This window comes from Carassius auratus, chromosome 32 (genome assembly GCF_003368295.1).
Source record: "Carassius auratus strain Wakin chromosome 32, ASM336829v1, whole genome shotgun sequence".
Taxonomy (NCBI): Eukaryota; Metazoa; Chordata; class Actinopteri; order Cypriniformes; family Cyprinidae; genus Carassius; species Carassius auratus.
This window is the reverse complement of record NC_039274.1, coordinates 21,298,403-21,358,483: the sequence shown is the minus strand read 5'-3', so window position 1 is coordinate 21,358,483 and position 60,081 is coordinate 21,298,403. Positions and strand designations below refer to the sequence as shown.

The 60,081-nt window shown below is 36.6% G+C and overlaps 3 protein-coding genes and 1 long non-coding RNA gene across 4 annotated transcripts; 1 reads left to right on the top strand and 3 right to left on the bottom strand.

Annotated features, from left to right (window-relative positions):
* Positions 1-5,161: 5,161 nt before the first annotated feature.
* On the bottom strand, positions 5,162-12,522 carry LOC113052401 (Kv channel-interacting protein 4-like). Its single transcript, XM_026216847.1, has 9 exons — positions 12,414-12,522; positions 12,059-12,225; positions 11,717-11,770; positions 10,481-10,550; positions 9,030-9,100; positions 7,640-7,747; positions 6,827-6,931; positions 5,586-5,648; positions 5,162-5,401 (listed from the first exon to the last, which is right to left on the bottom strand). Exons 1-9 carry the CDS (start codon positions 12,520-12,522, stop codon positions 5,354-5,356), a joined length of 795 nt encoding a protein of 264 aa, XP_026072632.1. The 3' UTR covers positions 5,162-5,353.
* Positions 12,523-20,394: 7,872 nt separating this feature from the next.
* LOC113052510 (uncharacterized) lies at positions 20,395-22,214 on the bottom strand. The gene is made up of 3 exons (XR_003277052.1): positions 21,704-22,214; positions 21,375-21,582; positions 20,395-20,473 (listed from the first exon to the last, which is right to left on the bottom strand). It is a non-coding gene; the product is annotated as an uncharacterized LOC113052510 (long non-coding RNA).
* An 859-nt stretch (positions 22,215-23,073) lies between these two features.
* Positions 23,074-29,678, top strand: LOC113051820 (coiled-coil domain-containing protein 106-like). The gene is made up of 6 exons (XM_026215940.1): positions 23,074-23,476; positions 24,531-24,584; positions 26,221-26,259; positions 26,457-26,594; positions 27,770-27,991; positions 29,119-29,678. Exons 1-6 carry the CDS (start codon positions 23,152-23,154, stop codon positions 29,427-29,429), a joined length of 1,089 nt encoding a protein of 362 aa, XP_026071725.1. The 5' UTR covers positions 23,074-23,151; the 3' UTR covers positions 29,430-29,678.
* A 4,447-nt stretch (positions 29,679-34,125) lies between these two features.
* LOC113052400 (thyrotropin-releasing hormone-degrading ectoenzyme) lies at positions 34,126-58,588 on the bottom strand. Its single transcript, XM_026216846.1, has 4 exons — positions 58,479-58,588; positions 53,238-53,375; positions 51,652-51,717; positions 34,126-34,305 (listed from the first exon to the last, which is right to left on the bottom strand). Exons 1-4 carry the CDS (start codon positions 58,479-58,481, stop codon positions 34,126-34,128), a joined length of 387 nt encoding a protein of 128 aa, XP_026072631.1. The 5' UTR covers positions 58,482-58,588.
* Positions 58,589-60,081: the final 1,493 nt, after the last annotated feature.

Genomic DNA, 60,081 nt, shown 5'->3' with positions numbered 1-60,081 from the left:
GTCAGCCACGTTGTGCTGTAACTTAAGTCCACTAGGTGGCAACGTTGCAGAGAACATCGTACTCTTGGTAAACAAAGGTTCTTACTTTTTTTATTAATATTATGAGTTCCCCACAGTTACACAATATTCTAAATTTAAAAGTGATGTTGAATGCTAAATAGCTTCTTAATTCACATAAAGACAAATTCTGTAGGGTAGGAAGTTTGAATAGCCTGAAATCAGATCTAGATGCTTTAAAAACAGCGGTTTAAAGGTATAGTACACCCCAAAATAAAGATTATTTCATCGGTTGATTATGTCTTCTTTTTAACACAAAAGAAGAACATTTGAAGAAAGTTGGTAACCAAACAATTGACTTCGACTTCCATAGTGTGTGTGTGTGTGTGTATATAATATATATATATATATATATATATATATATATATATATATATATATATGTATATATACACACAGTGGGGATCGAAAGTTTGGGCACCCCTTGCAGAATCTGTGAAAATATGAGTAATTTTCTAAAAATAAGAGAGATCATACTAAATGCATGTTATTTTTTATTTAGTACTGTCCTGAGTAAGATATTGTACATAAAAGATATTAACATTTAGTCCACAAGACAAAATAAATGCTGAAATTATTAAAATAACCCCACCCTTGATTCTTAATACTGTGTTCTGTTACCTGATGATCCTCGACTGTCTTTCTGTTTTGTGATGGTTGTGCATGAGTCCCTTGTTTGTTCTGAACAGTTAAACTGAGCAGCGTTCTTCAGAAAAATCTTTAAGGTCCTGTAGATTCTTTAGTTTTCCAGCATCTTTGCATATTTGAACCCTTTCCAGCAGTGACTGTATGATTTTGAGATACATCTTTTCAGACTGAGGACATTTGAGGGACTCAAACACAACTATTTAAAAAAAGATTCAAACATTCACTGATGCTCCAGAAGGAAACAAGATGCATTAAGAGCTGGGGGTGAAAACTCTGAAAAGATGCATCTCAAAATCATACAGTCACTGCTGGAAAGGGTTCAAATATGCAAAGATGCTGGAAAACTGAAGAATCTGCAGGACTTTAAAGATTTTTCTGAAGAACGCTGCTCAGTTTAACTGTTCAGAACAAACAAGGGACTCATGCACAACCATCACAAAACAGAAAGACAGTCGAGGATCATCAGGTAACAGAACACAGTATTAAGAACCAAGAGTGGGGTTATTTTAATAATTTCAGCATTTATTTTGTCTTGTGGACTAAATGTTAATATCTTTTATGTACAATATCTTACTCAGGACAGTACTAAATAAAATATAACATGCATTTAGTATGATCTCTCTTATTTTTTTTAAATTACTCGCATTTTCACAGAACCTGCAAAGGGTGTCCAAACTTTCGATCCCCACTGTATATATATATATATATATATATATATATATATATATATATATATATATATTTATAATAAAATACGATGGAAGTTAATGGCTACTGTGTACTGTTTGGTTACCAACATACCAAAATTACTTTTTTTGTATTCAACAGAAGAAAGAAGCTCATTCAGGTTTGGAATAAGTGGTGAGTGAACAAATAAGGAGAATTGTCATTTTTGGATGAATTATCCCTTTAAGCAATGCTTTGATTAAAAAAAAAAAATGACATTGACAGAGCTTCTTTGCAAACACACAAATACGGGTGGTCAAAACCTCCAAATGAAAACAAATACTGTATGGCTGCAGACAGCCTAATGTGCTTAAACCGTAAGCTCAATAAATAAAACCACGTCAAGATGCTTTGAGAACAGTGATATAGTGCTGGAAACATGTAAACATAATGTGACGTTTTTGTTTTTAAAGGACTTTATAATTAAGATACATATAAGCAGCATTACTTTGTAACAGTGTTTCTTAAGACAAATACAACATGTGTGCTTTGATTTGCTACCTGTAGCTTCCAAATCTATAATACAGTATTTTGATCTAGTTGGCAAATGATTCTGAACCAAAAAAACAAAAACACAACACCACCAGATGTTAAGTTCTATTTCAAATATATTTTAGAAAACATACAACATCTTAATCTTTATTTGACTTTCCACCTGTTTTGGCTGGACCCACTGTTGTAGTTAAGAATATTCTGGAATGATTCTGTAGAAATTCAGAGGCTGCAGAGTCAGAGGTTTGTACTTTTTGAAAGAAGTAAGTAGGACTTATTATTGATTGTGCTTAAAAATGGAAACAGTTAATATAGCATGAATGTGTTATGCAAAGAATTTTTACTGTTATATTGTATACGTAACTTAAAGAATAGTTCACCCAAATGGAAAATGTACTCATTCTCAAATCAACCAAAATGTAGATGAGTTTGTTTCTTCATCAGATAAGTTTTGTAGAAATTTAACATTCCATCACTCGCTCACCAATAGATCCTCTGCAGTGAATGGGTGCCGTCAGAATGAGAGTCCAAACAGCTGCTAAAAACCTCAAAATAATCCACACCACTTCAGTCTACCAATTAACATCTTGTGAAGAAAAAAGCTGCAAATCCATCAAGACATTTTTTAGTTCAAAACTGCTTCTGGTTAAAACGGAGTCCTCTATCCATAATATAGCTTTTTCTCATTTGAATCAGGAAAGAAATATGCACACCTCAAGCACATTTTAGAAAAAAGAAATAGTCCAGAACAGCTCTTAACTAGCATTATCATGGATTACTCGTATTTTGAGCAGAGGCACCAGTTTAAAGTTAAGAAGATCTTCTTACTGGATTTGTTTCTTACAAACTTGCAGCAACAGAATACATTAATTGATGGACTGAACTGATGTGGATTACTGTGATGTTTTTTTTATCAATTTTGAAGGCAACCATTTACTGCAATGTATGAGCCATATTATACCTTCCCAAAAATAATGGTATAAATTTTTACATGCTAAAAAAAAAAAAAAAAAAAAGTATCATATCGCGATATCAATGATATACCTGCGCAAACCAAACCGAGCTCTTCTTCACTTCCTCCCGTGCATGACTGAACAAATACACCTCGCCAGTATAAACATAAGGGCATTCAACACCCACGCGCTGTTTGGTGCGTACAGAGTGCATGCAGAGAGCCACGTCTACAGCCCTTAAACACCGAATTGAGTTTTGTCTCTTCTTGCTCTTGAAATGACAAATACATACAAAATTGTGAAAGTGAAAGTAAACAGTTGAGAAAGCAATCTAATGTGTATCTTTATATGGGATGTATTATCTCTTAAAGTGACCGCACCTAATTTACTAGCTGCCGTCAGTATCTTTAATGTTAATCCAAGAAATTAAATAAGAGAAATTTACATATTTAATCACACCTACTCTGATTGGTTCAATCGTCTTTCATAGACTTACATGATATGAAATGTGTGCGTAGTTGGTGTAGGATGGAGAATGCTGTTAATTCACAAATGAATAATTGGGACATTCTAAAAGCATGCTTAACGTGAAAGTACGTGGCTTTATGCATTAAAACAGTGTTTTAAAAAGACCAGACTCAGTAAACAAATGATTAATAAAGCAATTCTATTCACAGACAAGCAGATGTGAGCACAGAATACTAACACAAAGCGTTTAATTTCCACCCATAACCTGCTTGTCTGTAAATAAAATGTGTTATTAAAAATGTTTACTGAGTTTGGTCTCTTTAAAACACGTTTTAATGCATTACGCCACGTTACGCGTTTTCCTTTTAGTCTAATGGTTTTCTATGGGAGGAAAACGCTTAACACGTAATTAAACACATTGCATTCTTATTCTGGACTCATCTGCCTGTCAGTGAATAGAATGCTTTATTATTAATTTGTTTACTGAGTTAGGTCTTTTAAAAAAACTGTTTTAATGCATTAAGCCACATTAAACGAATGTCCTGAATCATTCTAGCTGATTGAAAAGAATCGGCTCAATGGTCACAAAATGGATATCGGAGAAGATACCAATTTAATATAAATAGATGATACTTTATAAAGTTTATCTCAATATTTGACAGTGGCTGTGAGACTGCACTAAAATAAGAGCACAATTATCATGAAATTGTGTTCGTAACTATAGCAATGGTTTACAGGTAGCCTATGTCCTTTCAGAATCATCACTGGCCGATAGAAATAAAAGTTTATAGATTTCTCCACTTTCAAATAACGAGGAGCAGCATATTTTCCTGAAAAAAAAGGGAGAAAAAGTCTATGTTTTGCAATGTAGTAAAGAAAATTAAAAGTTTCATAAAAATTGAATTGGCAGACACATTAGACTGTTTTTCTCGTTAAAATTACATCTTTTCCCGTAATTACGAGATGTTTTCTCGTTAAAACGACATATTTTCTCGTAATTACGAGATGTTTTCTCGTTAAAACGACATCTTTTCTCGTAATTAGGAGATGTTTTCTCATTAAACTACATATTTTTCTCGTTATAACGACATATTATGTCATAAAATCTATATTTTTCCCGTTATTTTAGATGGTACATTATGTGAGCGATAAGTCCGCTTATGTGGAAAAAAATCCATATTTGTGCTTAATGGTGATAGTGCAATACCTGAAATGTAAAAATTTATCACTCCAATGACAACAATTTCGATTATAATTTTGAGCAATTTTTTTTAAACAGTTTAACTCTTATAGTGTGCCAAAAAAAATTAATTGACTAAAAACTACTAAAATTCTCAGATATTTAGTCGACTGAAACTTGACTAAACAAAAACAGGAAACAGCTAACTAAATAGGATAACAACTATAAAGGACATTTGACACAAGGACTAAGACTAAATTAGAAATGGCTGACAAAATTAGCAATACTGCAGAGGATCCATTGGTGAGCAAGTGATGTAATGCACATTTTTCCAAATCTGTTCTCATTAAGAAAACAAAACAAACAAACAAACAAAACAATTTTTTTATTGGATGTTAGATATTTACTTTTGGGTGAACTGTTTCTTTAGCTACTGAGTTAAGTTAAACTGTATCTCAAATATTCCTCGTAAATTGTTGCAATTCAAAATTGGATTTGTGAAAAATGTACACAGAAATGTATTCTGTTTGTATATAATATAAATGTATGAAATGTTACTTTAATATGTACTATGGTTTCTAGTTTCAAAACTTTTTTCAAAACATCAGAGAAAAAAAAAAGATTATTAACAGAATATTTGTCTATATTAAATAAAAGTATAAGTGAAAAAAATTTAAAAATAATTTTTCTTTGATATTAAAAATGCTATTAATTTTGGTTTACGGGTAAAGCACTGCTAGTAATCAGATGTGTATCATTGAGGACGTCGGGTTTGTGGAGTATAAAGGTGGATAAGTGAGCTGGCCAGCTAACAGAGTCCATTCAGATGTTAAATGACGTTCTCAAAAAGCTGCATTGATTTCATGATGTTCTCGTCCTGTAGGGAACAAACGGACACAGGTGAACACTTTAAAAACAGCTCACCTGTGGAGACTAATGGACTGGCTTCAGGACAATACTGAACATTATGTAAGGAGCTCTACTCAAGAAAAACATATCGTAAATGTTTTCAGGAAAGACATTCATGCAGAACACCACATCAAGAACAAAAATAGACTTACCTTTTGACAGCAGTCTATAAATTCATCTATAGTGACCACTCCATCCCTGTTTTTGTCCATTTTCTGTCAAGACACGAAAAGGGTCAAAAGGTCAGTGTGTTCATTTATGTTTGCTCTATTCGTTTAGCTTTAGCCATTTTCCTTGCTTAGAATTTCATTTAGACAATCTCTATGATTGCATCAGAAGAAACTTGATCATTGCTTTACCAATGAACCAAAGTGCTGTGTCTGGCAATCATTTCTTTTTCTCACCATATTTAATCACCATTTTAAAGGAAGTCCATTTCCATCAGGGGGATAAAACAATAATTTAGTAAATGATAAGTATGACATTAAAAGTCATAAATGAGAGGTCTTTATGAGAATTATGAAATGTTGAGAAATCAGAAAAGTCACAATTTTTATGTCATAATGACTTAATGTCTCATTATTAAGACTTTTATCTCATAATTATGCCTTAACATCCCGTTAATAAAATTTATGATGATTTTTAAATACTTTTTCTCATATTTGTGACTTGGTTTGGTTTGTCCACTATTTGGTTAAAGGTCAAATGGTCATTGTGTTCATTTAAGGTTGCTCTATTCATTTAGCTTTAGCCATTTTTCTTGACTCAGATTACATCTACACAATTTCTATGATAACACGAGCAGAAACAAGGATCATGGTGATAAATAACATGACATATTCACTTTTCCGCCACATAATAGGTAAAAAAAAATGCTTTAGTAAATGATAATTATGATATAAAAGTCATAAATATGAGGTAAAAGTCAAAATGACGAGAAGCTAAGTCATAATGAGCTATAAAATAAAGTCAGAATGATGACAAAAAGTTAAAAGATTTGTCATCATTAGTATCTCATAATTTGGACTTTTATCTCATAATTAGGCCATATCATCTAATTTACAACTCATTTGACTAAAATGTACAATAATTTTAATCCCATAACTTAGTATGACTTCGTCTAGACACAAAAAGGGTCAAACAGTCATTGTGTTAATTTAAGGTTGCTCTATTTATTTAACTTCAGACCTTTATAATTACATCTAGACAGTCTCTATAATAACATTAGTAGAAACTACATTTGTAGGTTCCTGGTATTAAATAACATGATACAGATTGCTTTACCAATTTCATATCTAGTAAATATTGTCTATTTGAAAAAAAGAAATAACAAACAAACATAAAAAACAATCCTTACAGAATCAATTAGATGCAATTAGAGAGTCAATCTCACCTGGAAAAATATCTCCACATGCTGTCGTGGCGTTTCCTCTCTAAGCATGGGATATGTGCATTTCCCCATCATGTCATAGATGGACTTTATGATATCTAACATTTCCTGTGAAACCCACACAACAGACAGTCATGTTGTTTATTAGTGTTTTATCTAATCACTTGTCATTAAAGTTATTTTTCTGGTACGACTTTACAGTAAGGTTTAAATTGTTAGCATTCATTAATGCATTTGGTGTCATTAACTGACAATGAAAAACATGGTTTCAGTATTTCTTAATATAGTGTTCATTTATTACTATTGTCTATTGTTAACTTGAGAAGTTGAAATAATTTGATGTATAAAGTAAACAAAAGTTGCAATTAAGACATAAATTAGACTTATCGCTTATATTATATTAATATTATGCTTTGATTGTATACCTTGACTTATTGTTACTTAGTATCTCATACTATCTCATACTTGTACTTTTTGTCATTTAAGTCATAATCAAGCCATAATAATGATATAAAAATTGAAATTATGACAGAAAATCTAAGTTTTGTCATAATTATGGTAATTTTCACTTATCCCATAGTCATTACTTAGTATCTCATAATTTAAATATTTTTGTCAATTTTCACTTCTCATATTTTGACTGTTAATTTACTACTATATAATTGTAAATGATTAACTTTAGAAGTTTAAAACTGTACCAACTTATGTGGAAATTAACACTAAACTAGAATAATAAAAGTTAATTGTTCATTTTTAGTTCATGACACCAACTAAATGAATTTATGAGATACAGTGTTCATTGTTATAAAGTATTACCTCTTTTGTTATATATCCATCTTTATTAATATCATACAGGTTAAATGCCCAGTTAAGCTTCTCATGAATGGTGCCTCGTAAGAGAATGGAAAGACCCATCACAAAATCCTGTAATGCAATGAAAGACATTGAGAAATCAGTCTGTTGCATAACAAGATAAATGTGTAATTTACACATAAAACTTAATTCATGATTATTCTGCTAAACAAACCACTTAATTTCACAAGATGATATGATACCTCATTGTATTTTAATGGGTGCATTATGGTCTCACTAATTCAGTATACATGCAAAGATCATGTGAATGGAAATACATGCAATTTTTCCACACAAAATGATGAGAGGAATTCTTTCAGGCTGAACTGTTCGCATGAGCACTCAAGGTTTTTAATTACCAGTTATGACAAAATAAGCTGTAGCAGGAGCTAAATGGCGACAGGACAAGCCAAACTTTGTTATTAAAAACAAGACAAGGATATTCTCATTTAGTTTAATTACTGTATCGCTGGGAACCAGCAATGTTTGTTTATTTCCGAAGAATGAAATCCTTGTTGTGTGCAAATTGACGGTTCATTGGTGGTTAAAATATTTCCTAATGTCTCTGCAAGACACAATTGTGAATTGTCAGTCAAGACATTTATTCAACAGTGTTCAACTCAATAAATAAATAAATAAAAATAGAAATGCATTTATATCCCCATAATGTCTCGAGATGTATTTATGTGTTTATGGTTAATGCCATAGACATGAGTTTTTCTTTTTCTTTCTTTCTTTCTTTCTTTTTCTTTCTTTCTATTTATTTATTTACAATTTTATGGAAGCCTATTTCTGCCACAAAAGAAAAAAAAATAGCTTTGGTAAGTCAAAATTATGGCAATAAAGAGTCAAAGTCATGAGTAAATAATTCAAAATCATGACAATGATTTGTTTTTGTTTTGTTATCTCAAACTTTTACTGTATCTCATAATTTGACATCATATCCCAGAAGTTTCACTTTTGTGTCACAATTATGACCTTTTTTCTCATAATTATGACTTAATATGAAATAATGAATTAAAGTTGAAATCATGCAATAAAAAGTCCATTATGAATTTATCTATAACTTTATAATTTTACTGAGTATCTCACATTTATGACTTGTCATACATGTCATACCTTACACTTTTTCAGTTTATTTTAAATGGTCCTACATTGGTCCTACAAAATACTTTTACATTTTATTTCAATTTATTTTATATTTTATTTTAAATTTATTTCAGTCTTTCAGTAGAGATGAGGCTGAAACTGCATGCATTTAACCTATAAAGAATTAGCACATCCACAAGCATCCACGCCATGTATGTGTAAGAAAGATCATCTTCAGAATGCTCCATTAGTAATTATTACTTACCTCAAAACTGACAGAGCCATTTTGATCTGTGTCGAATGCATCAAATAGAAAATGTGCATATGATGATGCGTCTGAAAAATAAAACAAGAAACTGCTCAGCTTCAATCACAGCAATGTCATTACATCATTTCATAGCTTATTATATTCAACAACAAAGGGGATGCATGAGCTTGCACAAGCTATGATCCATTAGGCTATAAATAATGCAAGCAGTGTGTGTATGTGAATGGGCTGGAAATGAGCAGGGCCACATGAGAGATTTGTCACAAACCCTGGCAAATGATGTAGAGAAGCTCAAACTCATAATTCTAAAACTACTCCTTTGACTTTGCAGTGGCACAAATCATGTGACTCAAAAGAATAAAGAATCACTACAGCAGCCATTTCCACTGGAAGACCTCCATTCAGATCAGGTGTGTGTTTGTGTTGGTCTCTTGAAATTATGTGGAAACCTATAAATTTAGTTCTATAAATTCATATGTTATTTCTATTTGATGTAATAAAGTTTCTGGGTTAAAGACACGCACACACACACACACACACACAGTATTATGACAGTAGGTCATAATTCTAATAAATATTAGATATTAAGTCATTAATCATATTATAATGTATTAATTAATAATTTATATTATGAGAAGGTCAAAATGATGACAAAAAAGTTATTTTCATAAATATGATATCTCATAATTTTGACTAATTTATTTAATTTTACTGTGTTTAATATGAGAGTTAAAATGTTGAGATAATTATGAAAAGTCAAAATTTTTATGTACGAAGTGGACATTATAAACTAAAAGTAAAATTCCTTCATAGTTACATTTACATTTAGTCATTTTTACATTTAGTCATTTAGCAGATACTTTTATACAAAGCGACTCACAAATGAGGACAATGGAAGCAATCAAAAACAACAAATATAGTTACATTTTGGTATCTCATAATTTTGACTTTTGTGCCATCATTATAGCTTTTTATTTTTTTCACTGTTCTAATCATATTTCTATGGAAGCCCATTTCCAGTGCAAAATAACACGTTTTAGTAGATCATCAATATGAAAGTCAAAAATATGAGATACTGAGACATTAGAATGAGATAATACTCATATAAAAATATGAGAAATTATAATATTGTTTTATTATATAAATGAATTAAATTATAAAAACATTTTAATCATTGCCATAATTATGACTACATATCTAATTTCGTCTTTTTTGTCATAAATGTTATTTTTTTAAACGTCTTATAATCTTTTAGTGCCATAATTTAAACTTTTGATTATTTATTATTTAATAAGACTGAATCAAACTACAAAAGGTTAAACCAATAAAAACTATTATAAAGGGTAAGATCAGGCAAAAAAATAAAAAAATAAATAAAAAAATCACACTATACAGTATAACTGTAAAGGAAATAGTAGTAGAAAATATATGACTTTAAATATACTCACCTCCCTGTGGGAAAAACTGAGAGTATATTTCCTTAAATGTGTCTTCATTGACCACACCACTGGGGCATTCCTGAAAAACACAGATACAGACATTTCCTTCACTGAGATGTTTTTGAGGAGTGATTTCACCAAGAGAACCATTATGTGCAACATCCAAATAGGAAATGGCATCATTGTTGAGCAATAAACACATTATCCATTGTCCAATCTTATTTTAATGTGCATCGTAAATGAAAATGTGAAACAGCAGGCAAAAACATTATACTAGAAGTGCATTTGCTGCATTGAACATAATCTCATATGACTCATTTCTAATAAATGAGCTCAGAGAGATTGTCAGACAATGGTGTAAGATCACCATACTTTACTGTGCTATCACTGATCACTAGGTAATGGTAAACCTCATATATGATTTCTCTAGCATTGAAGCATGCATGTTTTATCACTAATAAATTGTGAGAATTGTGCATACTTATGCTAGAATTTGCTTACGATTTTATTGGATGACTTGCACTAAAAATTATGCTCTGAATATCAGATTGACCTCCTCAAGATGACCAAGCTGTCATGCTTGTCTGATGAAGCGCACTCTGATGTTTTGATTTGGTAAACACATTTATGAGTGGCTCTTCAGAAATGATCCTTTCAAACTTGAGAGTGAACTATGAGAGGATGATTGCTGTCTCACAACATCAGCAATGCAATATCTTTAATATTCTATTTAAGTTATCCAAGATGTCTGCTGAAGATAAAGAAACAAGCGTATTTTATTCATTATGAAATAGAAGTAGATATAACAGATGTACATTCGTGCTGAAATTCAAATATCACAAAACCAGTGATGGTCTGATAGTTAAAGCAACTACAGATTACATGTCTCGGGTTACATATGGTAACCCTCCTTCCCTGAAGGAGGGAACTGAGACGTCATGTTGGATAACCGACAAATTGGGATATCGCTTCGATAGACCAATCTAAATTGGGTGTAAACTAAACGAGCCAATGCACATTGACATGCAGTTATTGCATCAAGCTGCCACTGATCTTAACGTGAGTATATTCAGGTACAAGAGCTGTGGCGACGGGACGTGACGTCTCTATTCCTTCCTTCAGGGAACAAGGGTTACCATACATAAACGAGACGTTCCCTTTCAGACAGTCACTCTCAACTTCACATTGGATGACCAACGAATTGGGAGTCCAACCAAATGAAGGCTCACTGGGGGAAACACATACTTGTGCAGGCCCCACGGCCAGCTGTGTGCCAGTGCAACTGGCATTGGGAGGTTTCTGGAGAGGAAAACAGGTTTACCTGAGCAGCTCCGAAACATCTCCAAATCAGCTGGACCATCTGGTGATGGAGTCTCCAATCTACTGGGGGTGCAGCTTTGGACAGCTCGTCGGCTGCCCGGTTGAGAAGCCCAGGAATGTGAACAGGATGAAGTGACCTCAGATGCTTCTGACTTCAAAGGAGGAGGTGTTGGGCGAGTTGCGACATATGATGAGAGTGCAGACCACCTCGTCGGTTAATATAAGTAATGGTTGCAGTGTTGTCCTTGTGGACTAGTACATACTTGCCTCATAAGTGCCCTTTGAGATCAAGGCAAGGTGCACCTCCAGCAACTCAAGGCAGTTGATGTGCCAGTGCAGTCTGGGCCCCGTCCAAACCACTGAAACTGCAAGCCCATTGTACGGTGGTTGAGGCATCTGTGTAGACCACAGCATGCTTGGAGACCTGGTCACTCCTGCATGGAGAAACGCAAGGTCTGACCACAGGGAGAAGGTTTTGGGTCAGGCTCCTGGATGAGGAGTGTTGTCTGTTCAACTGAGTCCTACTCCATACCGAGAAAAGAGGTGGTAGTGGCATTTGGACACAATTGCATTGCAACTGACCGCTCCACCTGGGGGACTCCTATTTACCCCCTCGCTGCACCACCATTGAGAGTGTTGAATGAGGATGGGCCACTGGGGTGGTTGCTGGCAGTGAAAGGTGCAAAGGCAGTGCTCTCCCTCGCCAGAGAAGTCTGGCTCACCCTCGACATCGTATCGTCGGGGGGAGCTGCGGAAGATAAAGGTGTTACCCCGTGGTGGGTCCAGCATGCTCTCTTGAAAGCTCCACTGGTTTGGAAACAACGGTGGACAGAGGGGTTCCCCTCGCAGGGGAATTCCACACCATCACCATAAGACCAGTCTGACTGGTGACAGAAAAAGGCATAGTTAAAAAACCACATCTTTAAAAAGACCCGTGAATTCTCTTTTAGAGAAATTAATCCTTTAATGTGCTGAAGCACACGGGGAGATGGCTGCCTGCAACACACAGGGGATAGTGCAGCCTGCTGCGTACAACCCAACTGACATGGGAAAACCAACGGCTGTGAAGCGAAAAGCTGAATATGCAGTGCACCTACTGCCTACTTACTGTGTACTCAAGCTGTGATCAACAGCAGCTGATGTGCATTGGCTCGTTTAGTTTACACCTGAAGTAGATTGATATATCTAAGTCATATCCCAATTCGTTGGTCATCCGATGTGATGTTGAGAGTGACAGACTGAAAGGGAACTTTATAAGACCTGTATTTAGCAAACCTTCATTAGGCAGTTCCAGCTTTACTCATGTGCTCCCCTCAATATGATAAACCAGCTAAAATAAAGTGAAATCACATTTTTAACAATATATATCCCTTGATGACAGACTTAAATGCAATAAAAGGATCTAATGTCTATTTCTTGAGATGCCTTCACTTTCTGATTTGAAGTGAATTGTTTTAATTCACATATTTGTTGCAAAAGAACTGAGAACTGTCATGTTCTTTAACTAGTTTTATGAAAAGCACATACTGGATTCTGACGGCTGATTAACATAGGGCTAAATAAGTAGAAACAGATCAGTAGAGTAACAGCAAAGTAGCTTTAATAGAACTTGTTAAAATTACAAATGACCTGCTTCTTGCGTCAGATCAAGGCTGCATCTCATTTCTAGTCTTACTTGATCTTAGTGTTGCGTTCGACACCATAGATCATGACATACTAATAGATAGATTACAAAACTATACAGGTATTCAAGGGCAGGCTCTAAGATGGTTTAGATCCTACCTGTCCGATCGCTACCATTTTGTTTACTTAAATGGGGAGTCATCTCATTTATCTTCAGTAAAATATGGAGTGCCACAAGGATCCGTCCTAGGTCCCCTTCTATTTTCAATACATATGTTGCCCCTTGGTAATATCATTAGAAAATACGGAATTAGCTTCCACTGTTATGCTGATGATACTCAGCTATATATCTCAATGAGACCAAATAAAACTTATTAAATTATCTAAGCTAACAGAGTATTTTAAAAATGTAAAAGATTGGATGACAAATAATTTTCTCAAATTAAATTCGGATTAAGACAGAGATATTAATTATTGGACTGAAAAACACTGCACAGAATCTTGTAGATTACAATCTGCAAATAGACGGATGTACCGTTACTTCCTCTACAGTCAAAAATCTGGGTGTTATATTAGACAGCAAATTGTCTTTTGAAAATCATATTTCCTATGTTACGTACCTAACCAGCCACAATGCTCCTTAAGGTTACAAAACGCTGGACTTTTGGTAGTTCCTAGCAAAGTCCATTAAAGGAGGTAGAGCTTTTTCACATTTGGCTCCCAAACTCTGGAATAGCCTTCCTGATAATGTTCGGGGTTCAGACACACTCTCTGTTTAAATCTAGATTAAAAACGCATCCCTTTCGCTAAGCTTTCAAATAATGTATCTCTTAAATTGTGAGTGTAGTTGCATCTGATCAAATGTGCATTCTTATTCTTTAGCTTGGGTTAAACTAATTAATTTTACTTTGTTGGATCAGCAGCTATGCTAATGATGTCTCTATTTGTTTCTATGTTTCGCCACGGGATTTACATCCCGTGGTAACTAGGATTTACACAAGCTCCAGTCTGGATCCAGAACACCTGAGAAGAGATGATGCTGACCCCCAGAGGACCCCAGATGATGCTAACCCTGAATCAACAAACAGAACTAACAAATATTGCTACAAGTGTGACTGCATAATATAATAATTATTAATTATTAATAATATTAATAATGTTCATCGTCTGGCTGACTATGTCTTGTGTTAATTTTTTTTAAAATCCTGTCATACGTGCACAAACTGACAGTCACCCACTTATAAGCTACTATTAAATATTGTAGAAACATACTTTTCTGTAAAGTTTCTTTGTAACGATTTGTATTGTAAAAAGCGCTATTCAAATAAACGTGAATTGAATTGAAAATTAATATTCAATTTGAGAGCACGTATCCTGCTGGTTGCCATTTAATATGAGTAATAGAGGTGTCATTTTTGTTGACATAATAACAGTGCATTTATATGATGAAGGTAAAACATTCCACACCATTAGCACAAAATAGAGTAAATTATGATGTTGATGCCTTATTCTTAGCATCATTAACTGTTCTGAAACCTGTAACTGGTGTATGATCTTGTTTAAAAACATGTTTAGATCGCATAATAGCTGTAACAGTGTAATTTGGACTCCAGGAATTGGATTAGATATGAATATTTTCAGACAATGTTTTTAATTTCCTTTTTATTTTTCCACTCATTAGATTTTTGCTTCGGATCCGAGTAGTTGATGCAACTTGTCACTACAAAGCCTTTCGTCTTTTCAGTTTAAGAATGGCCCGAAATTTCCAGGTTTTTCATGAATGCAAAAATAATAGAAGACAAATCTAAACTAATACTTTTAAGAACTTTTTGGAAAACACACTGAATGTTTGGACCTGATGTAATGAAGAGTCCATCTGAAGGGCAAAATAATTGACTTTTATAAAGTGGGCACATGTTCCAGTACATGGCAAAACTGAGCAATAAAGTGACATGAAAATCAAATAATCAGAAACAAGCCTCTGGCATTCAAAGCCAGATACAAAACCTCATTACAGTATTCCCTTTGCGGTGTACTGAGCAACTAGAGGAGGAAGACTGGAAGACTGAGAGGTGCTGTGCTGAGCTGAGATTTTTGATGCAAGTACAGTAAACGAGAGATTTGCTCTTAGAGTTTGTGTTCACATTCTTCAATAAAAGACACTGCATCTGTCTGTTACACTCTCAGAAAACAGTTTGAATCAGCCTGGTTCAAAGGATTCAGTCACGCTTAAATGGATGTACTATACAGAAAAACGGGTGTACTGTATGTCTTCAATATACAGAATTATCACCTTTGTGAAAGCTTGACCTTGTGATGAACTTCCACTGTGCCTTTGTGAATTGCATTAGAGTACAATGATGGAACCAACATGAACTGTGCTGAGCAATCTTAAAATAACCCGGTAAGTGTTTAGATCTACAAAAATCAGAATTTATCAAGTTTTCTAGAACAAATCCAACATCACTAAGATGTATGGCTCTTAACACATTCAGTTCATCCACATCTTCCCATTTACATTTAGAACATAAACAGGCTGTAGGGACTAAACTTCATCTTCCTGTTTTTAAAATATCTAAAGAAATGGACTGATTCACAGTACAACGCAATCACACAATGCTGCATTCTTTCTAAAAGACCAGATAAATACATATATATCTTAAAATTGTATAATGATATATAACATCTTAATAGTTCTTAGTATCAATGCCTGATATGTAAAAAATATTTAAATGTAATGTTATTTCATTTAAGAAACAATTTAATTTAATAGCCAATGAACACCATACATATCCTGCATTTTCTTGTATAGTAGATATGAGAGGACAACAGCGAATTGGTTTTGGAGGAAGTGTTATTATGGACCATGGACTCATATTTTGGCCAGAAGTAATGTTTTAAAGTTAAAAACATCTTGATGTATTTATTTCCTACAAACACACAGCTTTTGACATCACAAGATGTTATTTGGTGGACTGGACTGGTGTGGATTGCTTGCCCATTTTTGTGATGTTTGGACTCTCATTTTGATGGCACCCATTCACTGCAAAGAATTGCTGAGCAAGTGATATAATGCTAAATTTCGAATCAAGAAACATATGAGGCGCCGTGTAGGATTTCAATCAAACTACGCTTATGAATACATACATAAAACACATGCATGTACACCTATAAATTACTCACTTATACATACATACTACTGGATGTTCGAAAATACATATATAAAATACACATGCACATTAATATGAAATCGATACCAATACATATAATGTTAGCAATGAATGCATACACACTTGTGAATAACTTTCGTATACATATAAACTTGATGCGTGCATGCACCTGCACATACTCACATATACATTTAAACTTGATCCGTGCATATACACCTATTAAACACTGGCACATAAATGTAAACTCGATGCGCGCATATACATCCATAAAACACTCACGCATACATAATTTTTTTTTTTACTTATGTATGCAGTTCAGATAAGAAAAACATATCCTTTATTTGTTTACATACAGGTGCTGGTCATAAAATAATCAAAAAGTTTATTTCACTAATTCCATTCAAAAAGTGAAACTTGTATAGTATATATATTCATTACACTCAGACTGATATATTTCAAAGGTTTATTTCTTTTTATTTAATGTTTGTAACTGACAACTAAGGAGATTCCCAAATTCAGTATCTCAGAAAATTAGAATATTGTGAAAAGGTTCAATATTGAGACACCTGGTGGCGCACTCTAATCAGCTAATCAGAGCTCTGTGTCTAAAAACATTAATAGAGAGGCGAAGGGAAGGAAAAGATGTGGTAGAATATAGTGTACAAGCAAGAGGGATAGCCGCACTCTGGAGAGGATTGTAAAACAAAACCCATTCAATAATGTGGGGGAGATTCACAAAGAGTGGACTGCAGCTGGAGTCAGTGCTTCAAGAACCACTACACACAGACGTATGCAAGACATGGGTTTCAGCTGTCGCATTGATTGTGTCAAGCCACTCTTGAACAACAGACAGCGTCAGAAGCATCTCGCTTCAAAAAGGACTGGACTGCTGCTGAGTGGTCCAAAGTTATGTTCTCTGACTAAAGGACCATGGCATCCCTGTTCTTAATAGGCCAGCAAACTCGCCTGACCTTAACCCAACAGAAAATCCGAAGGCCACTATCAGAGCAACCTGGGCTCTCATAACACATGAGCAGTGCCACAGACTGATCGACTCCATGCCACACCGCATTGCTGCAGTAATTCAGGAAAAAGGAGCCCCGACTAAGTATTGAGTGCTGTACATGCTCATACTTTTCATGTTCATACTTTTCAGTTGGTCAAGATTTCTAAAAATCCTCTCTTTGTATTGGTTTTAAGTTATATTTAAATTTTCTGAGATGCTGAATTTGGGATTTTCCCTAGTTGGCAGTTATAATCATCAAAATTAAAATAAATAAACATTTGAAATATATCAGTCTCTGTGTAATGAATTAATATAATATACAAGTTTCACTTTTTGAATGGAATTAGTGAAATAAATCAACTTTTTGATGATATTCTAATTATATGATCAGCACCGGTGTATATATGTAAGTGATTTCATATGTGGATGTGCATGAACTTTTCAGTGCAAATGGAAAGCATTTTAGTGTAAAAGGAAGTCGCTTAAGTGTGAATGGAAGTAAACATACCGCATTTGCAATCATGGACAGGGATCGTGCTACAACTGAAGCAATTAGCATTTTTGCGAAATGTTCTTTCTTCGCCCACTATCATAATAACACAAAAAACTATGCCAACATCATCCGCCGGTGAGCTTAGCCATTTTCAGAATTTAGGATGTCAAGTTATTTAAATGTGGTTAAAGTTCACTTTTTGTTAAGCCGTGTTTGCTTTTACAGGCCAAGAACACAATACCATCTGACTTTTAATACGGATTTCTTGGTAACACTTTACAATAACAGTACATGAATCATCAAATACTAATACCTGAATTAATAATTACTTGACTATGAACTAATGATGAGTTAAGACATGTATTAATCAAGAGCTAATGAAGAACTAACTTAACTATGACATGAGTCATATGAAATACTGCATGAATAACACTACCTTAATTACATGTTAGTTCCTGCATAATAGTTAATGTATTAATTAACACTTTGAGATAAACTACAGTAAACCACACGTTCTAGAAGCAAGATGTATGAAAATGACACAATTTATAAATTTGCCACCAGCTCTGTCACAAACATCAGTGAAAGACAGTGGATTTATTGCAATATTTACGTTTAACCTAACTCATCCAACGCACAATGATGCATTCATAATTAAAAACGACTTTATCATTCGGTTTTGAGTGATTCCACTGCTGTCCTACAATAACATTAAGCAGACGCAATTTTCCAAATTGAAATCAGTTAGCATAGAGATGCTGATTATCACTTTTGTTACGTTATGGTTTGGCTTACTGTCTTTATATCAGACGTTTGTCTGGCTCTTCTTTTGGGCCACTATCGCCACTTCAAATGATCAACTTTGCTCTTACCGTTCAGTTCCTTCTCCGTCCAAATGCAGCCACAGGACCTCTTCTCTTCAACTTATTTACAAACCACAGAAAAGGACCAAATACCTGACTTAGATAAGTTGAATATGTATAGAACATGTGTAATTGATAACTTTTTAAAGATGTGCCCCACAAAGACTAATCATGACATAATGATACATCAACAAGTCATGAATTAATGTTACTTTATAAGTAATAAATGATGAGTTAGTAATAATGTGCCCCCCCAAGTAAAGTCATGACATAATGATACATCAACAAGTCATGAATTAATGTTACTTTATAAGTAATAAATGATGAGTTAGTAATAATGTGCCCCCCCAAGTAAAGTCATGACATAATGATACATCAACAAGTCATGAATTAATGTTACTTTATAAGTAATTAATCATGAGTTAGTAATAATGTGCCCCCCCAAGTAAAGTCATGACATAATGATACATCAACAAGTCATGAATTAAATGTTACTTTATAAGTAATTAATCATGAGTTAGTAATAATGTGCCCCCCCAAGTAAAGTCATGACATAATGATACATCAACAAGTCATGAATTAAATGTTACTTTATAAGTAATTAATCATGAGTTAGTAATAATGTGCCCCCCCAAGTAAAGTCATGACATAATGATACATCAACAAGTCATGAATTAAATGTTACTTTATAAGTAATTAATCATGAGTTAGTAATAATGTGCCCCCCCCCCAAGTAAAGTCATGACATAATGATACATCAACAAGTCATGAATTCATGTTAGTTTATGAGTTGTTAATGATTACGTAATGTGAAGTCATTATCTAAATAATCTCAATTAACATCTACAAAGGTGACTCTTATTTTGCAACAGTATATTCAAGATGATTATTTCAAGATAAATATTACCCAGCACTTAAAGCACAGAAATTAAAAAGGTAAAATACACATTTTATTAAACAAAGCTTTTAAATATCAGTGCACCTTAAATCAAGAGGACAAGTTAACTTGTATTTTACTTAAATATTACATAAAACACAATCAAATGTTCAGTGTGTTGTCCTCTAAACAGGAAATTGATGGTGAATATCTTTTATTAGGCGCCCAAGTGGCCCCCGTTTATTTTTTTCACCAAGCCAATGAGTCCACTCTATGAGAGAGAGGTGCTCTTTTAGCATTTTCTCTGTCCTGTTCCCCCTTAGTCTCCATACACTTGTTTTGTATGTCAACCAAGCTCTTTCAAGGTGTTGTGAATGAGCTCCACTGTGTGGGTCTACAAACCACTGGGAATGGTTCACTGTAAAATGTTTGTAGCCCATATTGGCCAAAGCCCCCTGGTAGGCTCTCCACTCATCTGAAATAATGGTAGTGCCTGGACGCACATGTTTTACAACTATGGGGATTAGATGAGGTCTTGATCTTCTTTTCACAAGCCGCAAGATTGGGTGTCTGCATTTATCCCTCACACCTAGCATGCCAAGGACCCATTTTTTTCGCCTCCATGTTGTTGATGCTCTCCCTCGTCCATACTGTAAAAAGTTAAATATTTAATTAAAAAGAGAAATACTACAATATTATGTAATTATGTTCATTTAACATGTTTAAACATACAAAAAGGTGAGAAATTAAAGGAAAATCTGCAGGAGCTTTATAAATGGCAGACCAAGAAGTATGAAGATGAAGAAAGTACATCTATCCCCATCCATCCATCATAAACATTGGGGGCTTTTCATTTGAACAACTCTCTACATTGTGAGTAAATCACCCACTAATCTTCACTCTGGGCGACTAAATGATATATAATATTAGCCAATAGGCTAATAAACTCTCAGATTTTACTCGCCAGTGAGTAAGTTGAAGGCCAAGTATAGGTTTATCACAAATATATTTTCACTTGCCAAACACTCAGATGGAGCACTTCAGAGTTTCAGGATCGGTTCTATTTTCAAGTCATCTCAATGGATGCACAGCACACCTGTATTTGATGTACCGTAAACTTTAGTGTAAAGGCGCACGAGTCATCATCACAAAGCAGAGAGCACGAAAGTCATATGTACACATGAAGAATTGACACATTACATGTAAATGATATTTTGTGTTTATTTTCCTGTTAAAATAACGGAGTTCCTTTGGATTTTTCCTGCTTTAAAGAACTGACAGGTTTTCCATTATTGAGCGGAACTAAATGTGCAAACGACAATCTCATTGGCTGGCGCTCACCTATTATGGTCACTGATTTGATTTCAGCTAATCAGTTTGAAAGAATGCACACAACCTGATTAATATTCATGAATCCAGCAGCTCATTAATCATCAGTGTGTTTTACACTGTTCTTATTAGCAGAATTCATATATATTATATAGAAGCGTTCAAACGACAACAGTGGTGGGCAACTGCAGTGTGAATTTGCATAACAGGTTCTAAATTTACCTTTCGTTTATGACGGAAGTTACTTTCATCAAGAACAGCAAATTCTCGAGCACTTCCAATCATTTGTCCATGTCTTCGTCTGTATCGTTTTATAGCACAGTGGCAAACTTTCCTCATGATACGAGCCATCTTAGAGAGGGTTCTGGAACTTTTTGCAATGCCATCTTGCATCATATCAATTTGTCTAATCCGCAATCCTTGAGCAAACCTGTGAGGTACACAATGCTGACTCAGAATGGGAAAAGCAGAGTTGTTGAAATTAAAACAATCAAACTTGGAACATTGTAACATTTTACTATTCCATCTCTGCTGTCCGACAACAGACTCACCTGTAAATGAATATTAGCCAAGATGACAAGCTGAGTTTTGATCTCTCGAAGAGAGACCCGACTCGCACTGATCGGCTGGTTTTCTTGCCTCGATGACTTTTATGTGTGCACATCCTGTGATGGTGATAAATGTCAAAACATGGTTATGCAGACAACAGTATTTTACCTGGACTAAGAATTAATAAATAGTGGTAAAAAGAAAAAAAATTCCCCAAAAATGAAAAGCCAATGCGTTTACTACTTCTGCAGAAGTAAAGCCCATTGCCAAAGCAGGAAGAAGCTTTTGTGCAGTCTTTTCTTTAATGCGGTCTTTGTTTCAAGTGCAAAGCTTACTACTTTCACTTTTACTTTTTAACAATTATTAATTTAATATTAAGCCTGAATGGTGTAAATGGAGCATAAAAATTATTTAGTCTTAATTTACTTTAGTATTTTTATTTTATCTGGCCACTTATATTCATCTTCCAAACAACGTTTTGTCTCATCCCAAATCACTACGGTACACTTAATGTTTGGACTATTGTAGCCTGTTCGGTCGTCACCACTGCGGAGTAACATTAACACATACCTGCGTGGACCACCATAGACAAACTTAGAGAAGTTGCTCCGGTTAGAATGTTCTTCCGCGGGACACGTGGAGTTCTGTTTGTTAACCGTTAGAGCGCATAAAAGTTAAATAGTGCTGCTTTAAATCACTTAAAGATGGCGATTGGCGATCTAGATTCAAACACCCACGCAATCGTATTCCTGTATAACAACGATTCAGCAAGGTCTATTTCGACAGTTTCACATTGGCTGTCTCGTCGTCACACCCCTAATTAAACCAATATGCTTTCGTTACCATGCAGCACAACAACCTCATGTCAATAAGTAACTTAATGCGCGAGTCTGTTGATAGGCTTGTTCGAGAGAGAGAGAGATATATATATATATATCCAATCTCAAGCCTTTACACCATTCTAACTACGTAGCTTGATAGAATAACGTTAATGTTAAGTTGTTTATTTAGAGAAAATATTGTTTCCTCTTTGTTAACCTATAACATCCCTAGAAATTATTTCAGCAATATGTGAACAACAAATCGGTTAAACTCACCAATGAAAACCGTCGAGATTTCGAGATGTAGCTCTCTTCATTCTCATATTATGGCCACATCTTGAGCACTTTACTCTCCTTGCTAGTAACTTTTTGCTTTGTAGCCATTTAATGAGTTTGAGTTTCCTGTTAGTTGTGGGCTTCTGAATCGAAAAAAGTAAAAATTTTGAATGCAACATTGCTGTTATTCTTTACCAAAACACACTTGACTTCATTCACGTCCATGAGCGTGCTCCTAACCAGGAAGAACCACACTTAGCGCTAATAATAAATTAATCTCGGGTCAGGTGGCACGAAAAACACCAGAGATTGCCCCGCCCATTTCCGGTGCAATATCAGAACCTGCTTCAATCATGCAGGGGGGCTTAAACATAATAAAAATTTTAACCCAGGTAAAACTTGATGGTATTGCACCGTCTTTGGAAGTATATACAAACTGGGATAACTGTAAAGATATCCAAGACGCACCAGAACTTCACGTAGGGTTTAGAGGGGGAATTACAGTAATTACAATCCAAACCATGTCCCTAATCGACGAGGACGATGGGGTGGCGCTAATCGAGCCATTAACCACCGCTTCGCGCCAACCAGCAGATCATGTGAGCAAGATGGATGAGAAAAGAAAAGCAACGCGCTGTGGGAGGAAAGTTACCAACAAATACAGATCAGATGAATATGGTAAGTAACGTTACTTGTAACAGAGTCTTTTGTTTGGTGTAACGTTATTTTTGTAAGGCTTGCAAACTTGGGCTGCCTGGGTGGAGTTAGATTTTGGTAACTTAACTCATTGTCCCGGTTTCACAGACAAGGTTTTGAGCCTAAACCCAGTCTAAAATGCATGTGTGACCTGTTATAAATGAAAACATCTTGCACTGACATATCTTAAATATTTCAGGGCAATTGTTTCTCTTACCAGTAATGTTTTTATTTCTAAGGCACGTTTATAAAAGGTAGTTAAAAATCCTGATTTAAATGAGGCCTAATGGCTTAATCTAAGCCATGTTTGTGAAACAATGCCTTTCTTTTTTATGTATTTAAACCTAATGCTGTTAATTTCAAATATACTTTGTTGTAACTTACTATATGCACTTTTAAAGAAACTTTATTAATGTTTCCTGCTATTTAGATAACTACCTGATATTATATCTGATGTTATTTACTAATTGAATAACGTATTTTACTGGTTGAATTATGCAAGGTGCGGCAAAATTCTGCACAGTGTGGCAAATAGAATTTACGCTATAAACGGCATAAACCTCGTCTGTCTACAGTTTCTATTTCTAATTCGTAGTGGCCTTCACACATTTCAAAAAGCTTCAAATAGGAGCTTAATAAAATCTTTGCCCATAACAGGGATTGAAAAGTCAGCACAGATAGGCCTACTACTAAATGGTGCATTCTCTATCAACACTGAATGCAAGTTTCATTAAAAAATAACAATTTTGAACAAAAATTGAGAAAATGGCACTGTTGTCCGAGTACATCCAGACCGGATTAAGAATGATGATCAAAAAATAAGATCTTGTAGATTTATGAATGAACCACTTGTTTAAAAATGTCACATGCCGGTGGAAAAAATCCTACCAGTAGATTTTTTTTTTGTTGTCTTCGGTTTTGAGATTTAGTTGGCTAGCCTAATAATGTGAGATAAAGCCAAATGTTGGTTGCACCTGTTTCAGGTGTTTTTTTTTTTTTTTTTTTTAATGCTGAACTATGCTTGCTTCTCCCATAGTTGTATCTGCACGCAAGAATGTTCAGACTGAAAATACATCAAACTCATCAGAAGGCAAGTAATTCAATACAATTGCTGATACTGTACATGTGTGAAGTGGGAAGTTAATTCAAACAGATATATCAAACAGTATTTTGGTATAAAAAGTATACTCCACGTATGCATAAAGTGTTTGCACATTTTCTAAATGTTTCTGTTTTTTTGTAAAACTAAAATAACAAGTAGATTTACCCTAATAACTGTGGTATGTGTAGCTATTATCCATTACAAATATTAGCATGAAAAAATATACGTGAATGTGTAAATACCCATGTCAATTTCATAAAGACAAAGTAAAATTTAAGGGCTTTTAAAAATACATTTATGTTTATGCAAAATACAAAATAATAATGTGGCTTTCATAAAAATGTAATGGGCTTGCTCACTGAAGTTTACCCATCCAACTACCTATAATGTTATACACTACATAAAACCCATCTATTTATTTTTTATTTTTTTATCTCAAAGCGTCCATTCAAGTATTCCTGAGAATGATCGAAATGTTTGTTTTATGCCACAGTTAAAACCGTTTAAAGGGGTCATATGATGTTGCTAAAAAGAACATCATTTTGTGTATTTGGTGTAATGCAATGCGTTTATGCAGTTTAAGGTTAAAAACATTATTTTCCACAATGTACATTATTGTTGCTCCTATATGCCCCGCCTTTCTGAAACAAGTCTTTTTTTTTTTTTTTTTTTTTTTTTTTTTAAAAAGCTCATTGGCCTGAAAAGTGAGGTGTGCTCTGATTGGCCAGCTATTCAGTGTGATGTGATTGGCTGAATACCTCAAGCGTGTGATGGAATTGTTATGCCCCTCACCATACAGTGATACCATGTCCCTGCACGACAACACAAAAACAATAAACCCCTTGCAAGGGCGGGCATGCATGCAGTGGGGACATAATTACTGATTATAATGACTTTTACTGTATTTTTGCATGTTGCGTATCGCGCTGCGTAAAAACAAAACCTTGTCTGCCTTAGTGATCAGAGAAACAACAAACCAGCTCTACTCTTCACTGCTCAAAAGTCACGTTTGAATCATCAGTGGCACAGTCTTTAAATATGTAAACGTACATGCAGACTGTCCTTGCAAAGTTGTAATTGCCACACTTTATAGAACCAGACAACAGCATAGTAGGCTAATCTCACAGGAAACGTTCTTTGTCCTCCACAATATGCACAGCACACATCTGAATATTTGGGTTGGACTGTTTTGGAACAGAGTTGAAATACAACTTAACCAATGATTTCTAGTTGTGTCCATTTTTTGAAGACCAAACGAAGTAGTTTCGCTTTCACAACAAAACGCACATCTCCAAGACATGACAGCAGCTGCAACAGAGAATAAAGTTCTGCCTTTTTTTGCATGAACGTTTTGGTGGCAGTATGCAAATCTTCCCATTGTGACACAAACATGTGGGGGCATGTAAGAACGAGCCGTTTTAGGTAGGAGTAATTGACCTAACTTTTATAAAGAATATAATTTCATATTTGAGACTTTAGTCTTTGAAACTAACCAAGAGCTTGTAACACTCCAAAAAGAAAGGAACATTTTAATCGCATCATATGACCCCTTTAAACTGTCTGTTTGGTCAAATGCTGCATTTTAAGTTGGTGTTTATTTTTTATTTTATTTTTTTCATTTTAGGACTTCAGCCTGCAGTACAGCAAACCAGTGAAACTGGAGGTTTGTTTTTAGCCTTTTCTACATTGACATGCGATTTTAAAAATGTGAACATTACAGGGGAAAAAATTATAATTGATGAATTTAAATTTCTCATTTAGATATATACTTTTTCACTTGGTTCACATAAATGTCTGTTAATGTGTAATGTAAATTATGTATCTTGAATTTGGCCTAATTTTTTATTTCTCTTTTATTAGGTGCACCCACTTTACAGATTTCTCTTGACAAAGCAAAACAGACAATCGAGATACAAAAGCAGAAGATTCTTCATCTTCAGGAAAAAGTTGACTCTCTGACCGATGACAAAAACTTTCTCAGATCAAGATTGGAGGATGGTACGTAATAGGGTCATGAACTTGCTTTAAAAACAATTCTGCCAGTCAGTATGTTGCAGTGTTTAATTAGAAATGCTTTCAGACAGGAAAATCTGTGGACCCTTAGGGTGATATTAGCCCCTTTTGCACTTGGTAGTTATAGGAATTTGGTTTTAGGAGCTAGCCACCAGGGAGGACTAGAATTCATCAGACTATGTTCACTATTTAGAACTAAATGTTCCTCTAGTCTAGGGCAGTGGTTCTCGAACCTCTCCATGGAGTACCCCTAGCACCGCACATTTTGTATCTCTCCCTATATGTGACACATCCACTTCAGGTCTTGCAGACTCCACTTTGAGCTGATGAGTTGAATCAGGTATGATAGACGAGAGAGACATATAAATTGTACAGGGCTGGAGGTAATCCAGGACAGGTTTGAGAACCACTGCCCAAGGGCCATTTTGCTTAGTTGTATTCTTAGTTGCGCTCCAAAGTGACCCAAGCCGTAATTGTTGTGACACTTGACAGCACTATGAAAGCCAGAGCCTGAGCACATGGCACTCCCATTCTCTTCATTAGTTTACTATCAGTTTAACAGTCCTGTCTAATATGTTATTAGATAGAACTCATATACAAATAAAGTAGTCAGTATATGAAAAAGTATGTGTTTACCGTGTGTTTGATGTCCAGTGTTGCTAGCTGAGCAGAAATAGATAATCATGTTTCACTCGGTCACCTCAAACTTGCGTTGGATTTTATCCTGAAGCCAAGGTTGAGAAGTCCATCTATCACTGTTTTTCATGTTTGTAGTTAGTTCAGCCAATCAGCTTACACTTATGTCACTGGTAGTTCCTGTTGTGCTGGGTTAGACCCTACACTTAAGTAGGGTCATTCCACGTTCCTGCAGTGCGAACACGCCAAAAAGTGGGTACTCCTGCCAATAGTCATAGGAACTATAAAAGGTTCTTCTAGTGCGAAAGCCCCTATTCCCCAATGCCAAACTGTAATCAGTGTGATATTAGAGTAACAAATGCCCTATCAAAGACTGGTTGCTAAAGGTTATTGATAAGGTCATCCCTCTTTTTTTGCATTTGAGACATTAAAAATCTCTTTCTAAATTAACTGTGGTTTAAAAAAAAATGTATTCTTTACCTGTGGTTTTGTTCTACACCTTTTTTATTTGTTCTTTGTCATAGCCCTTCTGAGGCATGAAGCAGTTATCTCGCCTAGACAGGCACTGACTGCATCTTCATCCACTACTGCTGCATCACAGGAGAATGAGTCCAGTGATGAATCTTCAGACTCCTCAGAATCTTCAGATTCATCAGAATCTGAACCAAGAGCAAAGAGGAAGAAAAAGGATAAAAAGCGAAAAAACAAGAAGAAATCCAAGAAACTGAAGTTTGATTTTAGGAGAGGTATGTTTATTCTATCAAAAGTATTAAAAGGTAAAGTTCATCCAGAAGTGAAAATTGTCAAGGCTTTAAGTGAATAACCAGAGAATATCTCATCGCATCTGCTTTTTGGAGAAAGTGTTAAACTTTATATTGCACCTTTTAAAGGTTGCATCTAAAGACAAACAAATAATATCTTTTTTATCTTTTAATATCTTTTAACAAAATAGAAACAGCAAAACAAATTTAAGAGAAAGTATTTAATAACAAACAAACGGAATATTCACTTGTATGCTAGCCTGAAAAAATAAGTTTTAAGTGAAGATTTAAAAACACCAAGAGTCCACATGACTGATCTCAGTGGGAAGAGAATTAGTTTTTGAGCCACAGAAGAAACAGCCTGATCACTCACAGAACATAAAGAGTAAAAAAAAACCTGAATCAGAAGAGTGGAGATTTCGTCTAGGGGTGTAGACCGTTAAAAGTTCAGACAGGTATTTTGGTGCTGAACCATGTAAGGCCTTGTAGGCAAGCATGATGGCAATATGGACTGAACGTGATCTCTATGGGTATTTAAAGGTACACCATGTCACTTTTGGTGCTCTAGCAGTTCATAAAACTGCATGCATCTCGTAGAATAACATTGTAACCAGAGATAGTTCTGTGTTTGTCAGTGACGAGTCATGCAGGTACTGGGCTCCTCCACAGAGGTTGGCATCCTGCTCTGTCTATAGTAGTCAGAACACAAGTACTCAACTTTAGTGATAAATGTACCGTAGTGATAAGACAAAAAACATAGTTTGGAAGATGGATTCATGATGTAGTTGCTGATTTAATACAGTAGGTACATGTTTTTTTTTTTTTTACAAAAAAAGTGCCACATTGTGTACCTTAAAGGTAATCTGCTATAAGGTGATCATTGTTTATCCTCATTTTAATAACTCTGTTTAATAAAGCACACACAAATGATCTTAACAGAAAGCGATCCAACCTGTTTTACAAGAGAGTTAAGTTTATCATAACCACATTTTGTTCTTTTTTGTCTTTTCTTAAAGCAATAGCACAAACCAAAATAATTATCATTATTAATATAATTTACTCACCTTCATGTTGTATCAAACTCTTAAAACATTCTTCTTTCTTCTTCCTAGTAAGAACCCCTGAAGACTCCATCAAACGCTACCACAAAGTGTTACAACTGGTAAATGGTGGTTTAAGTAAAGCTGAAGCCTACAACAAAATGAATGTTGACAGAAATACGATTGTGATGCAAGCACCCATTGCTGAGTTGGCAATTGCAAATCCTGAGGAGTACAAAGCTATGAGAGCAACCTTTAAAAAGGGAGAAAGCATCCAAAAATTTGCTGGTAGCTGTCTTGCACGGTGCCTTGCTCAGCCTAATGTAGACATGATAAAAAAATTGAAAGAGAGCAGTGCCATTCTTGACATCTCAAAGAAGTGAGGTATATATTGTTGCTTAAAGGGATGGTTCACCCAAAAATGAAAAATGTCGTTTACTCACACTCAAGTAGTTCCAAACCTGTAGGAGTTTCTTTCCCCTTCTGTACACAAAGGAAACTATTTGGAAGAATGTTTGCAACCAAGCAGATCTTGGGCAACACTTACTGCCGTAGTAGGAAAATAAAACTATGATCGTAATTGGGGGACGAGATCTGCTTGGTTGCAAACATTCTTCCAAATAGTTTCCTTTGTGTACAGAAGGGGAAAGAAACTCCTACAGGTTTGGAACTACTTGAGTGCGAGTAAATGACAATTTTTATTTTTGGGTGTGGCATCCCTTTAATATTGTTAAAAAAATGTTAATGCAAAACATCAAAAAAAAAAAAGTTTATAATGTTACTGTTGGTTAGTGAACATTTCTTCAAACACAATTTTAAATCCTGATTTTATTTTAACATTGGTATGTAACCTCTTCAAATTTTATGTTGAGTTTTTTGTAAAGTAACATACAAGTAATACACAACTTATGCCTCTTGATTTAAGGTGCACTATTTAAAAGGTTTGTTAAATAAAAGGTGTGTTTTACCCTTTTCATTTCTGTGCTTTTATTTTTTATTTTTTTATTTTTTTAAGTGCTGGTCATTATGCATCATTATCATCTTGGATATTTTGGTGCAACATAAGATTATTTCACGTTATTACTAACTCCTCATTAATTACTTATAAAGTAACATTAATTCATGACTTGTTGATGTATCATTATGTCATGACTTTACTTGGGGGGGCACATTATTACTAACTCATGATTAATTACTTATAAACTAACATGATTCATGACTTGTTGATGTATCATTATGTCATGACTTTACTTGGGGGGGCACATTATTACTAACTCATGATTAATTACTTATAAAGTAACATTAATTCATGACTTGTTGATGTATCATTATGTCATGACTTTACTTGGGGGGGCACATTATTACTAACTCATCATTTATTACTCATAAAGTAACATTAATTCATGACTTGTTGATGTATCATTATGTCACGATTTGTCTTTGTGGGGCACATCTTTAAAAAGTTATCAATTACACATGTTCTATACATATTCAACTTATCTAAGTCAGGTATTTGGTCCTTTTCTGTGGTTTGTAAATAAGTTGAAGAGAAGAGGACCTGTGGCTGCATTTGGATGGAGAAGGAACTGAACGGTAAGAGCAAAGTTGATCATTTGAAGTAGCGATAGTGGCCCAAAAGAAGAGCCAGACAAACGTCTGATATAAAGACAGTAAGCCAAACCATAACGTAACAAAAGTGATAATCAGCATCTCTATGCTAACTGATTTCAATTTGGAAAATTGCGTCTGCTTAATGTTATTGTAGGACAGCAGTGGAATCACTCAAAACCGAATGATAAAGTCGTTTTTAATTATGAATGCATCATTGTGCGTTGGATGAGTTAGGTTAAACGCAAATATTGCAATAAATCCACTGTCTTTCACTGATGTTTGTGACAGAGCTGGTGGCAAATTTATAAATTGTGTCATTTTCATACATCTTGCTTCTAGAACGTGTGGTTTACTGTAGTTTATCTCAAAGTGTTAATTAATACATTAACTATTATGCAGGAACTAACATGTAATTAAGGTAGTGTTATTCATGCAGTATTTCATATGACTCATGTCATAGTTAAGTTAGTTCTTCATTAGCTCTTGATTAATACATGTCTTAACTCATCATTAGTTCATAGTCAAGTAATTATTAATTCAGGTATTAGTATTTGATGATTCATGTACTGTTATTGTAAAGTGTTACCTATTATATAGCTATGGTTTTAAAATAAGTCTGTATTATTCATAACTGCAATGCACAGGTGAGCCAGCATATTGCACCATGCATACAGCCTGTTAATATTGTTATCTGACCAGTTATGCATTATGTTGCATTTCGTAGCTTATATGTGGAATATTGTTACTTGAAACCTCCATCCATTAAGTTATTTTGTTAATGCACAGAAAATGGCATATAAAGAAACAAAAGACAATGTTATACTGTATATATATATATATATATATATATATATATATATATATATATATATATATATATATATATATATATAGGACCCACTTTATATTAAGTGGCCTTAACTACTATGTACTTACATTTTAATTAATAATTTAGTACAATGTACTTATTTGGTACATACATGTTTTTACATTGTACTTATATTTAAAAACGACATGTAATTACATCTGTATTTAATTTCTGTAATTACATTTATAATTACACTGTTGACCCATACTTTACACCTTAACCAACCCTTAAACTTACCCATACCTCCAACCCTCTCCCTAACCTTACCCCTATCCCACCTCAGTAGCAGCAAAAGTGTTTTACAATACAATATGAACACAATAAGTACATTGTACTTATTTTTTATGTAAGTACATAGTAGTTAAGGCCACCTAATACAAAGTGGGACCTATATATATATATATATATATATATATATATATATATATATATATATATACACACAGTCACCTAAAGATTAGGAACACCTGTTCAATTTCTCGTTAATGCAATTGTCTAATCAACCAATCACATGGCAGTTGCTACAATGTATTTAGTGAAGTGACATTCAGCCAAGTATGGTGACCCATACTCAGAATTTGTGCTCTGCATTTAACCCATCCGAAATGCACACACACAGAGCAGTGAACACACACACACACACTGTGAGCACACACCCGGAGCAGTGGGCAGCCATTTATGCTGCGGCGCCCGGGGAGCAGTTGGGGGTTCGATGCCTTGCTCAAGGGCACCTAAGTCATGGTATTGAAGGGGTGTGGTCCTGGTCAAGATAATCTCCTGAACTCCAAACTGAATGTCAGAATGGAGAAGAAAGGTGATTTAAGCTATTTTGAGCATGGCATGGATGTTGGTGCCAGACGGGCCGGTCTGAGTATTTCACAATCTGCTCAGTTACTGGGATTTTCACGCACAACCAATTCTAGGGTTTACAAAGAATGGTGTGAAAAGTGAAAAACATCCAGTATGTGGCAGTCCTGTGGGCGAAAATGCCTTGTTGATGCTAGAGGTCAGAGAAGAATGGGCCGACTGATTCAAGCTAGAGCAACTTTGACTGAAATAACCACTCGTTACAACCGAGGTATGCAGCAAAGCATTTGTGAAGCCACAACACGCACAACCTTGAGGCGGATGGGCTACAACAACAGAAGACCCCACCGGGTACCACTCATCTCCACTACAAATAGGAAAAAGAAGATACAATTTGCACAAGCAAGTCAGTATTTGGCGTAAACCGAATGAGAACATGGATCCATCATGCCTTGTTACCACTGTGCAGGCTGGTGGTGGTGGTGTAATGGTGTGGGGGATGTTTTCTTGGCACACGTTAGGCCCCTTAGTGCCAATTGGGCATCGTTTAAATGCCACAGCCTACCTGAGCATTGTTTCTGACCATGTCCATGCCTTTATGACCACCATGTTCCTCTGATGGCTACTTCCAGCAGGATAATGCACCATGTCACAAAGCTTGAAACATTTTAAATTGGTTTCTTGAAAATGACAATGAGGTCACTGTACTAAAATGACTCCCACAGTCACCAGATCTCAACCCAACAGGATGTGGGATGTGGTGCGGTAGCTTCATGCCCTGGATGTGCATCCCACAAATCTCCATCAACTGCAAGATGCTATCCCATCAATATGGGCCAACATTTCTAAAGAATGCTTTCAGCACCTTGTTGAATCAATGCCACATAGAATTAAGGCCGTTCCGAAGGCAAAAGGGGGTCAAACACATTATTAGTATGGTGTTCCTTATAATCCTTTAGGTGAGTGTGTATATATATATATATATATATATATGTATATATATATATATATATATATATATATATATATATATATTATTTAAGTAGGGAACTTTTTTTACATTAGCATTGCAGCGTTTGTTGTTTCAGTAACTAAACTGAAGGAATTATGGGAAATGAACACAGTTGCTAAACCTTCTATGTTACTACAAAAGACAGAGACTGAATCAGCAGATCACTGGGGAAAAAAGTGTGTCTGTCAGGAGGGGGGCACTCATGCCAAACCTAATCAGAACTGTATTTTTGAGGCCTGAGTGAAGCATCTAAATAGGTCAACTTTCCTTTAGCAGAAGATTTTTCTTGGATTTATTCTTGGTTACACCTGAGCTAAAGGGCACATGCTCATGTATAATCTGAGAGACTCATCAGGCTTGTCAGCAATTATGTGACAATTCACTAATCGGGGCTGATAAGAGTCAACTAATGTATAATTTAATTAAAATCACCAGAGTCAGCAGCAGCAAGCTTTCTATATAAGTATCTGTGAACATTTGCATGTAGCAGGTTGATTTCTGGATCAATATTTGACCTGCGTCTGCAGATTTTTTTTTTCATTCTAAGTGAAAACTCACGTATAAAAGCAAGACTATAGTGATATATAGTGATATATCAAACACAACCCAGCCTCCATATCAAACTCTTTCCCATGTGCATTTCCATAAAACCCTTATGGGTTGATGTGAGTAGGTGGTGTATTGGCATGCATTTGATGATGTGCAGTTATATAATGGCCTCTGACCCATATGCAGTGCGTGAATCTCTGAGCACCTGCCTGCAGGAGATGTGCTGGGTGAATTAAAGTAGGTTGAACAAACACAATTTCACTCGCCGCTCAACACTGACTGACCCCAGCAATGATTCCTGCTCATGGATGGAGGTCTCACACCCAGAAGATGCATAAAATCTCACCTCGGAGAATTTGTTCCACAAGTCGTCTCTCGCCGCATTTCCGTACATGTGCGTCATCAAGTAATCCTGCAAACACACAGAGTACGAGATCAATATTGGAAGAGAAAATAAATTGGACATAGACGTAAACAGTGAACAAAGTGAATAAGCCCAAACAATAACATTACTAATCCTCTCAATTCAAGCTGAACGTATGCAAATTAGCAGCAGATGTTTGGGTGTGATTGGCTGTCAGTTCAAGGAGGACCATAAGGAGGCCAATTAGAGGCTGATTATGTTGCTCGAGTCGATGCTGCATCAGCAGGTCACTGAATGAGTAAAATACAAAACAGCAACATGAATTTACTTCAAGAGTAAAACGTTTACTTCCCCTCGGGGGGGCCCCCTTTGACCCATGGAATTTACCAGCCCCTGGTTAACAAAAGTGCCCATACAAGGAATTTCGGCATTTATGTCGTCATAGACGGACATACTTGAACAAAAAATAAATACAATTAAAAACTGGCACAGAGTTAATCTGGTCATACATCCAACTCGTTTTTTGAGATTTTGGTCACACTTATTATAAGAATTAAATTCTTCAGTCTAATCCAGAACTTAAGTAAGTCATAATGCATGATATAGCATTAGACATCCTCTTTAATGTATTCTATTACAAGTGCCTTGACATCAATATGGACAAATCTGCATAAAAAAGTGGATGTAATATCTGTATTGTGCTGTATTATTGAAACTAAGATACCGGTGGGTGTTCATTTCACTGCTAACAGACTTTAATCAGCAAACATTACATTATCAGTGTGTCTGCTCTGCCCTGCAGTCTCAGTGATGCAGGTGGTGGGTGACATGAAGAAGGAGTCTGATCCTGGAGAGCACATTTACATGCATCTGATAAGAACATCTGGTGGGAAGCCTCTTGCCTGCTGTATACGAGATTGTTCGATAACTCCTGAGTGACCGTGAGCGATAAACCCATCAACTGTAATCCGCTTCCTGTTGCTGGAGTCAAGAGAACATGCTGACAAAAAACTGTATGTTCCCTGCTAATATGGTGCAGGTGTTCTGTAGAACACAAATGGAGATATTTTGCAGAATGCCCAGGCTGCTCTTTTCAGTACGCCAAAAACATAGCCTATATTAATGTATTTAAATTCTTAAGTCATAAGCTATCTTTGTGTGATAAACTCAATACCATTACTACAGACACACTTCACTGGCTCTTAAAAATGGATAGTTTTTAAGTGAATAACTGAAAAAATGGCATGAGTGTGAGTAGATGATGGCAGGGTTTTCAATTTGGGATGAATTATTCCTTTAATAAGGACATTATTTCAGCCTTTGCTTCATGAATCGAATCAAAGCGTACACTTGTTGACAGGCGTCATGCTGAGAGGTCTGAGCAAATTGCATTGGGATCCTGAAAGTGTGACCCAGTCCAGCTGGCCTTCATCTCTCTACATGCTCTGCTGAGCTCTCAGAGAGTCTGGGATTTGACTCTGGAGCAGAACCAGATTCATGTTACCATCCTGAAGAATCTGTTTTAAACCAGACTAATTCCTCTTCCTCTTCCTCTATCACTCTCTCAGTGAAGCGCAGTGACCATGTGGTCCAGTCTTGCCACTGATAGGGCCGCCACAATGTGTTGTCATCATTTTGACACCGATGTGTTCTGCTGACTGCCAAAGCAAGAGGTAGAATGACTAAAAATAAATCTAGTTGCCATTTCAGTCCAAGTCAGTCAGTCAGATGCAAAAGAGTGATATACTGTTTATACAGTTTAGATTCACTCAAATGTATCTATGTATTATATTAACGCTAAATATATAATAAATCCACAATGAATGTTTTATCTTTTTAATTAAAGTTAATTTTCAATTATCATTATTATTATTATGTATAATTTTAATGAATTAATAATTATATATATGTCTGTTTTGGCACTCTCCCCTGTTTATTTTCTCTTTTGGTTTAATTTTCTGTTAATAAAAGCCTCTACGAGGCCTAATATCACACCCACTGTGTCTGTCGTTTGCTCCTCCCACCACTATATATATATATATATATATATATATATATATATATATATGTGTGTGTGTGTGAGTGTATATTAGTGGTGGGCCGTTATCGGCGTTAACGTGCTGCATTATAACGCGAGACTATATATATTTTATATAACCGACTGGCTGAGGCAAGCCTAAAAAAGATGCTCAGGACAGTTGACGGGCCACTACTGTGCATCGTCACGAAAGCTTATCTTTTTCACATGTTTTTACGCCTTACCGCTTGTCGATTTAAACATTAAAGCATCCAAACACAAGACAAGACGGAAAAGCTGAACAGAGTAGCTGGTTATTCGTGGCGCGCGCTGTGTTCGGTGCGGAGAGAGAGAGAACCACGTATCACGGACAGCGACACTGAACCAAGCTCTCTTCTGCAAAGAGAAAGGCGTCTCAAAACACAAGAACATCGAATTTGCTTATTTTTGCTCTTGTGCTGACAAATACATACAAAATATCTCAAAATATCCACCTTGGAAATTATGCTCGAAAAAACTGTCAGTTATTTCTTAAGTGAAAGTAAACAGCTGAGCTGCTCTTGACTGAATTTCTTCGTAGTTTTAACAGTCAAACCAAAAATTAGTCAGACACCAGGTATAATTTTTGATATTTATAGCAAAACTGTAATAATATGAGAAAAATTGAAGGTGTCTGAATAAATTTAAGTTTGATTGTATATTTCATTTTTACATTGAAGACTATCCAGTGCTATTTTACATTTATTATTTGGTTTCTGTATCTTGACACCTACACACTTGAAAAAAACTTAAACATTGGTGTGAAACAGGAGTAATGTTGTTTGCACCTTGTGCAATGTGGAATTAGTTTACAGCTTTTTCAAGCACTTTGTGATGCATTTTGGAAACAGGAGATGAGCCCCTTTTCTAATGCACCACCTAGCTTGATAAACCCCTTCTCAAAGACTTACTGTTTGTCAATTTTATTTGGGTAACACACATATTCTGAATGCCTTCGGCAGAATTCGAATGAGCCATTTTAATCTAGATTAATATAGATTAATTTCAAGATCACAGTGAGATTAATCTAGATTAAAAAAAAATAATATAATAATATATGCCCACCACTAGTGTATGTATGTATATATATATATATACTTTTTTGTGTGTGTGTGGTTTAAAATAAAAAATGTCAAAGTGGTGTAACCATTCTGAAACTACCAACTAAATAAATACATAAGTGCTAACAGACCGAAAATCTTTGGAAGAACCTTATACTATACTATTCAATTTGGAATACAGTATATATATATATATATATATATATATATATATATATATATATATATATATATATATATATATATATATATATATATATATATATATATATATATATATATTAGGGGTGTAACGGTTCACAAAATTCACGGTTCGGTTCGATACGATACACTGATGTCACGGTTCGGTTCGGTTCGATACGTTTTAGATACAGCAAAATGTAAAAACATCTCAACTTTTCAGAATGCCGCAAGCGCACCGCGGGTCATGTGACAAGAACTAACCAATCAGCTTCATCCTTTCCCGTAACAACGTTGAGAGCTCAGCCAAGATGAAGGATCAGTTGATCATAGTTGTATATGGATTGCAATTTTGAAATAAATTTAGTAGCAGCGCTACTGCAAGCGATTTTTAGAGCTGCAAATCCATTTATCCTTCGCTGAAATTTCCGCGTCTCATGGAGAGAGCACGTCATTGTTGCTTAGCAAAGGCAAAACGCCTCATGAGCGCTTCTGCCCAAGCGCTTTGGAAAGGAGGAGAAAGACGCGCTTAGCGTTTTCCATGCGTTTTTAGGCACGATATGTGAACGGCCCCTAAGGCGCTCGCTCACTCAGCACGCGCTGAAGGCTCGTTGCAAAATGTCTAATGCCTTTAACAGACCAGAAATATAAGATCCTAAAATAACCAACAGGTCTGGTGTTTGGGTTGGATTCCCTGTAAGCTATAGTTTCTAAATGCTGCAGGGATAGTTTGCTGCGTGCATGTTTCTCCTTTTTTTCGTCTTTTCCCAGATAGTACTGACGCATATATCCCAGATATTCCCGCTGGTGTTTTTTTTTTTTTTTTTGTATTCCCGCTGGTGTACCCTGTCATGTTGCAGATGCGACATACCGTTGTTTTTTTATCCACCACTCTCTTGCCATCACCATTATAGCTTAAAGGGAATCCAAAGTGCACCGAAACACCAGACCTGTTGGTTATTGGAGGATCTTCTCATTTCTAGTCTGTTAAACGTATTGGCTATTTTGCAACGAGCCTTCAGCGCGTACTGAGTGAGCGAGCGCCTGCTGAGTAGCCTAACATAAACATATAAGATGGTGTTTTTTTCTTCTTCGGGAGTGTCAGGGGCGTTGCCTGTTACGTTGTTTGGGTTATTGGGCTACCTTGTTGAACGCATATCATTATATTTCTCTCTCTCTCTCTTTTTTTTTTTTCAAATATAATTAATTAGCCTACTCCAACGAACCGTTCGGTATACATAATGCGTACCGCGTACCGAACCGAAAGCGTCGTACCGAACGGTTCAATACGAATACGCGTATCGTTACACCCCTAATATATATATATATATATATATATATATATATATATATATATATATATATATAATTTGTATTATTATGAATACTTGACTTTTTTTGACCACTGTCCCTGCAATCCAGTCTCACTCAGTAGGAAGAAATTGCATACTGAATGAGATTGTTGCAGTATGAAATACCTGCTCTGCTCATTTGCATGGCAGCGAGGGACCACTCAGAGCCATTTTATGTTGGTGTTGACATTTTCCAGTCTGCTTGGCCTAAATTTGTGTATTTTAATGACTGTGTTTCTACCCACCAGTTTAGTGACCAAAATCTCTCATCGAGAGACAGGAAACAGAAAATCCTATCAGATGTCTACTGTTTACATATATTTTGTAACGTGATGTTCTAATAAGACTAAATAATACCACATACAAATACTGGGTAAAATAGTCAATTTTAATTCAATACATTTAAATAAATACATTTTAAAAAATTTATTGTTCGTTTTTACTATTTAAAACTGAAAGAACCGGTTCACTTGAGCACCTGCTCCTTTGCCCCTTAAGTGCCCTTTTGTGAATGCCTGCCCACACCCAATCATAATATTAGTACAATTTATTAATAATGATTAAGCCGTAAATAAAATGACCAACATGATGACCTTTCACCTGACGACGACGATTTTTTCTACAATAGCAACAGTGTTTGCAACAGCAAGGCCACTTTATCCTGTAAACTCAATATCTCTCTGGAAATAAATGTAAAAATATCAATGTCAATAAAAACTGCATAATATACCTGACATCAAAGTGCAGTGTGAAGGATATGAATAACAAATGTAGCCTGTCATTTGTTTACATTGCAAAGGTGTTCAATTTTAGACAATAACAACCACAACAGTACTATTAATATTAATCACTATATTCCAGTGTATCAGTTTTTTAATGTTTTGTATCAATATTTAAGGTGGACTTATTGATTAGGTGCAATAGTAGTAGAGATGGTTAAAATAATATATTAATGCTGAAATAGTAAATTGAGTCTTGTTCCTAGATGGACAGAGAGTGGAAAGTAATAGATCAAATGAGGAGATGGAGATAGAGGAAGAAAAAGAGGGAAATGTATAGGCACAAGTGACAGAAAGAAAGCAGGGAACAGCAAGTCAGAAGACAGAGGCTGGTGAGAAAGAGGAAAATGTAGAGGCACAAGTGTTTTCTATAGTTTTTACTATAAACGCTGTTCTTAATTATTCTGTAAAACAGAGAAGAAAAAGCCATCAGGTTGGGACAATTTAAGACATTTCAGTTTCTAATCCCAGAGCTATTATTATTTTAAATGTACATTTTTTTTCTGTATTGTTTCTTTTTCAAAACTGCATCAAAACATTTGCTGCTGTATCAATACATAATCATCCATATCGATACGCGAATCAGCAAGGAATGCATCACAATATATTGCTGTATTGATATTTTGAACCACGCCATTTAAAGCCTTGTTCCATGTGCCCCTTTTATACTTTGAGCACCTGCCCCTCCAAAGGTCTCTGTACGGCCCTGTTCAGAGGGAGTGTCAGCCACATTAAAAAAGTTAACCGCTTAAGTCACTTGTGGATTAATGCTTATTGGAGATACGAACCGTTTCAAACAATTCAGTTCGATTTGGTGAACTGGTTCAAGAAGATCCGGTTACATCAAATGATTCGTTCGTGAACCGGATATCACTACACTTCAGTGATTTGAAATCTCACACAACAGACACAGAAGAGAAGACAATGCTGAATAAATTCATAGTTTTTGCTATTTTTAGACAAAAATGTATTTTGATGCAGAAATATGCAGTTATTAGCCATGTCCACTGTATTTTTTGTTGGTTTTCATAAAACCCTCCTTGAAATGACCAGGACCCCCCATTGCCTCCCAATCAAAATTGTCTGGAACCACCACTGACAATACCCCTCCCCAACAAGCAAAACATGTGGTAGGGAGAACCAGGCCTGTGATTACCGTGGTAACAAAGACACACATCAAGATGAGATTGTTTTACAACTCAAAGGAATATAGAGTTTTCATGCTAAATTCACTTTTAAACAGAAAAATGTGCCATTGTACTATCCAGTCCATCCTAATTCAAACTATCTCCCTCTAGATATAGCCACTTGAGAAATGTAGGGACATGTACCCAGTTTTCCCCATTTCATTATTTTTCCTCTTATAGTGTTTTGCTTATGTATTGACTCAAACTCTTTTAAATGAATATTTTATAATTGCATACTATTGTTGACTAGGGTGACCACCCGTCCCGCGTAGCGTGTGCGCGCACAGCGTTTGAAACCCAATTCATGCGTCCCACAAATTGAGACTGTCACGCATAATCAATGCTTGATCAGAAAAAGTTGGTCACTCTAGATCTTCGAGTCCCAGGCAGCCAAAAGAACATTACTTGACAGTTCAGCACGCTACTGTTGCCACACCCACCCCTCAGTTGATCTGCTGACTAGGTTGTTGTCGTCAACTTTTTCATTGTTGTCATGACAGCGCACACATGTGCATACCAGACACACTGGGAAGGAACTTTTAGATGCACACTTTACGATTCGAAAAAATGGAGAAAGCGAGGCACCGCCATCATCAATTAAAAAAGAGAAGGTGTGTCCTGTTTCAAACAGGATATATATTCATGCGCCTCCCTTTACTAACATGCAATTTCACCATCCTTGCTCCCCCTTCTCGTTCCGTGAACCTCTGGAGTTGTGAGCTTAGACCTTTTTTAGCTGTTTTTTTAACTGTTCCTGTGGTGTTGAGCAACTACAATTCATTTTAATCCTATAATTTTATATTATAATTCATTTAAAGTGGATAAATTGTAATGAAAAATAAATAAAATGCCTAAAGTAAATTGTAAGTGGAAGTGCATCTGTCAATTCTGTCATGAGCATACATAAGCAATTACACATGATTAGGGGAATAGGGCATTATTAATATACCATGTAAGGTGGAATGTGCTAGAAATGGGTAAACCACTATCAGTGAGCCTGCCCATGGGGTGAGGGCACCACCGCGCAGGGCAGTGTCCCACATTGTCCCTCAGAAACATACCCCTCGTCCCCCCTTGGACTTATTAACAGGTGATCATTCTATTGTTGACAGAGATCACAGGTATGCCATGTTTGGTATCTTTTAGCTGCATTTTTTATAGTTAATTTATATTATATGATGATACCAATGGAAGCTATTGGTGTTAACAGAATATTTTTGTAGTTACTTCATCAACATCCAATCAAAGTCCATATGCAGAACATATGCCTGAGGACAAAGGGTCATACATTTTCCCTCAGTGGCTTAATCACCTCCTGAAGGGTGGAACATCCTCACAGTAAAAAAAAAAGTTATTCAGAAGAAGTTTTCAGATGCAGAAACTACAGGCCAAGATGCAGAGCTAAGAGTCCTCAAGAATCCAACCTAACCTTGTGCCAGGCTTCAGCGTGGTCTTTCCACTTCATTCATCTGCGATTAAGATGCAGTATTGCTTAGCTTGTCAGCGTTTGCTTTTGTTTTATCTTTTAACACACATAACGTCTGCACTGATCATTTATGCAAAGAACGACTTTTGGAGATTGGACACCGCTTCACTTACCTGTTTAAGGACGGATCAAGAAACACCACGGAAAAGCGCTGGGATGATCTTAGAGCCAGGAGTTTCCAATGGACATAAGAGTCTGTAACATCATTTGTTTGTCTGAAACATGGCTCACAACCTCAGTTCCGGACACTACTGTAACACCATCTGATAACTTCTCTTTTTTACGGATGGACAGAACAACCGAGGCCAGTAAATCCAAACCTGATGGAGTGTTTCATGTTTAACAAAAAATGGTGTGACCCCAGGAATACCTCCACTCTGTTGTGCTCCTGCTTGCCTCATCTGGAATATTTATCTATTATTTGCCACCCATTCTATCTCCTCCGGGAGTTTTCATTGATCATCGTTACTGCTGTTTACATACCACCACAAGCAGACACCGGCTTGGCTTTGTCTAAGCTTCATGATTAGACAGCTCTATGCCCCAACTTTCTGGAATGCATACATTTTTACAAAGCTCATCGATCTGAAAAGCGAGGTGTGCTCTGATTGGCCAGCTATCCAGAGCCTGAAGCATACATTGATACCCCCTGATACCATGTGTCCCGGAGCACAGAGAAAACAAAATTTAAAACCCATTAGAAATTCTGCAGTTGTTGCATCCGGTGGGGACATAATTTTCTGATTATAATGACAATACCAGCGTTTCTCAATTCCAGTCTTCGCGCCCCCAACTCTGCATATGTTGCATGTCTCTCTTTGTTTTGCTCCACGCATAAACTGTGTTCCCATTGACATGGACCCTACATAGTGTTCATTGCTACCTACTCCCTGAGCAGGGGGAAATATGTTACTTCACTTTGGAACATAAATTCATGGATTTGCACTGCATAACGTCTTCACACATGGATAAGTGTGACATCATATACCTCTGTGAATAAATTCACGTCTCGCACACTTCAATGCACATTGAATGGAACATATACTTTTGCTTCCAACTAGAATCATGGTGGGATAACTTGTGATGTCCACTTTGCAGGGCACTTACCTTCAAATAGAACAAACATCCGAAGTGATATGAGAAACATACAAAATGTGCAGAGCAGGGGGGTCTGAGGACTGGAATTGAGAACTGCTGACTTTTAGAATTGAGAACTATACTGTCTTGTTATGCATTGCGATTCATTGCGCCATTTAAACATAAAACCATGTCTGTATTTGTGATCGGAGAAACGACAAACAAGTACCCCTGCTCTATACTGCTCAAAACTCACATTTGAATCAGCAGTGGCAAATCCTTACATATGTAATCCTATTTAAAGACTGTGAGTCAGAACAGCCAGCATTGTAGTTTTCTTACCCAGGATCAGGAAACAGTCCTCCATAAAATGTGCAACTCATATCTGAATATTTGGGTTGAACTGTTCTGGAACAGTGGTGTTATTACAACTTATCCACTCATTTCAAGTTGTGTCCTCTTTTGGAAGAACAAAATGGTTTCACTATCACAAGGAAACACAGCGTCGCAACAACAATGCAAAGATTAATTAAACCGTTAAATCAGTTAAACAGCGAGAATAAAAGTTACGCCTTCTTTCTTTGTGAGAATATTTGGGCGGCGTTTTGCAAATCTTCCCACATCGTGATGTAGACGTGAGGGCATGTTAGAATGAGAAGTTTTAGGTAGGCGTTTTCCAGTGCCAACTGTATGAGTGTCTGTGTGTGTTTGTTAAACTAGTTAATAAAGTCTTACTTTTATCACACTTGAGGTTGTTCATTGTTTGCTCATAACCTGAGTCCCTAATCATGCATATTTTTGCAAAATGCGAGTAGTATTGCACAATTTTATTTTCCTTAAACAGGAAAGCAATGTTTTTTAGAATTGACTGAGAAGTAGTTATGATTGATTATTGATATATCCTCTTTGATCTAATTAGTGATTTGTGATATTCAAGTGACAACAGAACTCCAACATCCAAAAAAACAAATGTAATTATTAGTATTAATATTATTATTTTGGACAAATTTATATTTTAGTTAATATTAATAAAGATGCAGCATATTAATCGTATTAATAGTCATTTAACGTTTTTCTGTGTATATCAGCAGCTTGGAAGAGATCTAAAAACTTACTTCATAACTCAACAGATTCCAGTGGGATGTTTGTGTGTGTAATTATTCATTTACTCTAATTAGATATGGCTAGTTACTCCTCTGACACTCTCCAGGACAGAATAATATCCTGAATGTTTCCTCATTAGATATTATAACCACATTCGGATTTGGTTTCTGATTCTGCAAAGCCAAATGATATACAAAGGCAGACAAAAGATTGATCGCTTTCGATATGTAAATCCCCCGGAGCTAAAACACGAGTTTTCTGCAAGAGCCTTCACCACAACAGTCAAAGCAGATCATAAATAATTCATTATTCATCCAGCTAAATGAGTTCATTCAAAAGTAATACAAGAAGAAATATGTCTACAATTTTCTTGCATAGGAAAGTAATTTTGAGGCAATGGAGGTAGATTGTTTGGTGAGGTGCTGTGTTTACCTATTCTTCCCATCAATCACTCAGAGACAGATGGAGATACTGAAAGTTCCCATAAGAGAGAGACAGAAAACAGTAATATGAGGCGGTACAGCCGAGCCAGAAGGACTGCTGGGAGAAGAAGAGGAAGATGGGAAAAAAAGATCTTCTCTGTGTCCCAGAATGTTGTGGACTTGAAACGAGGAGTATCTGGCTATTTCATCTGTGTTCAGAACGAATTAGTAGCCCACAACATCCATCGGGAATCTCACAGACTGCCATTCTCCAAGTCTGGAACCGGCTGAGAGCCGACAAACAGGACTATGAAGCACCAGATCCAGGGAAGCAGCTTCCTGCAGTTCAAAATCACATCCAGAGGACGGAGATGGACTGTAACACACTGAATTTTATTTCTCCGGGGCAGGAGCGCACTTGTCCTCTGCTATTCATAGGTCAAGCATTTCACATTTCCATCTGGAATTAATATTTCCTACATCCCTTAATTTGATCAATCTGAAAGTGGTTTTAAAAGTGATGGGCAGTGTGTGTAAATGAGACAAGAGCGCTTCATCACTCCAGTCAGCTGTACGAGCCCCAGAACCCATTCAGACCTCATTTATGACTCCCTCTATTCTTTATAAGAAACATTCATCCACCTGCATCAGCAGCCCATCCACCATTTACCAGTAAAGATGAGAGAGAGAGAGAGAGAGAGAGAGAGAGAGAGAGAGAGAGGGATGTTAATGCTGGTCCGGATGAGACTAAAGCTCATCTGCTGCTTCTGAGCTGTTCAGCATTCACAACTGTCTGCTGCTTCAATTATGCAGAGACACAAGGAGGAGGAGAGATGCCACACAGAGCAAAAGACAGACACTGAGAGAATTAAAAGAGCCTCGGTGAACACACAAAGACTAGAGAGAAGAGCTGGATCATCGGCAGATGTGTGAGGTTGTGTCTCTCCTCTTAAATACTCAGACTTTCAGATCTAGAGCAGTTTAGAACTCCATAAGCCTCTACATTGAGCATTAAGCAGAAACTATGATTAATATAAGGTAAAAAAAAACTGGAAACACTTAAATAAATAAATAAATAAATAAATAAATAATACAACTGTGACCAAACTGATAACAATAAGAAAAGAAAAGATAATAACAATAATAATACTAATGTAAACAGTTAATAAAAAACTATTAAAACAATAACAGTAAAAATAAATAATTTATTAATTTATTTCAATTATTAATTAATACAATAAGTTGAAATGTAATTGTTTTATAATTTTGTTTCTTTCTGCTTATTTAAAATAAAAAAATGTTGTATTGCATAAGATAAAATATACTTTGCATAGAAGATTTTACTAAAGTATATATTGCACAAAACTGTCTCAGGATACGTATGTAACCATAGTTCCCTGGGGAGAGAACTAGACACTGCGTTCTCTAGGGGGCGCTTGGGGAACACCTCGTCGTGAAGCGTGTCTGAAGCATACATTGAAAAAACACCAACTTATTGGCCGGCGACAGCCTCCGACGTCACTACCGGCGCGACTATAAATAGGCACTGGGAGAGCACGTCATTATCTTCTTCGTCTGAAGCTTGCGTACGAAGCATGGCAGGGAGATAGAGGAGGCGCTTTGGGGAACAGTATACCCACGCCACCATTCTGAGGGGAGTCCAGGCCAGAATCATGGCGAGCACTAAGTACCAACTCTACCATTTCCATGGGAGTTGCCCCTGGGACGTTTAGGCGGCTGTCTGTGGCAGTACCCCTTACGGCCCAAAAGGCCTAAGCTACATACCCAACTTAATTGTTAGGGCCTCGGCCCAGGGTAGAGCTGAAAGCTTGGAATCAGGAAAGATTCCTTTAAAGGGATACGGCTAAGAACCTAGCATTTCTACCAAGTCTTGCCTGTCACACAGGAGCTGCCGCTAGCTTATGCATAAGCTTGCTGAAAGAGCTGTCTCGACAGTTCTCTAGTAGCAACACCCTGTTTAGATAGGTATCCGAGGATACATAGGTGGAGTAGTGCCCAAGATGAACGGGGCTTTTACCAACTCAAGAAAGGGCATGAAGCAAACGCGCAAAGCCCTCACCATATTGGATTTTAGAAAGAACGCAGAATACTAGCGTGCGAGTGTGAAAAGATTTCACATGCACACTTACCATAGCATAGATTTTCAAATACTGTTCTAAGGAGGGGCTCTTGTGACACTCTGATAGAGCAGCTCATAGATGGAATGTTGCATCTCAAAACATTATGATTGAGAGTCATTAACTCGATATATGGAAACAATACTGGAACGCTCTGGGGAAAAAACAGAGAAATCAGTCTCTATAAGAGGAGAACTCCGGGCTCAGTGTAGAATAGGCGACCCTTTTTTGGAAAAAGGGAACGCTGCTAAATTACAACGAGAATCACCCAAATAGCGCCTCATGTTGAGGGCAGTGATGCTTGAGGTGTATAAACAAATACACACTGGCTGAATGGAGCCCAAGGAACCAAGGTCTAATCATCTCAAGAAAGGGAACGAAGCGGAGCGCGTAACCCTTATCATACAAGATTTCTGAAAGTTTGAAGAGTCTTGCATGCAAACTTACCACTTGTGGATTTTTAGAAAGTGTGCAAAGTGTTCACGTGCACACTGACCACCATGTGGTTTTGAGAAAGTACACAAAGCTTAGCGTGTGTACTTAAAGGTTTCTAAGCATCGCAAAGACGCTGAATCTCACGGGAGAGGCAAGCTCAATTTTACAAACCTCGGGCGAGGTAGATGCGACAGCACCCCTAAGAGGCCAGGAGACCACTCAGGATGACCTGGCCGGACATCCATGAAATTCCCTGCAGTGCTGTGCCAGGCCTGATGATCAAGGAGGCTCCCTCAGAAACCTATGATCTCAGCCACCTAATATCGGAACATGAAGCCGGATGGCTGGTGCTGGCGAGTATTTAGTAAAAACTGTAATTGAGCACTGCAAAGGAACTCACAGAGTTTATTAGTAGACACGTAACCACCAGCAATTAAATACACATAAGTATATACAGAGAGGGTAACATTTACTCACCCACAGTCCTGTGCTGGAGCCCCGCTCAAGGGGCGCCTCCTTTTAGTCACTCAGCCTGTCTGAGTGACATTTCTAACTGGTTGAATGACCATCACCTTCAGCTTAACCTTACGAAGACAGAACTCCTGGTCAAAAAAAGCTCACGTTACTCCTCTCCTCATCAGGTTACACTGACTACCAGTAGCCGCTCGCATCAAATTCAAGGTACTGATGCTTGCCTACAAGACGACCACTGGCACAGCACCAGCTTACCTAAACTCACTGGTTAAATCTTATGTGCCCTCCAGAAGTTTGCGCTCTGCAGGTGAACGACGCCTTGTGGTGCCAACCCAAATAAGTTCAAAATCTCTCTCACTGACCTTTTCCTGGACTGTGCCCAGCTGGTGGAATGACCTCCCAATCCCAACTCGTACAGCTGAGTCTTTACTCATTTTCAAGAAACATCTAAAGAATCATCTTTTTCGCCTGCACTTAACCAACTAACACTAGCACTTTTCCTTTTCTTGTCTTTTCATTTATTAAAACAAATAATAATAAAAAAAAAACCTGGCTAGGCATTCAATACTAGACTAACTGAGACTTGTCATGGCACTTTATTATATTGTTGTTGTTCTCTTGTTGACCTGACTGCTTCTATTGTTCTCATTTGTAAGCCGCTTTGGATAAAAGCGTCTGCTAAATGATTAAATGTAAATGTAAATGTAGTCTGGACCGTTAGTCAGGTGGTTGCTATGAACATAGAACCATAAAAACATTATAGGTCCAGCATAGGAGACTGTTAGGAGAGAGGATTCCAACTAACCTCTATTAGCTGGAGAGCTGGTGGATACAGGGGAATTAGGAAGGGGAGGATAAAAGCAGAAGTTAACCCTCTGAAGTCGATTAACGCATATACGCGTTATGAGGCTATTTTCTCCTGATAACCTCTTAGACTCCAGAGGGTTAAAAATCCCCAAAGGGAATGAGTAGATACCTCGTTATCACTCCGATTCAGACGAGAACGCTGCCTCGTCTAGATCATACCCCTTAGGTTCTGCTTACCTCCTTGTGACCCACGATTCCTCTAACCCCTGCCTGCAGGTGGGGGAGGAGTGCGAGTTGCGACACAAGCCTTCTGTGCTTATCTCTGATCCTCAGATCGAGAAAGGCCAGGACCCCTATGTTGTTCGGGCTCAGACCTGGACCTTCGTGGAATGAAGGATCTGAAAGCAGCAGAGCACACCTTCATCTCCCTGAACTTCTCAAATCGCTGTCTCAACGAAAATACCGACGAAACCTGAGCATTGAGCAGAAAATCTTTTCTTTCCTCCCGATGTCTGCCAGGTTCATCCACAGATGTCTCTCCGCTGCCACCATGGCTGCCATAGTCCTGCCCATGTTGGAGGCGGCCTGCTTGGTAGCACGGAGAGAGATCCGTGGTGCAGCGCAGCTCAGCTACCTGATCAGAAAAAGGCCCCTGCCTTTATCCAGGTCTCTTAGCAGATCAGTCTGATATGCTTGAACCACCAGCATTGTGCTGTAATAAAGCCACAGGGGCTTAGATGGCCCTTAAAATTTAGCTCTTTCTACAGGGGGCATTCCCTCATAGCCGCTTTCGCGCATCACCTCGATGTCGGCAGATTACTTTCATGCCGAAACCGATGGATGCGAGACATCTTTCATCTCTTTTTAATCTCTGTATGGAGATCATGCACAAATTAAAGGCTCACCTGAGCTGGAGGGTTATGGTCAAAAGGTAATTTTCACTCAATAACCTCCAACAACTCTACATACGCAGGGCAGGAGAATTGAGAAGGCTCAGCCTCAGCTTCTTCACCATCCTAAAATATATCCTGCTTTTCCTGGGTAAAAACCCAGCAGAGCACTAACCTCAGTATCAGAAAGTGTCAAAGATATAACATCATCCTCCCGAAGCTCTCTCTTGTCCGCCGCCCTTTTTTTTTTATTACGAGCGCGAAAGGGAAAGTCCTTCTTTAAACCATTCAGACAGATCCACCTGTATTCTCACAAGCTCATTCTCTTCCACGCCTCAGCGCGGACAGATCCTGAACCGCGGGAAGCAGATGTCTGCCTTTTTTCCGTTTTCTTTCAGAAGAGAGACGAATGATAGCGGAGCTTTTTCCATTGAAAAAATGCTCACAATGCAAGCAGATTGCCTCCTCAAAGACATCGCGTGCGTGCTCTTCACCCAAACAAATGACGCAAAGATCGCGTGTGTCATCGGGTGTTAAATAACGTCGACACGGATGCACATATCGTCTAAACGCTTGCTAGTTGTCGCCATGATAAACAGAGAAAGATCGCCCTTACCGGTTCTTTCAGATGCACGCTTCAAACAAATCAGTCAGTGAAGATGAAGAAGATAATGACGTGCTCTCCCGGTGCTTATTTATAGTTGCGCCAGTAGTGACGTTGGAGGCTGTCGCCGGCCAACAAGTTGGTGTTTTTTCAATATATGCTAGAGGAAGTAGTTCGAAGTTCCCTCGAAAGGGAACCAAACATTATTTACAGTTAGTGTAGCTAGTTCAAGATAAATGGACACATACAGTAATTGTGTATTACACAAGTCAGTCTGCTGGCCTTACATGTATTTGTGCTGTGATATAAAGCATGTATATGCAGATGGTACATCTGTAAATAAAGCATTAAAACATTCTGCTCTGCGGAAAACATGACCTGATTGTGCTTCCAAACACTAATAGCAACATTAAACCACAATAACAAAAATAACCCAAAAAACAACTCTGAATCTGTCAGATTTTGTACAGCATCTCAGGCATACAGAAATAAAGTGAGAAAGCATGGATGTTTTGAAAAGTGATTTATGTGAAGGTGAGGAATCTGTACCTCTGAATCTGTGTGAACTCGCATATTAAAGGAAGAGGGATTTGTACCTTTAACTTGTTCCCATGTATTAATTTACAAATTGACTCTCACTGGATTCAAACCTGTTTGTTCACGGCCCAGATCCTTAAACCACATTACAGGATGTAGATTCATGTAGCAGCCATATGGTGTCCAAAACACCAATAATACAATAATAAAGATCTGCTGCTCACTCCAGAGTAGCTCTGACTGCTAGACGGACACAGAAGGAGCTTCATAGAACTTAAAACACTTCAGCTGGAGCAAATGACCATGTGACTATAAACAAACAGAAAAATACAAGCCATCTACGCAATATCTGATACAGTTTAATCACGTGTAATCACTTGTCTGATTGTGCTGCTTTCACCTCAAGCGTGATGCCATCGTGTGACAAGACAACAAGCTGTTGTAGCTCTAAAGATAAGAAACACATGTAAACCGACACGGCTGCATGAGCAACCTGAGGGGACTCCAGAACGTGAACATTCACTGAGATATTCAAGTGTTAAATGGTGAGATTCATTTGTAACACATTCAGATCACATTCACAGGATTTAACAAGGATAGAGCTTTTGAAAAAAAAAAAAATTGAGAAAGGTTTTTTTTTTAGGTATTATGCCACAATCCTCTTCAAGCTGCATTCATGCAGAATGTATAATTCATAAAGATAGCCTTATAAACATATTCATAACACATTAGGAGTAAAACATACATACATGTGAAATCATCTGTGACCACAAAGAGAGAAGATGAAAGAAAACTATTGACTTACATTGAGGCCTCTCTGGAATAGCGGCTGTCCCATGACGTTAGCCAGCATTCGGATCAGAGCGGCTCCCTGCAGACACAACAGAAACACACACATTCAGTAAAAGCTCCACATTTATACCTGCTCACAAAATAAATACATAGTATGAAAGTACAGTAATCCACCTACAATAGAAGTCAATGAGGAATGATATTCTGTATAAAAATGTGAAGCCTGTATTTTTAAAAGTGCTTATATTGATTTGTCTGTACACTATTATATCTAATTGTAACTAGACAGTTGACAAAATCATAATTCTAGTCGTGGGACTACTTTTGAATTTGAGGATATAAACTAAAGTTTTTTATTAAATTAAATTAAATTAAATTAAATTAAATTAAATTAAATTAAATTAAATTAAAATAAAATACAATTTTACATGCTTGTCCATTCCAGAACTTGTTTAATATTTAATAAAAGATCAGCTATTAATAATGTCCCTGCTCTTTTTCAGTTCTTCTTTTTCAGTTCTTCTTCTTCAGCTATTCAAGGTTCATCTAAATAAGAACTCCATGACACTCGTCCTGCTGATTTCTGCAGTTCTATGAATTTGTATTTTTTGACTTTGAGTGACTTTGACATGCTCATTTGACAGCATCTAATTCCCATCTCTCCACATCCCATCCTCCACAGCCTGTGTGATGAGTGTCACTTCCTGTTAGCGCTGAGGACTCATGGGATGTGTTGTGGGATATCAGAGTCCTTAGAGTGTGAGGAGGAAGTGATGAGGGACAGCTGAGTGTCAGGATCACTGCAGTTTAACTGACAGAGTTCATAACACCATAGAGCCTGCAGGGAAACAGGGGAGGGGCTTGAGGAACAACAAGAACCAATCAGAATCCGGCTGTGCATTGATTGACAGCTGAAGAACGAGTTAAAGCAAAAACTCAATTCTTCATTGGATGGAAGATTTTTTCTGGTTTGAACTCTGACAGAGGACAATGGTTTTTCTTCACTGCTCTTTGTGCCTTTAATGGCTTTCAGATGTTCAGGATGAGAGGATATATTTGGGCGCTGGAGTTATTTCAAGTATGTTCCAGTAAGAAAGAGGTAATTAGAGGTCGTCTTGTCTGAGATGAAATGTTTATTGTGCAGCTGAAGTTCCCAGAGGACACAGAACCTCAAAATCTCTCAGTGTAACGGTTTCTGTCCATGGCTTACTGAAAAAACAAGCTTTTAATTAAACTGTTTTTCTTGTGTATGTGAAGAGGCTCATAACAACGCGACTTCATTTACAATTCACAAAAATATACTGAGAAGTCTTTAGCTGAGAGAAAAATAACGAGCACATGGAGGTGTTTACTGGACTTAGTCCTAAAATAACTGACTGATTTACACCGATAATACTGTTGTTTTACAAAGTCATTGTTTTTCTTCTGTTGCCTGTTTGTAAAAAACAGAACTGAATGTGGAATTTCACTGAACTTGATTTATTCTCTGTTTAGAGTACAGTATAAACCAGTTCATTCTGCTCAGCTCAATATTAAAGGTTAATATTCATTTCCATCATGCAGCTGGAGCATGTAGGAGCTGATGAGAGATTCTCTTGCCTTCTTGTACGCGATCCAGTCAAACACTCTGTCGATGTCTGTGGCTTCGAACACTTCCTGAGAGATGGGATGAGAACTGGCCAAACCGTCCAGTAACATCACCTCATGAAGAACATCAGTCAGAAACCTCTGCTTCTCCTGTGGATGACAGACAGACAGACACTTTATTCTGTTTTACACTATCAAACACATAAAAGTGTCACATAAAAGCTTCTGTTTTATGTCCATAAGTAAAAATCACTCTAAATGAAATTAGAAAGTGGTTATAGGAAAATCCAGCTCATATTTGTCACGACTGAAGCCTTTATTCCAGCAGCAGCTTCCCACAATCCACTGAAATGATGAACATTCACTGCCAACACACGAGAGCTGACACGACTCACTCATGAGAGAAACACTGCTGCTAACACTCTGTGTGTGTGTGTGTGTGTGTGTGTGTGTGTGTGTGTGTGTGTGTGTGTGTGTGTGTGTGTGTGTGTGTGTGTGTGTGTGTGCGTGCGTGCGTGTGTGTGTGTGTGTGTGTGTGTGTGTGTGTGTGTGTGTGTGTGTGTGATTGGTGCAGAGGGTCTCAGAGGGTCTCTGATCAAATGTCTCCCTGTAGGATTCACTATAAAGACAGGTAGAAGTTTTGGGTCAGATGAAAAAGACCCTCATCATTTACTGTGTGTGGATCAGCAGAGAGTCACGATCTCAAATACAGCTATTCTGGAGCACATGAGGAAGATGTTACTCTGATACCAGCTTATTCCCTATTTAAAGGAAGTCTGAACTGATTTTTTAACTTTAAAAAAATAGAATCAGAAAATAAACATTTTTCCTGCTACTCATTTGAATGTGGCGGTTTGCCAGTTACCGTACACGAAAATGGATGAAATATGAATCGCATGAATTATATATGAAGGCATTATACTGCAGGTTCATATCTAGAACATCTCCACACTGGGATATCTGGAGAAATTTGAGTTATCAAATTGAAAATGACACTAAATTAATATTTTATTATTTTCTCATCTATGTATTTGGTAAAAGTGTGTGACTAAGAGAAAGCCATCAAACTATCAGCTGCTATAAACACGTCTGGCTTTGATTCTCTGAATGTTTTATTAGACCTTTATTTTCTATCATTATGAATAATTCTTGCCCATTAAAGCTTTTGGCAGCTTGATTAAGAATCATGTTAAAGACTTTAATCCAAGAAAGCAGGATATTTTAATCAAGGGATTTGAGCTCAAACAAACAACGTATGAATCAAGAAACAAATGTTCATCAGAATCATTCATAATTTTATGTCAATAAAATAAGATTTTTTTTACTGACATAGTGAATCCTGGTTTCTTCCAGGGTCAGAAATAAATGGGGGTTTAGAGCAAAAATACCAAAAAAAAAAAAAACTTACAGTTTTTTTTAAATATTATAATTATTTTTTAATAATTAATAATTATTTTTTAAAGACAATAATTAAAGTTGTCTTTATATAAAAATGTCCCTGGAAATAAATTCCTGGAGGCAAATGTTGCCCCTTAAAGGAAAAGTTAATTTCTGACCCTGATCGATTACAAAGTCAAACAAATCCATACAGAGAATATTTCCAGCAGGGTTGCCAGGTTTTCACAACAAAACCTGCACAATTGCTTCTCAAAACTATCCCAAAACTAGCCCAATCGCATTTGAGGGGTCCCCTGTTAAAAATTGTGTTCCAAGGGTTAAAATACACTTTTTTTGTGGGGTTGAGGTGACATGGAAAAAAACCCGGTTAACAGTGATAAAGTATCCCAATTCCACTGGAAAACCACAGACTTGGCAACACTGATTTACAGGTATCTGAGTTCCAACTAAGATTTATCTATAGCTTTTTACAATATTTGTAGATCAAACTGTCTTCTGGATGGCTTTGACGTTAATTTCTTTTTGATCAGCTAACGAAAGGTAGAATTTCCTACAGCAGAATTACATCTGAGGTACAGTTGTCTTTAGATATTTGTGAAACATTAAAAGTGAAACAGTATGCTTATTAGACTGCTGCAATAATTTATCTCTTGTATTTAACTTCAGAGTGAAGACCTTGGAGAAAATGGAGACTTCTACAGAAATCAGTGAGCTTTTTTCTCAAGCTATTAATATGATCACTTAGGTTGTCTTCTGGAACATAACAATGTGTGACAGCTGTCTTATTTTCTGATGGGCAGTTGCTTTATTATCCAAACCAATATGAGCCAAACCAAGTTTAATGTGCATATATATATATACATAATCAATAGCAAATGAGGCCTTCAAGTAAATGCACAGCATTATGGTGAATGTGAATACAACGAAAACTGACAGACTGAGAAAAATATAGAACAGCTGGTGATGCAGTGCTGATTTGATGCAAGTCATGTAATGTGCACTATAAAATCAGTGAAATGAGAAGAGCTTCCATCTGGCCCATATGTGCCCTCAACAAGGTGTTTACATCCAATGATACTTCATTTAGATCCTGCTTATTAGCTTCTCAACATCATCACCTGCTGTAGATGCACCTGAAGATCAACCGCTTTAGGCCAGAGACAGCACTGATGCCTGGCTTTGGAGCAATGCCGTATTCAGAAACCAAACCTTTCTGAAAGCATCTCTAGCATGATGGATGCGAGATAGTGGAGGAAAACCTACAGTCAAATAGTAATGAGCAGGTGAAGGAACCTATAGTTTTAATGACCTATTACAGGCCAGTGTCAGATCACTTTTGAGTTTTCAGTTCTGTTTTTAACTCCTTCCCCTTATGCATGCAATACAATACATGCAATTTGATCTAAATGTTGGTAGGAAAATGCTTACAGTCATCCTATCAGTGTAATGAATTTTTTTTATTTTTTTAATCAAAATCTAATTCCTCCCTAAATATGACATTCCCCAAACAGTCTCTCTGCTTGGTTGGTGCCCCATAACCAAGGTGTTTGGAGGAGAGAGGTATGAAATACTAGGACAGATGGATTGGAAGGTCATTATATGTGAATGTGAATGTATGAGCTTAAAGTACACACATATCAAATTTATATATGTTTTATTTATGTTTATCTTTAACCTTAAAATTGAGAGTTTATTATTGTCATTTTGCATTATTGACACTATTTTCCTATAGTCCTGTAAAGTTGCTTTGACACAATTTGTATTGTACGGAGCCCTGCACATGGAATGCAGGAAAAAATAGTAGGCTTAATTGTGTGCAAAATCTACTAAATGAATTCCCTTGATGTACTAAAACGTGCACACGATTACTATTGTGTTCCCTCGATTTACTATTTCGTTCACTTTTATTATTGCGTTCCCTCGATTTGCTAAATCGTGCAGACGATTTAGCAAATCGAGGGAACGCAATAATAATCGTGTGCACATATTAGTACATTGAGGGAACGAATTAGTAAATCGTGCGCACAATTAATTTTTTTCCTGCATGTAATGTGCGGGGCTCCATAGTATTGTTTAAAGCACCATCTAAATAAACTTGACTTGACTTGCTTCAGATTGCTTTTAGCACTTGAACTTAGCATACACTGACATAAGACTATGACACATCAGGTCTGAATCATGACCAGCAACCCACAACAATCTTTACACTAGCTCATGATCAAAATAATGTGGCTAATAATTGTGCAGAAGATCCAAACAGGTTTAATCAGCATGATTTCTAATGCATAGCAAAGTGTCATAAACATTGGAAGCCCACGGTGTCATAAACATTGATGTTTGTTCTGCTGCAATAACATTCGTCAGTACATTTAACATATAATGATAACCAGATCCTAATAAAGAGAAACACCTTCAGAAGAACTGTCGGATGGTAACTGTGGGGAGATTTTTTTAGGGGAAGAAGTTAGAAGCGTGACTCTGTCCTCCAGAAACTCCAATGAAAAATTAATAATGTTCAGATATAGAGACTGGAGAAGCTTTGAAATGTGTTTGACTTCCTCCTGATGTTCACAAATACTCCTGGATTTGTTTACTATCCAACAGGAATACCATGACATGATGGTTTGGATGTACCTGGTCTGGTAATATAGCATCAAAATTATTGGCGGTTTAACAACCATTCAGGGGATCACTAAAACGTTGACTCCTGTGAGGTGACAGAGTGTTGTAAAACGAAGCCATGCCTTGTCTTTCTCTGAACATGAACCCATCTGGATGTAGAAAATGAATCTGGGATGACTCATTAGACTATGTGACATTTACATTGCACTTGGTTTAGATTTTGTGCTCTAGTATGTGTGCTGGCCTTGAATTCAAGTTATTTATTTTTTTGAAGGCAACACAAATTCCAGCTCTTCAAAGTTCTGCATTAAACTAGCAGTTTTAATTCAGACTATCACAGAGGTGTTGCAATACGAATGTAGTTTGTCTTTTCTCACTGAATAAGTTTTGCACATTTTGTGACTAGCATTAAAAAAAGTATTAAAACCTGTCATGAGCAGAAACTCGTCAGTCTAGTGCTATTATTTCACAGCTGTCCTTTGATAATTGATCTGGAGACAACTACTTGCAGACTAAAGTGTCACTGCAACACAACAAAATAAGACAGCATAAGCACCGGCTGCTCTGGCAATAAAACAAGACTGAAATAGAAGCTTTTGATAACAGAGCTCAATGTATGATTCTTTGTGCACATGAAGTCAAACTCAAACTGTGCTCATAATAACCATTAAAACAGCTGGAACAATTTGTTCTTTACAAGCTGATAATGAAACAGTCCATGAATGCCCCTATTTAGCATGCTAATTCAATACTGTCAGAGAGATCAAATGTACACTTGTCATTACATGGCATTGTAAAACATTGTCATTTCAGATAATCTTCAGTTTTAAAATTTGAGAACACGTTTAAAATGAAAAGCATTGTTTAAATGTATTTATTTAAATTAGAACCACAAAAACCAGAACCAAACTGAAATCAGTGTCAGGGTGTTATCAATATTTTGCAGCTGAAACAAGATAAAACATAGATTCTAGTACCTCAAATGGGATTGTTATTTTCTGCTCTGCTAGAAGTAATGCTTAAGACCCCATGTGTGTAAAAAGCATAAATGACTGCTCTTGTTTTAAGAGATTTAGATTTCTAAACAGCGTGAAACCCATATACCTTTCACTATATAGCTTGACTATGTGTACATTATGATAAAAATCTTTTGGGTCAAATGATGTCAAGCATGAATATTACAGCGATTTCTTCTGATCAATAAAAACAACAATAACAACAACCAAAACTCACCATGTTCCACTTTGGAAAGAGGAAATCAGTCCCGATGTACTCGAAGTAATGCGCAAATCCCTCCTTCAGCCAAACGTCCTCCCACCAAACCGGTGTGACGAGATCCCCAAACCACTAGAAGAGAAGAAATGAACAATCAATCATCGACAGAAAACAGAGTGACCATTACAGAAGATTGATTTCATGTTCACTGGTGAAGAATTACAAAGAAAAACCTTTGTTGTTTTGTACAAGAAAAGTTTTATCCACACTTTTATAAATAAACACTTCTAATAAACAGTTTCACTCTGATTTAACAGAAAGGTTGTTCACAAAAGCTTCACAGAACAGTGAGAACCCAGTGGAGCTTCTGAACTATGATTAATAGTGGCTTAAACAATCAATTACCTAAAGTTACACAATTAAAGCACATTTTTCTGTTTCACTGCATTCATACCTGGGCACTTCGCCAAGGACTACGTAAATGAACAGAACAGAGAAAAATAAGAATTCGATTATGAAACATCCCATCTGGAAGGTAAAAAGAATCCAAATGACCCCTGCCATTGTGTGCAGATGACAGTGTGCAAAACAGGGCTATTGAATGGAAAAGATGCAACACTGCACTTCTAAATGGGCTGAATATTTTCCAGACTCTGAGGCCATCAAGCAGATGTGCTACTGAACGCCGGATCTCATTGTTGCAGCACACAAACCTCTGTAGGAGTCGAGCCTCTTTCATCTGAACACAACATCATTACAGCAGCTCAAAGTGTCTGACGGGACGTTCATCTGTGACTCAGACGATAGCGTGGAGAAGACAGCTGGTAATCTGCTCTCAGAGGAACCTTCCGCTAGTCACATATATCAAGTGACTTCCCATAGGGTTTACTGAATTTTTCTGCCCTCTTCTGATTTATCAGATGTTCTGACGTTAATGACAGTGAACCAGGATAGTGAGTCACATCACGTTATGTATTGCGTTTAAAAAGACTGAAGCTGCAGAGCAAATGGAACTGATGGATTGGTGAAATCTTGAGGGCTGACAGAGACAAACAGACAGACAGACAGATTAGATAGATAGATAGATGATAGATAGATAGATAGATAGATAGATAGATAGATAGATAGATAGATAGATAGATAGATAGATAGATAGATAGATAGATAGATAGATAGATAGATAGATAGATAGATAGATAGATAGATAGATAGATATCATTAAACAAAACATCTACATTTGTTTTCCACAGAAGAAAGAAACCCATTTGAGTAAAAAAAGATAAACCTTTGCTGTATCTTGTGTAAATTATCCCTTTAAAAGATGGAAGAAATTGAAATACAGTTTGTTATTCCTCACATTGTTATGTGGCTATTATACGTTGACAGCACATGAGCCATGATGGTGGCATGAAAAAGAGATCTGTCTGGATTTCTGACAGCTTGCATTTTGCATTTGTGCCTGATTAAGCAGTTCGACAACACTAGAATGTTAATGAACAGTATGAACCATGGGACCCTCACTCAATTACGTCCTTAACAGTGTCTCTGAGATGAAAGCTAAACAGAGGGATTCTGCAGCCCACCTGCTTCATTAACAGATACTCTGGAGGAAGTCATGCAG

Coding starts and splice junctions, on each gene's coding strand:
- LOC113052400 (XM_026216846.1), bottom strand. Junction 51,718..53,237: donor ACTGGATCGCGTACAAGAAG/GCAAGAGAATCT, acceptor TTGTGTCTGCAG/GGAGCCGCTCTGATCCGAAT. Junction 34,306..51,651: donor TATTCCAGAGAGGCCTCAAT/GTAAGTCAATAG, acceptor GTGTGTTTGCAG/GATTACTTGATGACGCACAT.
- LOC113051820 (XM_026215940.1), top strand. CDS start 23,152: ATGCAGGGGGGCTTAAACATAATAAAAATTTTAACCCAGGTAAAACTT. Junction 23,477..24,530: donor ATACAGATCAGATGAATATG/GTAAGTAACGTT, acceptor CTTCTCCCATAG/TTGTATCTGCACGCAAGAAT. Junction 26,595..27,769: donor CAGATCAAGATTGGAGGATG/GTACGTAATAGG, acceptor TCTTTGTCATAG/CCCTTCTGAGGCATGAAGCA.
- LOC113052401 (XM_026216847.1), bottom strand. CDS start 12,522: ATGTCGAGGGTGAGCCAGACTTCTCTGGCGAGGGAGAGCACTGCCTTT. Junction 11,771..12,058: donor TCTCAAAGGGCACTTATGAG/GCAAGTATGTAC, acceptor TTTCCTCTCCAG/AAACCTCCCAATGCCAGTTG. Junction 10,551..11,716: donor TGGCCGTGGGGCCTGCACAA/GTATGTGTTTCC, acceptor TGTGTTTTTCAG/GAATGCCCCAGTGGTGTGGT.